At 46.5% G+C, this 72,089-nt stretch overlaps 1 long non-coding RNA gene across 1 annotated transcript; it reads left to right on the forward strand.

Annotated features, from left to right (window-relative positions):
* Positions 1 to 30,893: 30,893 nt before the first annotated feature.
* Positions 30,894 to 52,125, forward strand: LOC116967083. The gene is made up of 3 exons (XR_004410132.1): positions 30,894 to 30,929; positions 36,991 to 36,993; positions 52,115 to 52,125. It is a non-coding gene; the product is annotated as an uncharacterized LOC116967083 (long non-coding RNA).
* The last annotated feature ends 19,964 nt before the right edge of the window (positions 52,126 to 72,089 follow it).

A 72,089-nucleotide genomic window follows, 5' to 3' on the forward strand; every position in this document is an offset into this window, starting at 1 on the left:
GTATGGCCAGGGACGGCCACCCTGGAAGGTACGGAAGCCACAACCGCCAGCACAACCACGAACTTGATCAGTAAAAATAGAACCCCCTTTTTTCAAAAAACAAAGAAAATGATAAAAAAAACAACCACCAGTAACCATGGAGGTAGGTGGGTCTTGTTCTTTTGTAAAAAAGGGGGGCACGACAGTGGGGGGGAGGCTGCAATACTACAGTAACGAATGGTGTAAAATCACTACAGATTCGTATATTCTAAGCAGAATTCGGGGTTATCTGATAGAATTTATTCATTTCAATAACCCCCCAGTACAACATACACCAGAAAGGCATTTCGTCCTTAGAAAAACCGAACAATCTAAAGCTCACATAGAGCTGTAACGATTGTATACAAAAGGTGTAATTGAGCATACTATACATGAACCATTAGAATTTGTATCAAACATATTTATTAAAAATAAAAAAGATGGGGGTTGCTGGATTATCATTGACCTGTCAACCCTAAACACATTCGTTCAATATATTCATTTTAAGATGGATACCTTTATTACTGCTAAAGAATTAGTGTCAGCGGGGTTCCATATGGCAAGCATTGACTTAAAAGATGCATACTATACAGTACCCATCAGAGGGGAACACAGACGGTATTTGAAATTTAACTGGATGGGAGAACTTTGGCAATATACAGCCTTACCAAATGGGCTAACATCAGGCCCCAGATTATTCACCAAAATTCTGAAACCAGCTTTGGCATTGTTACGTCAACAAAGCCATAGGGTGATGGCATATTTAGACGACATTATTGGACATAGCCAAAATTTACTAACTCATCCAGTGACTGAGGACAGTCACCCATGCCATAAGAATATGGATTTGTTGATTTGTAGAGTCTGAAAGACCCACTACACGGCATGGGGCTGTCAGACAGAACTATGAATCTCATCACATCAGCACAAAGACTGTCAACACAAAAGCAGTACCTCGGACATATCAAGAAATGGGGCAAATACTGCTTTGACAACAACCTAGACCAAAGAGCCAAGAACATTCCGGCCGTATTGGAATTTCTAACAAGCCTCCATTGTGATAAACGATTGGGCTACAGTGCCATTAATAGTGCCAGATGTGCACTCTCCAATTACCTATCGCAAGGAACGGAGCGGCACACGGTGGGAACGCACCCCCTGGTAACAAAACTTATGAGGGGCATATTTAATGCAAAACCCCCAAAAACCACGTACTACAGAATCTGGGATGTGGGTGTCGTTTTGACCATGCTGAGAAGTTGGTCGCCCATAACGTCATTATCACTTCGAAAACTGACCATGAAGATGGTTATGCTCATGGCGTTAGTTACCGCACAACGAGTCCAGTCATTAAACAAACTGAGGCTGGACTGCTTGATGATCTCACCCGAGAAACTGGTATTTGTCATACATGATTTAATAAAACAAAACAGACCAGGTTCATCGGGGCAAGTGATCGAATTTATGGCATATCCAAATGACGAAAGCCTGTGTATAGCCAAACATATCTTATTATACATGGAAAATACCAAGATCATTCGAGGTCAGGAAATGGCTCTGTTAATTTCTTACAAGAAACCGCACAAAAGGGTCACGACCCAAACTATCTCAAGGTGGCTGAAATATGTCCTAAAGATGGCAGGAATAAACACTAATGTTTTTAAATCTCATTCCACCAGGGCTGCAGCGACGTCCGCAGCAAAAATTCTGGAGGTGCCCACAGACCAAATCCTCAGAATGGCAGGATGGTCATCGGAAAAGACTTTCCAAAGGTTTTATAACAAACCAGTTTTGGGTCCATCATCATTTTCTGAAAGCATATTACGTTCAATAATATAATTTGCCCGAAAAGTTACAGGGCTATGATTTCAACTTAATAGATTTATTTTTCGTTATATCACACAAGTTTTTGTATTGGTGTGTTCAAAAATTGCTAACGATACCTTCTCCCAATACTCAAGGCAGTTGTGAAGCATGGACTCGTTCCACGGCATGAGGTCACAGAGCTTTGAAATCTTCACGTAGTCACTCACGTGACTCCGAAGTAAAATAGTAAGATTAAACGAGAACTTACCAGTTTGAAGTTTGATCGGTATTTTATGAGGAGTTACGATGAGGGATTACGTGCCCTCCGCTCCCACCCTCCTATGATCATATCAAAAACTGGTATCTCTTTGATAATCTTACTATGTTAGGTCATTATAGGTTTCTGTGACCTCACACCGCTGCTTTGAAGAATGACACGCATGCGTTGGAAGCGGGGTTCTTCACGTAATCCCTCATCGTAACTCCTCATAAAATACCGATCAAACTTCAAACTGGTAAGTTCTCGTTTAATCTTACTATTATACATTACAAAATCTCAAGTTAGTATACCAAATATATTAAATTTAATAGAGGAATCGGTTCTTTCTCAGGATATAGAATAAACTGGAATAAAAGTGAAATCATAGCAATAAAACCCCAAGAGTCGACACACCATTTAAAATTTCCTTTTAGAACTGTTACAGAAAAATTTAAATACCTGGGTATTCAAGTATCCAGAAAATATAATTCTTATATAAATATAAAGGCTGCAACAACCAGGTTCAGGAATAGCTACTTTCCCTCAGCCATCAGGCTATTAAACCTGGCTCGGACAAAACTCTGATTATTAACAACCACTTTCTGTTATTTGCACTTTATTTGCAGTTTATTTATTCATGTGTGTATATATTTATATCATGGTATATGGACACATTTATCTGTACTGTAGTAAATGCCTTACTATTTTTCTGTGTGCTTAAGCAAAGCAAGAATTTCATTGTCCTATACAGGAACACATGACAATAAACTCACTTGAACTTGATTCAATGCAAACTTCCTGCCTTTAGTTACTAAATTAAATGTTCTGATTCAATTCTGGAAAACACTTCCGATGTCTCTAATAGGCAGAATAAATGCCATAAAAATGATTTTTCTCCCACAAATTCTTTATTTATTTCAATCAATACCGACATATCTACCTAAATTTTTTTTTTTTAACTTGATTCCCAGATTACAATTTTTATTTGGGATTATAAATCACAGAATTCATAGACGACATTTATGTAAACCCAAAGAAATCGGTGGATTGACACTCCCCAATTTCTTGTACTATTATTGGGCAGTGAATATTAAAAATGTAATTTTTACATTTAAATTACTTGGGCTCCTCGCTCTCGGAAGATACATGGAGTTCCATTCTTGTAAACTGGTTAATTCCACCTCTCTATGTGCTCGTCACTGTCTGATTCTTCAAAGTGGTACATAGGGCTCATATCTCAAAAGCCAAATTATCTATATTTTACCCTAAGGTTAGTCCATTCTGTTAAATGTAACATTTCTGAAGCCTCTCTTATCCATATGTATTGGTCATGCCCCAGCCTTAACAAGTTCTGGCTAGAGGTCTTTCATACATTATCCCAGGTGTTAAACATCAAATTGGAACCAAAGCCTCTAATCGCTCTTTTTGGGGTCACTGGTGAGGAGGTTAGATTAACTGCAGATAAACGCCGCACTATATCTTTTGCTTCTCTTCTGGCCCGGCGAACAATCCTGCTCAGGTGGACGGAACCTACTCCGCCCACTCATACTCAATGGCTGACAGATATTATGTCCTGCCTAAAGCTCGAGAAAATCAGGTACTCACTTCAACATTCAAATGGAAGGTTTCAGAAGGCGTGGGGACCTTTTTTAAATGCATTCCAGACTTTGTAAATACTTGATCATCAAGCACAGTTTAACAGCTTAACAGTCTACCCATTCATTTATCGTGGATTATTGTTGTGACAGGCTGATTTTTGCATATGCTCACTGGCAGTGACTAGGGAGGGATTATTTTGGTATCTCATTTTTCTTTTATTGTTGTTGTCTTGTTATATGTTGGCATAAGTTGTTTTTTATTTATTCTTTTCGTACACTCTGTCTGTAACAAATGGACAACTTTGCACTTTGTTATGTCCTGAAAACTAAATTTAAAAGATTTTGATATAAAAAATGTAATTCACTGGCTGGACAATTCATGTCAACAGGTAGATTGGTTAGTAATGGAGAGAGAGGATTGCTCGCCTTTTAACATAGGCGCAATCCTTCTCTCCCCAATAAAGTTGAAAAATACAATATACAAGAAAAACCCGATTACTCATAGCACTTTACGAATTTGGAGACAAGTAAAATTTCCTCTTAAACTAAGAAATCTATCACTTCTTTCTCCAATAGCTAATAATCCGTCGTTCAAACTGTAGACTAGTGCATGCTCCTTTAACACAGTGACCTCACCACTACTAACCACTCCCCATATCACCAGTATAATTGTAACCTCCCCACCTCCAGATCGCTCTCTAGCTCCGGTGACAGACCACGGACAGCTAGGGCAGGAATGTGTATGAATATTAATGTGTGTGATTAGTAATAAAATAGTAGTGAAGACTTAGTGCGTTTCCACTCATCTTTACATGGTGTCATAGTAGTACCTTGCGCCTCCTGTTTGTCGGGTTTTATTTACTTATCGCCCAGTTCCCTACCCTTCATTATTTCTCCACCGTGTCTTTACCATGGCCAACTCTTGTCGCAAGCCTGACTCCGACATTGCCCATCGGTGGGCTGTCTTCCGAAGCGATTTTGAGCACTACATTGCGATTGCCCATCCTGATGCCACCCCCGCGACACAGTCATACCTGCTCCTCAACTTGGCTGGCCCGGAAGCCCTGGAGCGATCGGAGTCGTTTGAATACGGTGCTGGTGAGGATGCTCAGGACCCGGTATGTCTTTTGACTAAGTTCACCGGTCTGTGCGACATTCCCACCAACTGCATTCTAGAGCGGTTTAAAATTTTCAATCGGCGTCAGGCACCCGGTGAGCACATTGACACCTACATTGCCGCGCTACGGCATCTAGCACGGCGTTGCCGCCTGGGCGCGCTGACCCCCGATCATATGACCCGGGATGTCTTGGTGTTTGGTCTACAGGACGAGAAACTGCGGGCTGAACTTCTAAGGAAGCCAGATCTGACTTTGAACGTGGCTCTGCACGCCTCTCGCTAGGCGGCGGCGGTCGCCTCCGTGCAGCCTGCAGCTCAGGACGTTAACGTTGCCGTTGTTTCTGGACGCCGGCGGGTAGATGGCCCGCAGCGCCAGCGTGGTTCCCCCGCCCCCTCGGGTGGCAGCCCGCGTCGTTGCCCCAACTGCAACTTTGCATCACATCAGTTTAATGTATGCCCTGCGCTGGGGAAGACTTGTAATTTCTGCAAAAAGCTAAATCATTTCTCTGCCGCTTGCCGCTCCCGTGGGAAGCCTGTTCCTGCTCCCAGGAGATTGCTAAACAACCTTGCGGAGGCTGTTAGCGCGCTCGGTTCACAGTACCGGTCGGACGAACTCCCTGATCCTGATACCAGTTCCTCCCATGATGATTCAAGCATTTTTTCACTGTTGAGTGCACCTGCGCTGATAACGGATCCTTCAGTGCGTGTTACTGTGAATGGGTTGACCTTCCCAGCAAAGGTCGACACGGGGGCGGTGGCCAATGTTGTCAGTGAGCCTCTTCAAAGCGATAAGGTCTGGGGAGAAGGTCACTCCCGGCAACTCCCGTCTACATGCCTACGGGGGAGGCGTGCTCGTACCAGTCGGGAAGGCAACTCTTTTCTGCAAGGTTTTGAAGGCCTCTCGGCCCCACACTTTTTATCTGCTGGACACTGAGAACATCACGCTGTTGAGCGCCCGTGCGTGCCAGGACCTCGGTTTGGTCTCCTTTCACCGCGATATCCACCAGGTGCGGACCCTCCTGGACCCCCTGTGTGAGTACCCTGATCGTTTCGACGACGAGCTGGGCAGGCTGCCCTGCAGTTACAAGATCGTTGTCGACCCGGGTGTCGAGCCTGTGGTCCGCCCTCCACACCGCATCTCCTTTGCTATGAAGGACAAGGTGGAGTCGACTCTGCACCACATGGTGGCCGTGGGCATCCTCAATGAGGTGAGTGATCCCACCCGGTGGGTCTCCACCATGGTTGTTGCTGCAAAGAAGGATAAGAGTGAGCTTCGCATTTGTATAAACCCTAAGGACCTGAACTTTGCCATCAAGCGCCCGCACTACCCCATACGGACGGTGGAGGACGTCGCTGCACAGGTTGGCCCGGCCACTGTCTTCTCAGTCCTCGATGCCAAAAGCTCTTTCTGGCAGATACCGCTGGATGAACGTTCCTCACACCTGACCACCTTCAGCACACCTTTCGGCAGGTTCCGTTTCCTTCGCATGCCATTCGGGATAAATTCTGCCAGCGAGGTCTTCCAGCGCACCATGGAACAGCTGTTTGCCGGTCTGCCGTGTGCTATCATAGTCGATGACATCCTGGTATACGGGAAGGACGTCGCTGAGCACGACCTCCACCTCCGCCAAGTCCTGGACAGGGCTCGTGAGATCAACCTTAAGCTCAACCCTAAGAAGTGCCGTTTCCGCGTCCCAGAGGTCACGTACGTGGGCCACGTTTTCACTGCTGAGGGGCTGAAGCCCGACCCGCAGAAGACGGCTGCGGTCTCTGGGATGTCTGCACCTGCCGACGTGCCCAGCCTGCAGCGCTTTCTGGGCATGGTGAACTACCTGGGGAAGTTCATTCCCGACCTCAGCGAGCTGAGTGCACCCCTGAGGGAGCTGATCAAAAAGGACACAGCCTGGGCTTAGTTCCCGAAGCACCAGAATGCGTTTGACATCCTGAAGTCCAGACTGGTTCGCACCCCCACTCTCAAGTTCTTCGACTTGCAGCGACCAATTGTCCTCACCTGCGATGCCTCGAAGTTCGGTCTTGGTGCCGCCTGCCTGCATCTTTACGATGGACTGCAGCTGCCTGTCTCCTACGCTTCTCGCACCATGACCCCCGCTGAGCAGCGTTATGCTCAGATCGAGAAAGAGCTCCTCGCCGTGGTGTTTGCCTGCTCGAAGTTTAAGGATTACATCCTGGGCAACACCTTCACTGTCAAAACCGATCACCAGCCGCTGGTCACGATCCTGAATAAACCGATCCACGTCGCCTCATCCCGCTTGCAGCGAATGATGCTGCAACTCCAGCGGTTCACGTTTCGGGTCATGTACCGCAAGGGCAAGGACATGTTCGTGGCCGACACGCTGTCCCGCGCACCGCTGGCGTCCACTGCCCGACACCCATATGAATCGTCTGACCTGATGGTGTTAAACATTAATATTGTGCCTTCACAGCAGATGCAGTCCCTGGTCCAGCACACTGCCAAAGATCCTGCCCTGCAACAACTTGCCGACGTCATCTGGCGTGGTTGGCCTGACCGTCCCTCATCCTTGCCGGCCGGTGCCGTGCCCTATTTCCTGGTCCGGGATGAGCTTGTGCTGCACAACGGAGTGGTGGTGAAGGGCCACAAGGTTGTGGTGCCTGCTGCACCGCGGGACCATACTTTCAAACCGCCCACAGCGGCCATCCCGGGGCCGAGGCCACTCTGTCCCAGGCCCAGAGCAAGTTCTATTGGCCCGGCATGGCCCATGACATCCGGGAGAGTGTCTCCGCCTGCTCCACCTGCAATAGCCTCTCTCCCCATCAGCAACGGCAGCCGCTTCTACAACAGCCTGCCCCCGATCTGCCATGGATGGCGGTCGCCACTGACGTCTTCGAGTGGCGTGGCAAGCACTTCCTGGTCCTTGTAGACTCCTACTCCAGCTGGTTCGAGGTGGACCAGCTGCTCTCCCTCACATCTGCTGCTGTCATTGGCAAGCTGCGCCGCCACTTCGCAACCTTTGGCTCCCCTGCGAGTTTGCAGTCGGACAACGGTGGCCAGTTTTCCAGTGCGGAGTTCCGCGATTTCGCTGCCTCCTGGAACTTTCGTCACTTCACCAGCAGCCCCGAGTACCCGCAGAGCAACGGCCTTGCTGAGCGCGCCGTCCGCAGTGCCAAGGAGCTGCTGGAGCACTGCAGACTTTCCCGGTCGGATTTTTACCTGGCCCTCCTCAACCTCCGCAACATCTCCCGTGACCCTGCCCTGGGCTCGCCTGCTCAGCGGCTCATGTCCCGCACCACGCGCCCTCCGATTCCTGTGTCCCAGCGGTCCCTGGTGCCTTCTGTCCTCCACCCTGATGCCGTCCAGGAGCGCATTGCACAAAAGCAAGATATACAAAAACGCTCCCACGACAAGTCCTACCGTCCCCTTCCGTGTCTGTTCCCTGGTCAGGTCGTCCGGATGCAGTCCCCCTCCGGCCACTACCGTCTGGCGGTTGTAGTCGACTCTGCCGGCTCACCGCGATCTTACCTCGTCGACCACGAGGGTACCGTCTACCGCCGGTCCCGCCAGCATTTGCGGCTGGTCAATGAGCCCGCTCCGCCTCCTGCTGCCCCTTTCGCCCCCCCCAATTTCTTCCTCTCTGCCTGCCGCTCCTCGCATGCCCCGAACTCTGCCCTCTCAGCTCTATGTGCCCCGCTCCCCTGCTGCCAGCCCGCTCTCGCCTGTTCGCGTGCCCGACCCTGTGCCAGCTTCCCCTCCCCGGTCTTCGCACCTTCCCTCTCCTGCCCGTTCTCCGGCTCGTTCGCCCGCTCCTGCTCCTGCTCCTGCTCCTGCTGTTCCTGCGGAGGAGGGGGAGGGCGGGTTGCGTACCCGCTCCGGGCGGTTGGTCAAGCCGCCTGTACGTTACGGGGAATTTGTTTAACTGTTGCCTGACTGTGTGTGTGTTTAACTGCTTGTAGCGTATGAGTCGTGGTCGCCCTGTCACTGCTGTACTGCTTTGTTTCCAAGGGGAAGGATGTAGACTAGTGCATGTTCCTTTAACACAGTGACCTCACCACTACTAACCACTCCCCATATCACAAGTATAATTGTAACCTCCCCACCTCCAGATCGCTCTCTAGCTCCGGTGACAGACCACGGACAACTAGGGCAGGAATGTGTATGAATAGTAATGTGTGTGATTAGTAATAAAATAGTAGTGAAGGCTTAGTGCGTTTCCACTCGTCTTTACACAAACCATCCATTATAGATAAAACGTTTATTCATTGGGAAAGACTAGGAATTAAATAGATTGGAGATTTGTACAAAATGGGAAACCTTTTATCATTTCAGAAATTACAATTAATATACAGTCTGAAAGGTTACCAATATATTAGATATCTTCAAATTCGAGATTATTTGAAAGCATATACCCACAAATACCAAACTGTTGCCAGATATATTAGATGAAGGTATGAATAGAAACGCAGTCAAATAATTTAATATCATTCTTGTATATAGAAATTCGATCGTCAGTTGTAATTAGAAGAGAGTGGGAACAGGAATTAAGCGTAAATATTTCCAAAGACAGATGGAAAAAATATATTTTATATGTACATAATTGTTCGATTAATGTAAGACATATTCTAATCCAATTTAAAATACAACACAGATTATATTACTCAAAAACTAAAGTGAACAAAATGTTCCCAAATGTATCTCCCATCTTGCTTCCCATCAGATTGTTACACCGAAGGTACTGGAAGAGAGAAGGTGGGTGACGGTGAGAAAGGGAGGGAAACATGGAATGCAAATATCCCCGGGTGTTGTACCTCTTGTGAACAGGTTCACCCACTTAGAAGCTGTCGGGACAGAAGACGTTATCACACTGAGCGGCGGACTGGCTTGCGAAGCAAAAAAGGCTGTCAAGTCAAAACCAACGCCATTGTAGTTGGAGACTCCATTGTGAGAGGTACGGACAGGGGTTTCTGCGGAAACAGACGGGATTCGAGGATGATGTGCTGCCTTCCTGGTGCCAGGATCCAGGATGTCATGGACAGAGTGCAGAAAATCCTCAAGGGCGAAGGTCAACAGCCGGAAGCGGTAGTACATGTCGGCACAAACGATGTCAAAAAGAAGGGGATGAATATTCTGCAGCATGACTTTAGAGAGCTCGGAAAAATGCTGAAAAGCAGGACCTCCAGTGTTGTTATCTCCGGTTTGTTTCCAGTTCCTCTTGCTGGCGAGAGCAGGAACAGGGAGATACGGGACCTGAATATGTGGCTGAGGAACTGGTGCAGGGGGCAGGGATTTAGATTCTTAGATCACTGGGATCTGTTTTGAAGTAAGGGGGAACTGTACAAAAGGGGCAGATTGCATCTTAACAGGTGGGGGACCAGCATTCTGGCAGGCAGGTTTCCCACTGCTACACGGGTGGTTTTAAACTGAATAAAGGGGGATTGGTCAAATGGGGTGGTCGAGGACGGAGTTAAAGGGAAAGAGAGTAAAGGGATGGTAAATGACCCCAGAATTAACGAGAAAGAAAGCTCACAAAAGGGATAGGAGAGTACGGCCAAGTTTAATAGAGATCGATGTGAAAGGTGAGATGCGTAAAGAATTAAAGGATTGTATATGAATGCGCAAAGTATAAGAAGTAAAGTAGATGAGCTTGAGGCTCAGTTAGAGGTTGGTAGATATGACTGCGGGGATTACTGAGACGTGGCTGCAGGAGGATCGCGCCTGGGAACTTAATATTCAGGGTTATACATCCTATAGAAAGGACAGGCAGGTGGGCAGAGGAGGGAAGGTAGCTCTGCTGGTGAGGGATGGAATTCAGTCCCTTGCAAGGGAAGACATAGGAACTGATGAGGTAGAGTCACTGTGGATTGAGCTGAGGAATTGTAAAGGCAAGAAGACACTAATTGGTGTTATGTACAGACCCCCAAAGAGTAGCCCGGATGTAGGGTGTCAGTTGCAGCAGGAGTTAAAACTGGTATGTAACAAAGGTAATGCCACTGTGGTGCTGGGGGATTTCAATATGTAGGTAGACTGGGAAAATCAGGTTGGTTCAGGACCTTAAGAAAGAGAGTTTATAAAATGCCTCCTAGATGGATTCTTAGAGCAGCTTGTAATGGAGCCGACCAGAGAAAAGGCAATTCTGGATTTAGTGTTGTCCAATGAACCAGATATGATAAGAGAACTCGAGGTAGTGATCATAATATGATTAGTTTTAATCTGCAATTTGAGAAGGAGAACGTTAAATCGGAAGTGGTAGTGATGCAGTTGAACAAAAGGGACTATGAAGGCATGACAGGGGAGCTGGCCAAAGTAGACTGGAAAGGGATCCTATCAGGAATGACGATGGAACAGCAATGGCAGGAATTTATCGGCATAATCCGGAAGACGCAGGATCATTTCATTCCAAAAAGGAAGAAAGATTCTAAGGGGAGCAGGAGGCAACCGTGGCTGACAAGAGAAGTTAGGGATAGAATAAAACTAAAAGAAAAGATGTATAACACATCAAAGAGTAGCCGGAAGCCAGAGGATTGGGAAACTTTCATAGGACAACAGAAGGAAACAAAACGGGCAATACGGGCTAAAAAGATGAAGTACGAAGGGAAGTTGGCCAGGGATATAAAGAAGGACAGTAAAAGCTTATTTTGATATGTTAAGGGAAAAAGAGTAGCAAAGTCAAATGTGGGTCCCTTGAAGGCAGACACGGGTGAAATTATTATGGGCAACAAGGAAATGGCAGAAGAGTTGAATAGGTACTTCGGATCTGTTTTCACTAAGGAAGACACAAACAATCTCTCAGATGTACTGGAGGACAGAGGATCTAGGGGGGAGAGGAACTGAAAGAAATTTTCATTAGGCGAGAAATAGTATTGGGTAGGCTAATGGGACTGAAGGATGATAAATCCCCTGGGCCTGATGGTCTGCATCCCAGGGTCCTCAGGGAGGTGGCTATAGAAATAATGGGCGCATTGGTGATCATTTTCCAATGTTCAATAGATTCAGGATCAGTTCCTGTGGATTGGAGGATAGCTAATGTTATCCCACTTTTCAAGAAAGGAGCGAGAGAGAAAATGGGGAATTACAGACCAGTTAGCCTGACTTCGGTGGTGGGAAAGATACTGGAGTCAATTCTTAAAGAGGTAATAATGGGGCATTTGGATAGCAGTAAAATGATTAGTCCAAGTCAACATGGATTTATGAAAGGGAAATCATGCTTGAGTTATTTTCTTGAATTTTTTGAAGATGTGACACGTAAAATGGATGAAGGGGTGCCAGTGGATGTAGTGTATCTAGACTTTCAGAAAGCCTTTGATAAGCTCCCGCACGGGAGACTGGTGACTAAAATTAGAGCACGTGGGGGTAGGGTGTTGACATGGATAGAAAATTAGTTGGCAGACCGGAAGCAAAGAGTAGGAGTGAACGGGTCCTTTTCAGTATGGCATGCAGTGGCGAGTGGAGTGTCGCAAGACTCGGTATTGGGGCCGCAACTGTTTACCATATATATTAATGATTTGGAAGAGGGAAATAGGAGCAACACTAGCATGCTTGCGGATGACACAAAGCTGGGTGGCAGTGTGAACTGTGAAGACGATGTTACGAGGTTGCAGGGTGCCCTGGACAGGTTGAGTGAGTGGGCAGGTGCGTGGCAGATGCAGTATAATATAGATAAATGTGAGGTTATCCACTTTGGCGGCAAAAAACAAGGGGGCAGATTATTATCTCAATGGGGTTAGGTTAGGTAAGGGGAGGTGCAGCGAGACCTGGGTGTCCTTGTACACCGGTCACTAAAAGTTGGCGTACAGGTACAGCAGGCAGTGAAGAAAGCTAATGGAATGTTGGCCTTCATAACAAGAGGATTTCAGTATAGGTTCTTCTGCAGTTGTATAGGGCTCTGGTGAGACCACATCTAGAGTATTGTGTACAGTTTTGGTCTCCTAATTCGAGGAAGGACATCCTTGTGATTGAGGCAGTGCAGCGTAGGTTCACGAGATTGATCCCTGGGTTGGCGGGACTGTCATATGAGGAAAGATTGAAAAGACTAGGCTTGTATTCACTGGAGTTTAGAAGGATGAGGGGGTATCTAATTGAAACATATAAAATTATAAAAGGTCTGGACAAGCTAGATGCAGGAAAAATGTTCCCAATGTTGGGCGAGTCCAGAACCAGGGGCCACAGTCTTAGAATAAAGGGGAGGTCATTTAAGACTGAGGTGAGAAAAACTTTTTCACCCAGAGAGTTGTAAATTTATGGAATTCCCTGCCACAGAGGGCAGTGGAGGCCAAGTCACTGGATGGATTTAAGAGAGAGTTAGATAGAGCTCTAGGAGCTAGTGGAGTCACGGGATATGGGGAGCAGGCAGGCACTGGTTATTGATAGGGGACGATCAGCCATGATCACAATTAATGGCGGTGCTGGCTTGAAGGGCCGAATGGCCTCCTCCTGCACCTATTTTCTATGTATCTATGTATGTATCTGCGATAAATGTTTATCTCAAGAAGCAACTATAACACACTCCTTCGCCTCTTGCATTAAACTCCATAAATTTTGGAAAGAAATCTTTGAAATCTTCTCAAAATTATTAAAAACAAAACTGGACCCCCACACAGAATTGATTATTTTTGGAACAACAGGAGCCTGCTCTGAGCTATCAATATTTCAAGGACGTTTTCTCAATTACGGCCTGATAATGGCAAAAAAACCTATACTTAAATTTTGGAAATATGCACCCACCCCAACTCTTAAAATGTGGATCACAAGCATGTCTGAGACGCTACATCTTGAAGATATGAGTCTTGTCTTAGCAGGAAAATCAGAGCAATTTTTAAAGATATGGTCTCCTTTCATTGATTCATTACGAGTATAGTATGGTGTAACACAACTTTGGAATTAAACCGATTTACGGACAGGGTGATGGGTGTGGTGAGAAATGAAGCAGGTATATCAACATGTAATGGTCCCTTTTTTTCTTTTCCTTTATTATTTTTTGTTTTTCACTTCTTATTCTTCTATAGGCTTTTACTTATTCACTCCTGGACTGCACTATTGGTAGTCTGGGGGTTTACACATTCACTATTTCTTTCACTTTCTCGCTCTTTCTCTCTTGTTCTACTTCTTTTTTGTTAAATTTTAAATGGAAGATGTACATTAAATGTATTTTGTCATATGCCGTGGTTTATACTACTGTACACTGCTTCTAATAAAAATATTAATTTAAATAAAAGATATGTTTTGTGTCCTCAAACAATATATACATAAAGTGGTAGATTGTAAAATAGGCTCAATAACAATCAGTGACCATGTGCCCAGAGAGGCCCAGGGAGCCGTTGGTGCGAGGGGAGGAGTACCTGCGCTGTAAGTATAAAATACATCGCGCGGCTTGCATTCACAGAGGCCCAGGGAGCCGTTGGTACGAGGGGAGGAGTACCTGCGCTGTAAGTATAAAATACATCACGGGGTTTGCTTTCACAGAGGCCCAGGGAGCCGTTGGTACGAGGGGAGGAGTACCTGCGCTGTAAGCATAAAATACATCACGGGGTTTGCTTTCACAGAGGCCCAGGGAGCCGTTGGTACGAGGGGAGGAGTACCTGCGCTGTAAGTATAAAATACATCACGGGGTTTGCTTTCACAGAGGCCCAGGGACCTGACACCAAAATCGGCAACGTTCCAGAAAAGGAGTCTGGTGGAAGCCTCTGATTGGTGGAAGAGGACCAGAGGAAGCAACTGATTGGGTGCAACCCCGGGTTTATATTTTTACATTTCTGCCTTCAGGTTAAGGATTCTGGGAGTTAAGGATTCTGGGAGTTAAGTGTACAGTATTTATTAGCAAAGTTTAAAGGATAAAGTTTTGTGTTTTTTAATATTTAATATAGTTAATTTGGGAGTAAGATATGTCAGTGGAGATTGGCCCCGTGGTTTGCTCAGCCTGCAACATGTGGGAGATCAGGGATATGGTCGGTGTCCCTGGTGACTACGTTTGCAGGAAGTGTGTACAACTGCAGCCCCTGGCAGACCGCATTGAACGATTGGAACTGCGGCTGGATTCATACTGGAGAATCCACGATGCTGAGAAAGTCGTGGATAGCACGTACAGCGAGTTGGTCACACCGCAGGTAAAAGGTAAGAGGACAGAAAGGGAACGGGCGGTCAATAGCCAGCAACGCAGTAGGCAGGTAGTGCAGGAGTCCCCTGCGATCATCTCCCTCCTAAACAGGTGGTAAAAGAGAACATCTGTTCTTATTAGAACAGTGAAAGGGGCTATCTGTTCTTGTTAGAACAATCCTGGCGGTCCATTAAGGACAAGAGCTGCAGATTGCGGTGTAAAATCGTAGCAATGGCAGCTGCAATTGGAGCTAGAGGACAGGGTATCCGCAATACCCTGAGAATTAGTGTAAAGGACCTCAGCGAGGGGATGCCCTTCTGTCGAGATGTGTTCGTGAAGAAGGTCTTGCTGGAGACCTGCAAGTTTGAGCCCAGGGATATCTACTGCCTCCAGGACTTCCCGGGTAACGGATACTTCGATGTTACCTTTGTGCATCCGACGGGATGGCAAAAGCTGATAAAGGATTTCCAGGAGAAGGGGAATGAAGCTCCGCTGTCGTTGCTGAAAGTGCAGCCACTCTTCACCCTCCCAAACCAAAACGAAAGGACGATCACGGTGCATATGTTTAACCCACATGTGCCCGTAGTGGATGTCCTCACCTTCCTTGCTCGCTACGTCGACGGAGCAGGGAACAGCGTGGACGTGAAGGACCTGCATGGGATTTGGACGAGCAAGCGGCAGGTCAAGGTAAAGCTGATGGTGGACAAGGAAGGAGCATTTCTCCACCCTCCCTCGGTGTTTGCAATTGGAGGAAACCGAGGCTATTTAAGTTACGTGGGGCAGCCCAGAGTATGCAGAAGATGTAACAAGCCTGGGCATGTGGTGGCCCAATGCAATGCAGTGGTCTGCAAAAACTGCAAAACGGAGGGCCACGAGACAAAAGACTGTCAGGCCAGCAAGAACTGCAACCTGTATGGGGAGGGAGGCCACCTTTACAGGGCCTGCCCAAAAAAAGCCTGCACATACGCACAGGCAACAAGAGGGGCGGCTTCCAGCACCCCCAGGGTAGGTGAAACACCCACTACCACTGCCAAGTCCCCAGCAGAAAGAGGGAACAGGGATGAGGTTAGCCCAACCACCTCAACCACCTCGAGCCCCCAAGTGCCAGGAGAACTCCAGCACCAAGCCCAGGAGGGAGAGTCGATGGAGGAGGGGGGAGAGCAGAATTGGACGACGGTGAAGTATAAAAAACACCAGAAGGGTCAGCACACGGAGCAGAGGCCAGAAGGGGATGGCAAGCCCAAAACCCCCCCCAAAAAAAGGTCTCTCTCCCTGACAGAAGGCTTTCCTCGTCGGAGGATGAGGCGAACGGGAAACCCCACAAGAAGGAAACCGGGGAGGAAAGGAGAAGGTCCAGGCCGATTGTCCACCAGCACCAGGACATCGGGAGCAGTGCAGCGGTCGAGGGGCCCCAGCCCCAGGACAGCAGGAGCAGAGCAGCGGTCGAAGGGCTCCAGCCCCAGGACATCGGGAGCAGAGCAGCGGTCGAGGGGCTCCAGCCCCAGGACATCGTGAGCAGAGCAGCGGTCGAGGGGCTCCACCCCAGGACATCGGGAGCAGAGCAGCGGTCGAGGGGCTCCAGCCCCAGGACATCGGGAGCAGAGCAGCAGTTGAGGGGCTCCAGCCCCAGGACATCGGGAGCAGTACAGCAGCCGTTGGGCCCCAGCCCCTGGAGACCGGGATCATCGCAGCAGCTGATGGGGCCCAGCTCCAGGGCATCGGGAGCAGTGCAGTGGCCGTTGGGCCCCAGCTCCGGGCAACCGGGAGCATTGTAGTGGCCGATGGGCCCCAGCTCCGGGCAACCGGGAGCATTGTAGTGGCCGATGGGCCCCAGCTCCGGGCAACCGGGAGCAGTGCAGCGGCCAATGGGCCTCAGCTCCAAATTTCCGGGAGCAGTAAGTCTGTCACCGTGCCCCAGCCACGAGAGACGGGGGAAGCGGCGCACCCAGAAGGGGGTAAAACGAGCAGCCCCCCCCAACGACACTTCGGGTTACGACACGGGAAACCCAACCCGTTGAGGATGCTGGGTACCTGAGCCCAGGAAAGGTGAGGCAATTCACCGAAGCGGTGGGCATGAGGGAACACGAGAATGGTCAGTCACTCTAAAAGACAATGGAGCTCAAACTGGCATCTTTAAACGTGCGCAGTGTGAAGAGCACTGCGCGATGTGTAAATGCCTTACAGTACCTGGCCAAGGTCAAGGCAGATGTGACTTTTCTCCAGGAGTGCGGGTTGCCACACCTCCGCTGCTATCGGAGGTGGTCGCGATGGTGGCCCCACGGACTGTCGGTGTGGTCGGGGGGCAATGATTGTCATGCTTCCAGCCTGGGGATCTTGCTGTGGGGAGGGAACTTCGCCATCACTGAGGTCAGGGAGGTGGTTGCGGGGCGTCTCCTCGTGGTGGATGTTATGTACCGTGGTTCTCCGCTCCGGCTGATTATTGTGTATGCCCCACCCGTGCGGAGCAAGCGGCTGGCCGTTCTCCAGCAGCTCCCAGTGCTGTTGGCCACGTGGGGGGCACGGTATGGTGGAGACGCCCCTCAAATTAAATTAAGGGAAGGTATCCCACACCAGGGGGCCACATGAGTGGCACGGGTGGGGGACATTTTTGTGAAATTTAAAAGACTTATAAACGGTATTGAACAATCTGTATAGCCGACGAAAATGTCAGATGGAATTTTCGCACTGTGTACACATTGTATATATTCATTACTTGGACAGGGGCCACAGAGTGGCACGGGTGGGGGACAGTTTGGTGGAATTTGACAAATGTTTTTTTTTAAAATTGTGCTGAAAAAAATTTGTATAGTCTCCGAAAATGTCGGATGAATTTTGTTTGTTCAAATGGTTCATGAATTGTATATATTTATCAACTGAATAAAGTCTATTTTGAAATTTAAAAAAAAATCTCCCTCCTAAACAGGTATACCATTTTGGATACTGTTGAGGGAGATGGCTCATCAGGGGAATGCAGCAGCAGCCAAGTTCAAGGCACCATGGTGGCTCTGCGGCATATGAGGGAGGGAAAAAGAGTGGAAAGGCAATAGTAATAGGGGATTCAATTGTCAGGGGAATAGATAGGCGTTTCTGCGGCCGCAAACGAGACTCCAGGATGGAATGTTGCCTCCCTGGTGCAAGGGTCAGGGATGTCACTGAACGGCTGCAGAACATTCTGGAGGGGGAGGGTGAACAGCCAGTTGTCGTGGTGCATATTGGCACCAACGATATAGGTAAAAAAAGGGATGAAGTCCTACAAGATGAATTTAGGGAGCTAGGATATAAACTTAAAAGTAGGACCTCAAAGGTAATATTCTCTGGATTACTACCAGTACCACGGGCCAGTCAGAGTAGAAATAGGAGGATATTGCAGATGAATACGTGGCTTGAAAAATGGTGCAAGGGGGAGGGATTCAAATTTTTAGGGCATTGGAACCAGTTCTGGGGGAGGTGGGACCAGTACAAACAGGACGGTCTGCACCTGGGCTGGAATGGAACCAATGTCCTTGGGGGAGTGTTTGCTGGTGCTGTCGGGGAGGATTTAAACTAATGTGGCAGGGGGATGGGTACAAGAGCAGAGAGGCAGGGGGGTGAAAATGAGGGTAGAAGCAATAGGTAGCAAGGCGAAAAGTAAAAGTGGCAGGCAGACTAAACCAGGGCAAAAATCAAAAAGGGCCACTTTTCAACATAATTGTATAAGGGGTAAGAGCGTGGTAAAAACAAGCCTGAAGGCTTTGTGTCTCAATGCAAGGAGTATTCGTAATAAGGTGGATGAGTTGAACGTGCAGAGGTGGGGTAGCGTTGCTGGTTAGAGAGGAGATTAACGCAATGGAAAGGAAGGACATTAGTTTGGAGGATGTGGAATCGGAATGGGTAGAGCTGCGAAACACTAAGGGGCAGAAAACGCTGGTGGGTGTTGTGTACAGGCCACCTAACAGTAGTAGTGAAGTTGGAGATGATATCAAACAGGAAATTAGAAATGCGTGCGACAAAGGCAAAACAGTTATAATGGGTGACTTCAATCTACATATAGATTGGGTGAATCAAATTGGCAGGGGTGCTGAGGAAGAAGATTTCTTGGAATGTATGCGGGATAGTTATCTAAATCAACATGTAGAGGAACCAACGAGAGAGCAGGCTATTTTAGACTGGGTATTGAGTAATGAGGAAGGGTTAGTTAGCAGTCTTGTTGTACGTGCCCCCTTGGGCAAGAGTGACCATAATATGGTTGAGTTCTTCATTAGGATGGAGAGTGACATTGTTAATTCAGAAACAATGGTTCTGAACTTAAAGAAAGGTAACTTTGAGGGTATGAGACGTGAATTGGCCAAGATTGACTGGCAATTAATTCTAAAAGGGTTGACGGTGGATATACAATGGAAGACATTTAAAGACTGCATGGATGAACTACAAAAATTGTTCATCCCAGTTTGGCAAAAGAATAAATCAGGGAAGGTAGTGCATCCGTGGCTAACAAGGGAAATCAGGGATAGTATCAAAGCGAAGGACGATGCGTACAAATTAGCCAGAAAAAGCAGCAAACCAGAGGACTGGGAGAAATTCAGAGACCAGCAGAGGAGGACAAAGGGCTTAATTAGGAAAGGAAAAATAGATTATGAAAGAAAACTGGCAGGGAACATAAAAACTGACTGCAAAAGTTTTTATAGATATGTGAAAAGAAAGAGATTAGTTAAAACAAATGTAGGTCCCTTGCAGTCAGAAACAGGTGAGTTGATCATGGGGAACAAGGATATGGCGGACCAATTGAATAACTACTTTGGTTCCGTCTTCACTAAGGAAGACATAAATAATCTGCCGGAAATAGCAGGGGACCGCGGGTCAAAGGAGTTGGAGGAATTGAGTGAAATCCAGGTTAGTCGGGAAGTGGTGTTGGGTAAATCGAATGGATTAAAGGCCGATAAATCCCCAGGGCCAGATAGGCTGCATCCCAGAGTACTTAAGGAAGTAGTTCCAGAAATAGTGGATGCATTAGTGATAATTTTTCAAAACTCTTTAGATTCTGGAGTAGTTCCTGAGGATTGGAGGGAAGCTAATGTAACTCCACTATTTAAAAAGGGAGGGAGGGAGAGAGAAAACGGGGAATTACAGACCAGTTAGTCTAACATCGGTAGTGGGGAAACTGCTAGAGTCAGTTATTAAAGATGGGATAGCAGCACATTTGGAAAGTGGTGAAATCATTGGACAAAGTCAGCATGGATTTACGAAAGGTAAATCATGTCTGACGAATCTTATAGAATTTTTCGAGGACGTAACTAGTAGAGTGGATAAGGGATAACCAGTGGATGTGTTATATCTGGACTTTCAGAAGGCTTTCGACAAGGTCCCACATAAGAGATTAGTATACAAACTTAAAGCACACGGTATTGGGGGTTCAATATTGATGTGGATAGAGAACTGGCTGGCAAACAGGAAGCAAAGAGTAGGAGTAAACGGGTCATTTTCACAATGGCAGGCAGTGACTAGTGGGGTACCGCAAGGCTCAGTGCTGGGACCCCAGCTATTTACAATATATATTAATTGTAGATGGTTCATGCATGCAACCAATAATATAGCTACCTCAGTACCACTAACCACGCCTTAGTTATCAAGTATAATAACTCTCTCTCTCTCTCTCTCTCTCTCACCTGGTTCCAGCACGGTGATAGACTGTATGCAGTCAGTGCTGGAACGTGTCTAACCTATGTGATCATTAAACGTTAAGTAAAGCTACAAGTGTGTCAGACTTAACCTCTTTACATGGTGTCAGCAAGTTAAAACGCACGCATCCTGTTTATTGGGTTTTATTTCTTTGGAAGTGTTTCTTTATCTGAGTTTTTTTTGTACCCCTTTGCCACCATGGCATCCTCGTGCCGTAAACCTTTGCCCCTGGTCTTTGATGCCGACATATCGGAGCACTGGGCGACTTTTGAGTTGGATTTCACACACTGCATTAATATCGTTCATCGCAGCGATCCCGATGCCGTCAAAGCCTCTCTTCTGCTGAACCTTGGTGGTCCTGATGCCATGAGGAGAGCACTAGCCTTCGCCTATAATCCCGTGGTCCGGGATGAAAATGATCAGGTTCAAGTACCTGCGGAGTCTGCCAACGATCCAGTATGTTTGCTGCGAATGTTTGCTGAGATTTGTGACTTGCCCTCTAACCGCATTTTAGAGCGAGCTAAGTTTTTTACGAGGAAGCAACAGCCTGATGAACCAGTTGAATGTTTTATTGCTGATCTGCGCTATCTCGCCCAGAGGTGCCGATTTGAAAATATGACTGACCAGCTTACTAGGGACATTCTAGTGACAGGTATGCTGAATCAGAAACTGCGATCGGAGCTATTGAGAAAGCCAGATCTTACTCTGACCGAAGCAATGCATGCATGCAGGTTGGCTGAAGTCGTTGACCCGCTGTTCGGACAGCGGGAGTCTGATAGCCGATCGATCAATTTAACTGGTCTCAACAGACCGCGTCCTAAAATAGACAACACTAGACCTGCGCCGCGGGCAAGCTACCACCCCGGCGGGCATGTTGTTAAAAAGTGCCCTAATTGTAATTATATGCATTCGCAGTGCCCGGCTTACGGAAAATCCTGCAATTTCTGCAAGAAATTGAATCATTTCTCGGCGGTCTGCCGTTCCCGTGGGAAATTTCCCCCAGCTTCTAGACAAGTATTATACAACCTGGTACAAGTCGATAACGAGTTTGGTTCCCAGTCCTCTCTCGACACTGCCCACGACTCTGAGCCAATTAGTTCTCAAGGAGATGCTAGTGTATTCACACTCCTACACGCACCTGCTCGACTACCTGATCCATCGGTCCTCGTTACTGTCAACAATTATTCTTTCTCAGCTAAGCTCGACACGGGGGCAAAGGTCAATATTATGCCAACAAGCCTGTTCAGAAAGATTAGACATAATGAGCTACTGACTGCAGACCGTTCTACTTTATATGCTTATGGGGGCGAGGTGCTGAAACCAGTGGGAAAGGCCACTTTTAATTGCGTGCTGAAGAAATCATCGCGGGCTCTCATGTTCTATGTTCTCGACTATGACTGTGTGACTCTGTTGGGCAACCAGGCATGCCAGGACCTGGGACTAGTATCCTTCGACCGTACTGTCCATGAAGTGCAGGTGCTGCTGGATCCGATATCTGAGTACCCGGACCTGTTCGATAATGAGCTGGGCAAGCTGCCTTTCGTTTACAAGATCGCCACCGACCCGAAGGTGGTGCCTGTGGTCCGTGCACCACACAGAGTATCCCTCGCTATGAAGGATAAAGTTGAATCGATGCTGAAGAGCATGGTCGCAATGGGAGTGCTGGAAGCAGTTAGCTAGCCCACCGAGTGGGTCTCCACCATGGTTGCCACCCTGAAAAAGGACAAGAACGGGTGTGCATTAATCCGAAGGACCTGAACCTCGCGATCAGGCGACCACACTACCCCATGAGAACCGTGGAAGATGTTGCAGCTCAAGTCGGCCAGGCCACACGGTCTTCTCTGTCCTTGATGCCAAGAGTTCCTTCTGGCAAATACCACTCGACAAACGCTCCTCCGACCTGACAACGTTTGCTACTCCTTATGGCAGATTCAAGTTCCTACGAATACCATTTGGTATTAACTCTGCCAGCGAGGTGTTTCAGCGGTCCATGGAACAGCTGTTCGCCGGCATGCCGTGTGACATCATCGTGGATGACATCCTAGTCTACGGGAAGAATGCCGCCGAACATGACAAGAACCTCCGCCGGGTCCTGGACCGGGCCCGGCAGATCAATTTAAAACTGAACAAACAAAAGTGCAGATTCCGCGTCTCTGAAGTGCCTTACATCGGGCATATCTTCATTTCTAATGGACTGAAGCCCGACCCGCAAAAGACCAATGCAATCTCCCAGATGCCAGCCCCAACCGACGTCCTCGGTCTGCAACGATTCCTGGGCATGGTCAATTACCTCGGGAAGTTCATACCTAATCTCAGTGAACTGAGCACTGCCAGGTCCTGGTTTCCACAACACCAGCAGGCTTTCGAATGTCTGAAGTCTAAGCTGACCAGCACCCCAACACTAAAATTCTTCGACCTGCTCCGTCCCATTGTTGTTACCTGTGATGCCTCTCGTTTTGGACTAGGTGCTGCTTGCCTGCAGCTCTGCGACGACGGCTCGCTGTTACCGGTCTCGTATGCCTCGCGGACCATGACCGACACGGAGCAACGGTATGCTCAGATCGAGAAGGAGCTCCTGGCGGTGGTGTTCGCTTGCTCCAAGTTTAAAGATTTCCTCTTCGGCAGCAAATGCACAGTCGAAACCGACCACCAGCCATTAGTGACTATTCTTAACAAACCCATACATGTTGCTCCTGCCAGGCTGCAGCGCATGATGCTGCAGCTCCACCGTTTTGATTTCCAAATCGTATACAAGAGGGCACTGAGATGCATGTGGCCGACACTCTGTCTCGTGCCCCACGAGCCTCCTGTGACCGTCATCCTTACGAGCAGGAAGACCTGTTGGTACTGAACGTCAACTTTGTCCCGACCAAGCAGCTGCACTGCCTGATCGAGCACACCGCCGCTGACCCTGCTTTGCAGCAGCTTGCAGCCGTTATCAAGCGTGGGTGGCCCGACAGACGCACCACTTTGCCGTCGGGTGCCCAACCGTTCTTCCTGGTCCGCGATGAGCTGGTGATCCAAGATGGTGTTATCGTCAAGGGCCACAAGGTCGTGGTCCCAGCCTCTCTGTATGATCTATACTACAACGCAGCCCACAGCGGTCATCCTGGGGTCGATGCCACTATTTCTCATGCCCAAGGACAATTCTACTGGCCTGGTATGGCCAAATACATCAGAGACTGAGTGTCCTCCTGTTCCTCCTGCAACAACCTCGCCCCACACCAGCAGCGTCAGCCCCTTTTGCAGCAGCCAGCGCCTACCATGCCCTGGACATCTGGCTGGCTGCCGACATATTCGAATGGCGGGGCAAGCAGTTTCTCGTCCTGGTTGACTCGTACTCCAACTGGTTCGAGGTGGACCTACTTCCTTCCATCACCTCCGAGATAGTCATCAGCAAACTGCGCAGGCACTTCGCCACCTTCGGTGCCCCTGTCCGCTTGCAGGCCGACAATGGCCGGCAATTTACAAGCGCCGAATTCAAGGCTTTCGCTGCCAGGTGGAACTTCCATCACTACACCAGCAGCCCTGAGCACACACAAAGTAACGGCCTGGCCGAGCGGGCTGTGCGGAGTGCTAAGGGTCTGCTAGAGCAGTCCCGCCTGTCCAACTGCGATTTCTACCTGGACTTACTTAACCTATGTAACATCTCCCAGAACCCGAACATGGGTTCCCCTGCCCAGCGACTGATGTCGAGGATGACAAGACCACCTATGCCAATCGCCCAACAGGCCCTGCTACCCAAAGTGCTCGAGCCTGCCACTGTCCAACAGCGGATTGAACAGAAGCATGAGGTTCAACGACGGTCGCACGACAAGTCCTGCCGACCGCTGTCGCCTCTACTGCCCGGTCAGGTCGTTCGGATGCAGACTACCACCGGCTATTCCCGCCTCGCGACCGTGGTTGGTGTGGCTGACTCTCCCAGATCTTACATGGTAGACTACAATGGGACTGTCTATCGTCGGAGCCGTCAACACCTGCTGACTGTGAACGAGCCGAAGCCTGCACCTGCGGGTCCTTATGCTCCTCCATTGCTGTTCCAGCCTGCTACTGCCGATTGCCCTGCTGTTCCCTGCATGCCCCAGACCCCTCGCCTATTGCGTTCTCCTCCTCCGCTGCCGCCAGGTTTTGGCCGGGTTGCTTCCCCTCCTGCACGTTCGCCTTCCCCTCCTGCCTCTCCCGCTCCGACTGCGTCTCCTCCTGCTTTAACATTCTCGCCTGCTTCCGCTATGCCTTCTCTTCTTTCCGATGGGGGGGGGGGGGGAGGCGCTGTACGCACGCGTTCGGGTCGCATTGTTAAGCCGCTTGTTCACTACGGCGACTTTGTTTAAACTCGCATGCTTTGTGTAATCACACTGCCACGGCTCCAATTCTGCTTTTGCTTTCTAAGGGGAAGGATGTAGATGGTTCATGCATGCAACCAATAATATAGCTACCTCAGTACCACTAACCACGCCTTAGTTATCAAGTATAATAACTCTCTCTCTCTCTCTCTCTCTCTCTCTCTCTCCTGGTTCCAGCACGGTGATAGACTGTATGCAGTCAGTGCTGGAACGTGTCTAACCTATGTGATCATTAAACGTTAAGTAAAGCTACAAGTGTGTCAAACTTAACCTCTTTACATTAATGATTTGGACGAGGGAATTGAATGCAACATCTCCAAGTTTGCGGATGACACGAAGCTGGGGGGGCAGTGTTAGCTGTGAGGAGGATGCTATGAGGCTGCAAGGTGACTTGGATAGGCTGGGTGAGTGGGCAAATGCATGGCAGATGCAGTATAATGTGGATAAATGTGAGATTATCCACTTTGGTGGCAAAAACAGGAAAGCTGACTATTATCTAAATGGTGGCCGATTAGGAAAAGGGGATATGCAACGAGACCTGGGTGTCATGTTACACCAGTCATTGAAAGTAGGCATGCAGGTGCAGCAGGCAGTAAAAAAAGCGAATGGTATGTTAGCATTCATAGCAAAAGGATTTGAGTATAGTTAAATGGTAGTATATGGTAGTATAGGAGCAGGGAGGTTCTACTGCAATTGTACAGGGTCTTGGTGAGACCACACCTGGAGTATTGCTTACAGTTTTGGTCTCCAAATCTGAGGAAGGACATTATTGCCATAGAGGGAGTGCAGAGAATGTTCACCAGACTGATTCCTGGGGTTTCAGGACTTTCTTATGAAGAAAGACTGGATAGACTCAGATTATACTCGCTAGAATTTAGGAGATTGAGAAATTTATAGAAACTTACAAAATTCTTATATGTCCAAATCCATATTTGTGTTTGGACATTGGCATCGTGCCATTTTTGACTGTCAGTTATGTTTTTTGTGTTTGTTTATTTGTAGTGCCTGAAACCATGCTGGGTCAGTGTTCTGGGGAGCCGGGGCCTTCCAGGAGTGATGCTCAGGTGGCTGCATCAGCTGCTTCGGCTACTCCTCTTAGGGCCCGGTTCCCCATGAATAACCTGCCTTTTGAGCATGGGGTAAGATGCTACTTGCCCCCACAGATCAACCTGGAGGACTGCTCGGCTGCCGTGGCGGTGCCTGCAAGCCCGCAGGCATCCTGTTCGTGGGTAAAATGTTCGGGAAGATCGTGTTCTTCCTTGAGTCCGTTGAGGGGGTAAACGCGGCTGTGAGCAGAGGGGTCACAGTGGGGGGAGTATTCTTGCAGGTCGAGCCCATAGTGTCCACCGCGCAGCGGGTGGTCTTGTCCAACGTCCCGCCCTGCATTACGAACGAGGCCCTCCTTCTCCACCTTCACACCCTGGGGAAGGTCCTCACGGACACCACCCCGATATCCCAGGGGTTCAGCAGGAAGGAGCTGCGGAACGTTCTTTCCCTCCGGCACCAGCTGACGATGATGCTGGACTAACCCCAAAACAAAACAATATTCCTTTTTTTCCCCAGGACACCATTCTTACTCAAGAATTGATTTTTTTCTTGCAGATAGTAAAATCCTTTCCATGGTTAAGGGGAGCCAGTATAACAGTATTGTTATTTCTGACCTTACAGAGAGTACGGGGGGGTTGGGGGGTTGAAACAGGGCTTGCTGTCTCTCCCTTCAGGAGAATGCGACTTTTTTGTCGTATCCCCCTTCTCAGCCTCCGTCTGCGCTGAGGCCTAATGGCGGAGCTGGCGACCTCGAGGCTCCGGAGGCAGCCTGTCAGGACTCGCCCTGGGCTCGCTCCCGTGAGGGCGGCCCGGCTCGGGGCTGGAACGGCGCTCCCGTGAGGGGCTGTGACGCTCCCGTGAGGGCGGCCTGGCGCGGGGCTGAGACGCTCCCGTCGGGGCGGCCCAGCTCGAGGGTAACGGCGCTCCCGTGGGGCGGCCTGGCGCGGGGCTGAGACGTTCACGCGAGGGTGACCCGGCTTGGGGCTGGAACGGTACTCCGGTGGCTGAGGCGGCGTTGGCCTGAGTCCGGGGTTCGGCCGTGGGCCAGTGGACGACGTCATCAACAGCTGTGTCCGCTGGACTGGAGGGCGGCAGCTTCGACCACCCCGGGCCGCGGTGTTTGAACCGGCCCGTTCGCGGAACTCGGTGAGCCGCGGGACTGATTTTACCATCGCCCGGTGGGGTATCGCCTCAGCGCAGAGGGAGAAGAGGAGGGAAGAGACTGCAGCCCTAAGATTTTTGCCTCCATCACAGTGAGGAGGTGCTTGGTGGACTCACTGTGGTGGATGTTAATTTGTGTTTAATGTCTGTTCTGTTGTTTATTATTGTATTATTGTATGTATGGCTGCAGGTAACGACATTTTGTTCAGACCGTAAGGTCTGAATGACAAATAAAGGATCTAATTGATGGAAATTAATAATACTCCGGACATGCACTTAGCGACTATCTGGGAGGTTCTTCAAGCCTCCCTTCGAGGCCAGATAATCCCATATACAGTATATGAGGAAGAAATATAAACAACGTCTGGCAGAACTGTCCCACAGTATAGCGGAAATAGACGGTTTGTATGCCAATTCACCAACACCTGAACCTTAAAGGAGAAATTATTACTTAAGACGGAATTTGACAATTTATTCACAGACAAACAGAGCAACTATTCAAAGCCGCCAGTACTATTCCTGAAATGTTAATATCGCCGGGGGTAAACACTACTGATCCAGATGCCATCAATGACCAGCTTAAGCAGTTTTATTTTTCCCTCTATGCTTCAGAACCACCCAGTGATCTGTCATGCATTCCTGCCTTCTTAGACAGCCTGTACATCCCAGAAATTACTACAGAGGACCAAGCACATTGACGGAAATATTAACAGAAGAAATATTACAAGCAATTAAATCGATGCAGAGCAACAAAGCTCCAGGACCAGATGGTTTCCCAATTGAAATATACAAAGAATTTGCAATCAAACTGGCTCCAACACTTAAATTGTTGTATCAGGAAATGTTTTGCCAAAATAAACTACCTCAAACAATGTCGCAGGCAACCATATCAGTCCTATTAAAAAAAGATAAAGACCCACTATTGTGTGGTTCATACCGCCCTGTAAGCTTGTTGAATTGTAATCCTCACAAAGATTTTAGCCTCCCGTCTTGAAAGAGTAGTCTCCAAAGTTATTAACCCTGACCAAACTGGATTTATACCGGGGCAGGCAGTCGTTCTATAACATGCGGCGCCTACCTAATGTATTGTATACACCACACACCACAGACTTCCGGTGGCGCTATGGAGGAATAGAGGTCCGCGCCAGCTAGCTCCATGCAAAAATTGATTAAAAACGGGAGAAAAAGAACGGGACTGACCTGCTGATAACGCTCCGGCTGCTTGTACTGAGTGAGTGACGTCATCAGGTGCGTGACTCCGGTGGTGTGTCTCTGCAACATACCCCCCCCCAAAGACGAAAAGAGCCGTTAAGCCCAAGCAACCGGCAGTAGAAGTAGGCTCAGTTTTAAAGTCATCCCAGGAAGATGTTTCAAAGAAGACAGTCGGAAAAAACTGAAATAGAGGAACTTCGTTGTTTTCTCTCACAAGAAATTGCACGTATAAAGGAACAATTGAAAAGTTTTAAAGAAAAACTGAACTTTAAAGAAGAACTGCAATCCTTTAAAGAAGAAATTAAAGTAGAAATCACAGCCTCTGTTCATGAAGTATTGGAAGCCTGGAAGGTAACAATGGAAGAAAATCTTATTCAACAAATCGAAGAGGTAAATGTTAAAAATGAATTTGATGGACTACAGCTTTAATCCTAGGTTGGATCCCGTCATCCAGACAGTAAATCAACAAAATACAGCCATAACTCAATTAGAGGCAATTGCTGAGACAAGTGCTCAAACTACAAAAAAGCTTCTCTCCAAGAACAAGCGTTTATCAGATTTATTGAGTAAAATAACTGAAAAATGTATTGACTTAGAGGGACATCAGAGACACCAGAATTTAAGAATTGTTGGCGTCCCGGAAGGCAGAGAGGGGAACCGAGACCTCCGTGAGTTTGCTGCAGACTTATTAAAAAAAAGTCCTAAATCTTGATCAAAAGCATCTACTAGGTCGGGCACATAGAGCACTGAGACACCGCCCAAGGGCGGACGCCCCTCCAAGACAACTGATAGTGAAGGTGCAATATGACCATGTTTTGGATGGTATGATGAAGAAAACCGTTCGCAGCAGAGATCTCCTATTTAAAGGAGACAAGATTAGTATATTTAGAGATTATCCCATGGAGGTCACCAGGAGGAGAGCGCTTTTTACAGAGACAAGAAGAATACTTAAGAATATACAAGATCTGAGATATGGACCAATGTATCCTGCAACACTGAGAGTTACCTACAAGAAGAAGGAACCGACCACAAGGAAGCACTCGATTTTGCCCAGGACATTGAGAATACAACCGATGATTGAACAATATCCACCTGATGTTACCGGATGTCATCATCTCGCAGAGAACAAATGGAACTTTAAATTGTTATACTTAAGGACTAATGAAAGCTGATAATGATAGTCGAGCAAGTTTCCTTGCTATTGACATATAACTTTTATATATTCTACTTAGAATTAGTTAAAAATATGAACTGTAAGTAGGGTTTGATTCAGGCAATTTATTAATAAAAACTTGGGGGGTTTTTTATATATACTTTTAACTAATTTATATATACTTTTGACTAATTTTCGATTAATATTTTATTATGAGACTAATATTTTATCTTGAGAATAATAATTTTTCACTACCGGATCACAAATACTTTGGACCTAAAAATGTTTTTTCCCCTCCCCTATAGATTGTTTTCATTGAAATTTTTCTTTAACTAAAGCATGGAGCTAGTAATAATTTTTTTTTTCAAAGGCTACGGAAGTATTTAGATGGCTAGCCACGCTAGTGTGGCGAACACTAACTACACTGATTGTAGATGTAGTTTTTTCCCTTTCTTTACACTTTACTAATCATTTATTTTTTCACTTTCTTTATTTTACACCTTATTATAATTTTAATTTTGAATGGAATTATATGTTTTACTTGAGGAGATATGTTCGGGAGGAAGACCTACGAGATCTAAAATTAATCTATCTGATGTTCGGGTGTAATGTCGGGTTTAGTGTGCTGAACCATTTGCTCTTTTATCGACCACCCTAACCATAAGATGCAAGACATTAATATGAAAATTGGGGGTGAAGGAATTACATTTTGTAGTTGGAAATGTTAAGGGAATTAATGTACCAATCAAGAGAGGTAAAGTATTAGGTCCATCATTTTTTTTCATGGATTAAAATATTATATTTTGTGCCAACGGCAGCTGTGCGGACCAACAATATAATTTGAGGAAGTACATTCTTGCTATTGAGGGAGTGCAGCGTAGGTTTACAAGGTTAATTCCCGGGATGGCGGGACTGTCATATGCTGAGAGAATGGAGCAGCTGGGCTTGTACACTCTGGAGTTTAGAAGGATGAGAGGGCATCTCATTGAAACATATAAGATTGTTAAGGGCTTGGACACGCTAGAGACAGGAAACATGTTCCCGATGTTGGGGGAGTCCAGAACCAGGGGCCACAGTTTAAGAAAAAGTAGTAAGCCATTTAGAACAAAGACGAGGAAACACTTTTTCTCACAAAGAGTGGTGAGTCTGTGGAATTCTCTGCCTCAGAGGGCGGTGGAGGCAGGTTCTCTGGATCCCCTCTCCCCCCCCCCCCCCTCCCCTCCCGGTTTTCCGCCATTGTATGGGGATGATGGCACCACAGCATGCTCACCAGGTACACTGTGAAACCTTTCTGAGTCTTTAGTCTGACTCAAGATAGTCTGTGACACACAGCTTGTGAAAGGTTGGGATTTGTTTTATATGATTTGTTTGGCTCCCATAAATATTGATACGTTTATGTGTTTTGCCCACAGGCAATGATGGGATCCTGGCCTATGACACACCCATGGATGGCAGGCCCGCCCAACATCAGGGCAGCCAGCTCAACGCCACATCATGTGGCATCCGGCATGGATAGGCTCGGTTCAACAGAATTCCCGGCGCGATTGGAGAGTCACAACACAAGTGCCAACTTGAGCCTGAATCTCTCCGACTATTTGATTGAGGATTGCCCAGTGCATATTGGCCGTAAAGAATGATGCTCTCTAACCAACATTCATTATTCTGTTTACTTGTGCTGCACATTAAAATTTTATTTCCTGTTGTTTTTCAATACGTCATTTGTTTGCTTGCACTAATTAAATAATATTCTGTTGACTTGTGTTCACATTAAAAATTAGTTTCTTGTTTTTCAATACGTCATTTGTTTGCTTGCACTAAATAAGTGCAAGCAAAGGTCCAGAGGCCCAGGAGCCGTTGGTGAGGGAGGAGCGACCTCTGTGCGGTGAGTTCAAAAACCCAGCGCGGGGCTTGTTTCAACAGAGGCCCAGGAGCCGTTGGTGAGGGAGGAGCGACCTCCATGCGGTGAGTGTAAAACCCAGCGCGGGGCTTGTTTCAACAGAGGCCCAGGAGCCGTTGGTGAGGGAGAAGCCAAAATCTGAAACGTTCCATTCGCAGATCACACTTCAAATTAAGGGGGCTGGTGGAAGCCTCTGATTGGTCGAACGGACTAGAGGAAGCAGCTGATTGGCTTGTATCCCGGGTAAGACTTTATTGTATTCGGATAAGGGGGAGAATGAGGGTCAGGGCAGTTTACTGTTCTGGATGTCAGATGTGGGAGGTCATGGAGTCTGAGTGCCCTCCAGACGTCCACATCTGCGCCAGGTGCGTCGAGATGGGGCTCCTAAGGGACCGTGTTAAGAACCTGGAACAGCAACTCGATGACCTCTGTCTGCTCATGGAGAGCGAGGAGGTCATAGAAAGGAGTTACAGGGAGGTGGTCACTCCAAGACCACGGGAGACAGAAAACTGGGTCACAGTTAGTAAGGGCAACGGGCAGAGGCAGGGACTGATGAGTACCCCGGTGGCTGAGGGACTGGTGCAGTGGGTATGGATTCAAGTTTCTGGATCATTGGGACCTCTTTTGGGGAAGGTGCGACCTGTACAGAAAGGACGGGTTGCACTTGAACTCGAGGGGGACCAATATCCTGGCGGGGAGATTTGCAAAGGCTACTGGGGAGACTTTAAACTAGTATGGTTGGGGGGAGGGACTCAAATTGGGAAAGCTAGCAGTCAGTGTGTGAGGCAGGAAGCAGAGAATGGTAGCACTCTGACCCAAAATGTAGGGGAGAGAGAAGAAAAAGACAATAAACAGAGAATAAGAGAGGGTGGGTTTCTTAAATGTGTATATTTTAATGCTAGGAGCATTGTAAGAAAGGTGGATGAACTTAGAGCCTGGATTGACACCTGGAAGTATGATGTTGTGGCGATCAGTGAAACATGGTTGCAGGATGGCTGTGATTGGAAACTAAATATTCCAGGATTTTGTTGCTTCAGGTGTGATAGAATTGGAGGGGCAAGAGGTGGAGGTGTTGCATTGCTTATCAGGGAAGATATTACAGCAGTGCTTTGGCAGGATAGATTAGAGGGCTCGTCTAGGGAGGCTATTTGGGTGGAACTGAGAAATGGGAAAGGGGTAGCAACACTTATAGGGGTGTATTATAGACCACCAAATGGGGAGCGAGAATTGGAAGAGCAATTTAAGGAGATTGCAGATATTAGTAGTAAGCACAAGGTAGTGATTGTGGGAGATTTCAATTTTCCACAGATAGACTGGGAAACACATTCTGTAAATGGGCTGGATGGGTTGGAGTTTGTAAAATGTGTGCAGGATAGTTTTTTGCAGCAATACATAGAAGTATCTACTAGAGAAGGGGCGGTGCTGGACCTCCTGTTAGGAAATGAGATGGGTCAGGTGGCAGAGGTATGCGTTGGGGAACAGTTCGGGACCAGTGATCACAATACCATTAGTTTCAATATAATTATGGAGAGGGTCAGAACTGGACCTAGGGTTGAGATTTTTGATTGGAGAAAGACTAACTTTGAGGAGATGCGAAAGGATTTAAAAGGAGTAAATTGGGACAGTTTGTTTTATGGGAAATATGTGGAAGAGAAATGGAGTACATTTAAAGGTGAAAATTTAAGAGTACAGAAACTTTATGTCCCTGTTTAGTTGAAAGGAAATAGTAAAAATTGGAAAGAGCCATAGTTTTCAAGGGAAATTGGACACTTGGTTCGGAAAAAGAGAGAGATCTACAATAATTATAGGCAGCATGGAGTAAATGAGGTGCTTGAGGAGTATAAAGAATGTAAAAAGAATCTTAAGAAAGAAATTAGAAAAGGTAAAAGAAGATACGAGGTTGCTTTGGCAAGTAAGGTGAAAGTAAATCCAAAGGGTTTCTACAGCTATATTAATAGCAAAAGGATAACGACGATAAAATTGGTCCATTAGAGAGTCAGAGTGGACAGCTATCTGCAGAGCCAAAAGAGATGGGGGAGATATTGAACAATTTATTTTCTTCGGTATTCACCAAGGAGAAGGATATTGAATTATGTGAGGTAAGGGAAACAAGTAGGGTTGCTATGGAAACTATGAGATTCAAAGAAGAGGAAGTACTGACACTTTTGAGAAATATAATAGGGGATAAGTCTCCAGGTCCGGACAGGATATTCCCTAGGACATTGATGGAAGTTAGTGTAGAAATAGCAGGGGCTATGACAGAAATATTTCAAATGTCATTAGAAATGGGAATAGTGCCGGAGGATTGGCGTACTGAGCATGTTGTTCCATTGTTTAAAAGGTTCTAAGAGTAAACCTAGCAATTATAGACCTGTTAGTTTGACGTCAGTGGTGGGCAAATTAATGGAAAGGATACTTAGAGATAATATATATAAGCGTCTGGATAAACAGGGTCTGATTAGGAACAGTCAACATGGATTTGTGCCTGGAACGTCATGTTTGACTAATCTACTTGAATTTTTTGAAGAGGTTACTCGGGAAATTGATGAGGGTAAAGCAGTGGATGTTGTATATATGGACTTCAATAAGGCCTTTGACAAGGTTCCTCATGGAAGGTTGGTTAAGAAGGTTCAATGGTTGGGTATTAATGGTGGAGTAGCAAGATGGATTCAACAGTGGCTGAATGGGAGATGCCAGAGAGTAATGGTGGATGGTTGTTTGTCAGGTTGGAGGCCAGTGACTAGTGGGGTGCCACAGGGATCTGTGTTGGGTCCACTGTTGTTTGTCATGTACATCAATGATCTGGATGATGGTGTGGTAAATTGGATTAGTAAGTATGCAGATGATACTAAGATAGGTGGGGTTGTGGATAATGAAGTAGATTTTCAAAGTCTACAGAGAGATTTAAGCCAGTTGGAAGAGTGGGATGAAAGATGGCAGATGGAGTTTAATGCTGATAAGTGTGAGGTGCTACATCTTGAAGGGCCATGTTGGGGAACTGGAGAAGCAAGTGGATGACCTCCGGTTCGTCCGAGAAACGGAGTCGTTCCTGGACAAGTCCTACAGTACGATTGTTACACCTAAGTACTGGAAGAGAGAAGGTGGGAGACAATGAGAAGGGGGGGAAGCATGGAATGCCAACGTCCCCGGGTGTTGTACCTCTTGTGAACAGGTTCACCCACTTAGAAGCTGTCGGGACAGAAGAGGTGTTTACACTGGGCGGCGGACTGGCTTGTGATGCGAATAGGGCTGTTGAGCCAAAACCAAAAAGGCCTAAGGCAGGCAACGCCATTGTAGTGGGAGACTCCATTGTGAGAAGTACGGACAGGGGTTTCTGCGGCAACAGACGGGATGCGAGGATGGTGTGCTGCCTTCCTGGTGCCAGGATCCAGGATGTCACGGACAGAGTGCAGAAAATCCTCAAGGGCGAAGGTGAACATCCGGAAGTGGTAGTGCATGTCGGCACAAACTATGTCGGAAAGAAGGGGATGAATATTCTGCAGCGTGACTTTAGAGAGCTTGGAAAAATGCTGAAAAGCAGGACCTCCAGGGTTGTTATCTCCGGTTTGCTTCCAGTTCCTCGTGCTGGCGAAAGCAGGAACAGGGACATACGGGACCTGAACGTGTGGCTGAGGAACTGGTGCACGGGGCAGGGATTTAGATTCTTAGATCACTGGGATCTGTTTTGGGGTAAGGGGGAACTGTACAAAAGGGACGGATTGCATCTTAACAGGGTGTGGGACCAGCATTCTGGCAGGCAGGTTTGCCACTGCTACACGGGTGGTTTTAAACTGAATAAGGGGGGTGGGGTGTCGAATGGGATAGTGAATGATGGAGTTAAAGGGAAAGGGTTTCTTAAATGTGTGAGCGTAGAGACAGAGGGGTGTAAAATGAGGGTAGAAGCAATAGGTAGCAAGGTGAAAAGTAAAAGTGGCAGGCAGACAAAACCAGGGTAAAAATTAAAAAGGACCACTTTTCAACATAATTGTATAAGGGGTAAGAGTGTTGTAGAAACAAGCCTGAAGGCTTTGTGTCTCAATGCAAGGAGCATTCGTAATAAGGTGGATGAGTTGAATGTGCAGATAGCTATTAATGACTATGATATAGTTGGGATCACGGAGACATGGCTCCAGGGTGACCAAGGCTGGGAGCTGAACATCCAGGGATATTCAATATTCAGGAGGGATAGAGAGAAAGGAAAAGGAGGTGGGGTAGCGTTGCTGATTAGAGAGGAGATTAACGCAATGGAAAGGAAGGACATTAGTTTGGAGGATGTGGAATCGGTATGGGTAGAGCTAAGGGGCAGAAAACGCTGGTGGATGTTGTGTACAGGCCACCTAACAGTAGTAGTGAAGTTGGAGATGGTATCAAACAGGAAATTAGAAATGTGTGCGACAAAGACAAAACCGTTATAATGGGTGACTTCAATCTACATATAGATTGGGTGAATCAAATTGGCAGGGGTGCTGAGGAAGAGGATTTCTTGGAATGTATGCGGGATAGTTATCTAAATCAACGTGTAGAGGAACCAACGAGAGAGCAGGCTATTTTAGACTGGGTATTGAGTAATGAGGAAGGGTTAGTTAGCAGTCTTGTTGTATGTGCCCCCTTGGGCAAGAGTGACCATAATATGGTTGAGTTCTTCATTAGGATGGAGAGAGACATTGTTAATTCAGAAACAATGGTTCTGAACTTAAAGAAAGGTAACTTTGAGGGTATGAGACGTGAATTGGCCAAGATTGACTGGCAATTAATTCTAAAAGGGTTGACGGTGGATATGCAATGGAAGACATTTAAAGACTGCATGGATGAACTACAAAAATTGTTCATCCCAGTTTGGCAAAAGAATAAATCAGGGAAGGTAGTACATCCGTGGATAACAAGGGAAATCAGGGATAGTATCAAAGCGAAGGATGATGCGTACAAATTAGCCAGAAAAAGCAACATACCGGAGGACTGGGAGAAATTCAGAGACCAGCAGAGGAGGACAAAGGGCTTAATTAGGAAAGGAAAAATAGATTATGAAAGAAAACTGGCAGGGAACATAAAAACTGACTGCAAAAGTTTTTATAGATATGTGAAAAGAAAGAGGTTAGTTAAAACAAATGTAGGTCCCTTGCAGTCAGAAACAGGTGAGTTGATCATGGGGAACAAGGATATGGCGGACCAATTGAATAACTACTTTGGTTCCGTCTTCACTAAGGAAGACATAAATGATCTGCCGGAAATAGCAGGGGACCGCGGGTGAAAGGAGTTGGAGGAATTGAGTGAAATCCAGGTTAGCCGTGAAGTGGTGTTGGGTAAATTGAATGGATTAAAGGCCGATAAATCCCCAGGGCCAGATAGGCTGCATCCCAGAGTACTTAAGGAAGTAGCTCCAGAAATAGTGGATGCATTAGTGATAATCTTTCAAAACTCTTTAGATTCTGGAGTAGTCTGACGAATCTTATAGAATTTTTCGAGGATGTAACTAGTAGCGTGGATAGGGGAGAACCAGTGGATGTGGTGTATCTGGACTTCCAGAAGGCTTTCGACAAGGTCCCACATAAGTGATTAGTATACAAACTTAAAACACACGGCATTGGGGGTTCAGTATTGATGAGGATAGAGGAAACAGGAAGCAAAGAGTAGGAGTAAACGGGTCCTTTTCACAATGGCAGGCAGTGACTAGTGGGGTACCGCAAGGCTCAGTGCCGGGACCCCAACTATTTACAATATATATTAATGATCTGGATGAGGGAATTGAAGGCAATATCTCCAAGTTTGCGGATGACACTAAGCTGGGGGGCAGTGTTAGCTGTGAGGAGGATGCTAGGAGACTGCAAGGTGACTTGGATAGGCTGGGTGAGTGGGCAAATGTTTGGCAGATGCAGTATAATGTGGATAAATGTGAGGTTATCCATTTTGGTGGCAAAAACAGGAAAGCAGACTATTATCTAAATGGTGGCCGACTAGGAAAAGGGGAGATGCAGCGAGACCTGGGTGTCATGGTACACCAGTCATTGAAAGTAGGCATGCAGGTGCAGCAGGCAGTGAAGAAAGCGAATGGTATGTTAGCTTTCATAGCAAAAGGATTTGAGTATAGGAGCAGGAAGGTTCTACTGCAGTTGTACAGGGTCTTGGTGAGACCACATCTGGAGTATTGCGTACAGTTTTGGTCTCCAAATCTGAGGAAGGACATTATTGCCATAGAGGGAGTGCAGAGAAGGTTCACCAGACTGATTCCTGGGATGTCAGGATTGTCTTATGAAGACTGGATAGACTTGGTTTATACTCTCTAGAATTTAGGAGATTGAGAGGGGATCTTATAGAAACTTATAAAATTCTTAATGGGTTGGACAGGCTAGATGCAGGAAGATTGCTCCCGATGTTGGGGAAGACCAGGACAAGGGGTCACAGCTTAAGGATAAGGGGGAAATCCTTTAAAACCGAGATGAGAAGAACTTTTTTCACACAGAGAGTGGTGAATCTCTGGAACTCTCTGCCACAGAGGGTAGTCGAGGCCAGTTCATTGGCTATATTTAAGAGGGAGTTAGATGTGGCCCTTGTGGCTAAGGGGATCAGAGGGTATGGAGAGAAGGCAGGTACGGGATACTGAGTTGGATGATCAGCCATGATCATATTGAATGGCGGTGCAGGCTCGAAGGGCCGAATGGCCTACTCCTGCACCTAATTTCTATGTTTCTATGTTTCTATCTTGGCAGGACAAATCAAAATAGGACGTCCATGGTAAATGGTAGGGAATTGAAGAATGCAGGTGAACAGAGGGATCTGGGAATAACTGTGCACAGTTCCCTGAAAGTGGAATCTCATGTAGATAGGGTGGTAAAGAAAGCTTTTGGTGTGCTGGCCTTTATACATCAGAGCATTGAGAATAGAAGTTGGGATGTAATGTTAAAATTGTACAAGGCATTGGTGAGGCCAATTCTGGAGTATGGTGTACAATTTTGGTCGCCTAATTATAGGAAGGATGTCAACAAAATAGAGAGAGTACAGAGGAGATTTACTAGAATGTTGCCTGGGTTTCAGCAACTAAGTTACAGAGAAAGGTTGAACAAGTTAGGGCTTTATTCTTTGAAGCGCAGAAGGTTAAAGGGGGACTTGATAGAGGTCTTTAAAATGATGAGAGGGATAGACAGAGTTGACGTTTGATAAGCTTTTCCCACTGAGAATAGGGAAGATTCAAACAAGGGGACATGACTTGAGAATTAAGGGACAGAAGTTTAGAGGTAACATGAGGGGGAACTCCTTTACTCAGAGAGTGGTGGCTATGTGGAATGAGCTTCCAGTGAAGGTGGTGGAGGCAGGTTTGTTTTTATCATTTAAAAATAAATTGGATAGTTATATGGACGGGAAAGGAATGGAGGGTTATGGTCTGAGCGCAGGTATATGGGACTAGGGGAGAATACGTGTTCGGCTCGGACTAGAAGGGTCGAGATGGCCTGTTTCCGTGCTGTAATTGTTATATGGTTATTATATGGTTATAAACAAATTAATTTTTATAAAGCCATGGGCCTTTGTATTTATCGCAAATAACTTCACCTACAACTTGATTATTAAACTTCAGTGTAACCTTTTTGTGCAGTGGAAAATGCAGTTAGTTAATCATGGCATTGATCTCACATATGGAAACCACATCTAATCATGGAATGCATCTCACATATAAAAGCCTCGATTTATTAGATAAATAAAACACACAGACATTGAACTGCATTGAATTGCAAAATGTGTCATGAAACGTCATATAAAGCAGGCAAAGGCATTTAACCGCTTTTAAAATTATGACATTTCAAAGAAAGTCCTATGTGTGAGGTATTATTATTATCACGGTATAACTAATTTCACATACAAAAATCCTCCATTAACATACATAGATCCTCCTTTTATTAGATCAGTTCCTGCAGTGGTGGTCCTCTGTTTGTGGTGTGGGATTTTTGCTGCTGATCTTCAGCACATGTCGTTCTGCCAGGGTACACTGCCTCGCTGGAGTTGTAGTAAACACAGAGATGGTCCCTCTGCTCCTTGGCTCTTTTGTTGCTGGTGTTTCCTTGCAATGTGCCTCGTGCCACCATCGGTGCAGCCTGTCTTACAGCACTCCATGAACCTGGTGTGATGATCCCATTCAGATTTCCCGTGGATTTTGAAGCAACAGCAAGAGAAGCAGGAAAAAGCACTGATTGGCTCTAGCCCGAGTGGGAGGAGAATTAGAAGTGAGTCAGAGGGGGAAAACAGTTGCAAAGGAGCAGTAAAGCAAGGGCATACTTAACTCAGAGCTCCCATGGATTTTGAAGCAACAGCAACAAAAAGAAGCAGGAAAAAGCACTGATTGGCTCTAGCCCGTGGGAGGAGAGTTAGAAGTGAAACCCCTGTCTCACGGTGTGAGTTGACCCACGAGGTACCCCGAGGTAAAACTCATGGTAATAACGTACAATTAACGTAGCTGGAATGTCGGAACTCGTGGACGCAACTTAGAGACTCGTGGCGCTAACGGCAGGTACCCGTGAAACTTGTCAACTCTTGAAAAAAATCAAACATGTTTTCCACGACTCAAATTTACTCTTGAGGTTAAGAATTGAAACATTTAAATTCGTTGTAAGAACGTAGTGGCACTTAAGTTTACCTTAGTGAGTCTTGAGTCTACCGTGTTAACTCGCGGGCACTCTGAACTCGGCAGCTGGACAGAGGAAAAAAAAGGTGAGTAAAGAAAAGGTAATTTCAACATCAGCACGTGACCTGGGTCAATCGAGTGCGTTTCACCTTATTGCTGGTGAATTTCTTGAGAAGAAGCTTGCTAGAGATGGCTCACAGAAAAGTGCAACGCAAGGGAAGAGCAGAGCCTTACAAAAAACCTGCCATGAAGGCTTTGGTCATACAAGAGGAGGAGGAGAGGCAGGAGGAAAGGCAACAGGAGATTCAACAGGAGATGCCACAGGAGAAGGAAACACTGCCTTTGGGCTCCCTGGAGCAGCGGAACAGTGAGTTTGAAAATCTGCAGATTGCCTCCCAGGTAGCTGTGTGTGAAACAACCTCAGACATGGATGCACCATTCAGTAAGGGAAGATGGAATAAAGTGAGACCATTTCACTTCAACAGGCAGCAAGAGGGAGAACTTGTAGAGTGATATCAGTCAAATGAAATCCTCTATGATAAATCCAGAGAATATCCAGGATTATCGCAATAGGGACAAGAAGCGTGCTCTGTTTGAGAAAAAGGCTACGGAGTATCCTGGGTGCACATGTGAGTATATTATGATATATTAGTGCATCAACAGGTAAACCATTTTATTTTATCCATGATTTAAACATTTACAGTGTTATTGATGTAAAAGTCCTGTATTTTCAGTAAAATTAAACTTCTCTAGTAGGCCTGTGCCCTGCAGCGGTAAAATGATAAGTTGCAGACAACTTTCACAGGTTGTGTGTTTGAAGTTGGAATCCTGTCTCCAAAAGCCCATAAAATTAAATATGCGTGAGGACAGGCAATTAACACATGTAATGCTTGTCTTAAAAAAGGCTGTTTCTTTTGAACTTTGAATCGTGTCTTCAAGAAAAACCACATTAATATGCGGAGGGCAGGCTATTAAAACAGCGCAACAATTTTACAGGTTTTATTGGCTTTCAGGTACATGTCTGTTTACTCTCCGCAACTGGCTGCTACAACTGTGGCATGTGCGTCCAGCTTCAGCTCCTAAAGGACTGTGTTGGGGCACTGGAGAAGCAGCTGGATGATCTCAGGGCCATCCGGGAAAACGAGAGTTTCCTGGACAGGACCTACAGTGAGGTAGTCACACCGAGGTTACGGGAAGAACCAAGGTGTGTGATGGAGAGGGAGGGTGGAAATCGTGGAGTGCAGAAGACTCAGGTGGCTGTGCCTAATGAAAACAGGTACACCCTCTTTGGAACTGTCCAGGGAGACGATGTTTCCAGTCCGAGCGGCAAACACGTCGGTGGCTCCAATTCTGGAGATGGGACTCGACCGGCGAGACCGACGTCGGGCAGATCCCTAGTGGTGGGTGACTCCATTGTCCAAGGAGCGGGCAGGAGATTCTGTAGCGGCAGACAAGATGCGATGATAGTCTGTTGCCTCCCTGGTGCCAGGGCTCAGGATGTCACAAGCCAAATTCTGAACATTCGAGAGAGAGAGAGAGAGAGAGAGAGAGAAAGTGAATAACCGGCAGTAGTTGTGCACGTAGGCACAAACAACGTCAGGAATAAGAGGAAGGAGGTTCTCCAACATGACTTGGGAAGAAGACGGACTTCTAGGGTGGTTATCTCTGGATTGCTTTCAGTGCCACGTGCTAGTGAGGACAGGAACAGGGAGAAAGGGGATCTGAATGTGTGGCTGAGGGGCTGGTGCAGGGAGCAAGGAATTAGATTTATAGACAACTGGGATCTCTTCTGGGGTAGGGGTGACCTGTACAAAAGGGAACGGGTTACACCTTAACTGGAGGGGGATCGACATTCTGGCAGGCAGGTTTGCTAGGGCTACACGTGTGGGTTTAAACTAAATAGTGGGGGGGGAGGGATTGACAAATTGGGAGTATAAAGATGGAGTTGAAGGGGAAGTGGCTACAGGAAAAATTACAAAAGATTCTCAAATTAATGGGAAGGAAAGCTTGAGAATGGACAACAGAGTAAGGTCAGGGCCAATTGCGAGGGGGAGAGTGAATACAAAGTATTGTATATGAATGCGCGAAGTATAAGGAATAAAGTGGACGAGCTTGAAGCTCAGTTAGAAACTGGCAAGTATGATGTTGTGTGAATTACTGAGACATGGCTGCAAGAGGGTCAGGGCTGGGACCTGAATATTCAAGGCTATACCTCCTATCGAAAAGACAGACAGGTGGGCAGAGGGGGTGGGGTTGCACTGTTGGTGAGGAATGAAATTCAGTCCCTTGCAAGGGGTGACATTGAAACAGGAGATGTGGAGTCAGCATGGATAGAACTAAGGAATTGTAAGGGTAAAAATACCCTAATGGGACTAATCTACAGGCCCCCAAACATAGGCGGCAAGTTGAATCAGGAGTTAAAATTGGCATGTAGTAAATGTAATGCTGTGGTTGTTATGGGAGATTTCAACATGCAGGTAGACTGGGAAAATCTGGTTGGTACTGGACCCCAAGAAAGGGACTTTGGAGAGTGTCTTTGTGATGGATTCTTTGAACAGCTTGTATTGGAGCCTACAAGGGAGAAGGCAATTCTGGAGTTAGTGTTATGTAATGAACCGAATTTGATAAAGGACCTCGAGGTTAATGAGCCATTAGGAGGCAGTGACTATAACATGGTCAGGTTTAATCTACAATTGGAGAGGGAGAAGAGTAGATCGGAGGTGTCAGTGTTGCAGTTGAATAAAGGGGGCCAAAGTTGACTGAAAAGATACACTAGCAGGGATGACAGTGGAACAAAAATGGCAGGTGTTTCTATGAATAATAAAGAAGGTGCAGAATCAGTTCATTCCTAGGAGGTAGAAAGATTCCAAGGGGAGAAACGGACAACCATGGCTGACAAGGGAAGTAAGGGACAGTATAAAAATTAAAGCGTAAAAGTACAACGTAGCAAAGATGAGCGGGAAGCAAGAGGATTGGGTAATGTTTAAAGAACAACAGAAGATAACCAAAAAGACAATATGAGGTACGAAGGTAAGCTAGCCAAGAATATAAAGCAGGATAGTAAAAGAGTTTTTAGGTATGTGAAGAGGAAAAAATTAGTTAAGACCAAAGTTGGACCCTTGAAGACCGAAAAAGGTGAATTTATTATGGGGAACAAGGAAATGGCAGATGAGTTGAACAGGTACTTCGGATATGTCTTCACTGAGGAGGACACAAACAATCTTCCTGATATAGTAGTGGCCTGAGGATCTGGGGTGACAGAGGAACTGAAGATACCCCACATCAGGCAGGAAATGGTGTTGGATAGACTGATGGGACTGAAGGCTGATAAATGCCCAGGGCCTGATGGTCTGCATCCCAGGGTACTTAAGGAAGTGGCTCTAGAAATCGTGGTCTATCTCCAGATCCCTCCATCTGCGGCACTGCCAGGTGTGCCCACATCCACAAACAGGAAGTTATAGTTTGCATCGACCACAGCTAACAGCACGATGGAATGGAACTTCTTGTAGTTAAAGTACACAGAACGTCCCCTGGGTGGCCACCGGATGGCCACATGCCTCCCGTCAACTGCCCCACATGTGTGCAGGATGTTCCATCTGGTTTGAAATCCGTGCGCCACCCTCCTCCACTCGTCAGGTGTAGTAGGGCAGTCAATCATTTCTTCATATGCATTGTTGATGGCGTCACAGGTCTCTCGGACGACCTTGCTGATTGTGTTGTGAGCCACACGGAAGTTGTAGGAGAGGCTCTTGAAGGAATCCCCTGATGCAAGGTAGTGGAGGGTGATGGCTGGACGCAGGCCTGGTTCCAGTTCCTTCCTCATGAAGGTGTCCGTTTTCTGCAGAAGAGGACCAACTCATGTCTTTAGCTCCTGAAACAGGTCAGGGGGGATCCTGGTGAAATTTCTAAAGGCAGCCTCATCTTTCCATCTCATACTGGCCCAAAGTGGGTCTCATCCGGAACAAAAACCTCGTCCACACAGACCTCTTCCTGGGTTTCTTGAAAGCCTTCCTTGTTGTACTCCTGCCTAGATGATTTATAAGCATGAGTTGAGGGCTGCTGCTCACTGAAGTCTCTGTTGCTGTTGCAGCAATGCAATCTGTATCTCTTCCATGATGATCATGGAATAGCAGCCAGCAACCCCCCTTTATATGCGCAAATGAAGTCACGCGCGAAATCTTTGCGCGACCTCCGTTTCCGGCCGGTCGAGCCAAACGCAGGCAATCGCATGCGTGGGACAGGCCCTTTTCTCCCTACTTATTTGATTTGGCAATTAAACCACTTGCTATAGCTCTTAGGGCAGAAGATGGTATCAGAGGTATCTTGCAAAGTGGTAAATTTCACAAAGTATCGCTGTATGCGGATGACCTGCTTGTATATATATCCAACCCAACTGACTCCATACCAAAGCTACTGCATATATTAGAGAATTCTGGCCGCCTGTCAGGTTATAAGATAAATTACTGAAAGAGCTTGCTTTTCCCAATCAATCACACTGACGGCGACTACTCCAGCTTTCCATTTAAACTTGAGAAAAATGTATTTATTTACCTGGGAATTAAAGTCACCCATACCATGGGAGGTTTACACAGCCATAACTTTAAATAATTATTAGAACGAACAACACAGGACTTCAAAAAATGGTCAACACTACCACTCTCATTAGTAAGCCGCATCAATATCGTTAAAATGACAGTTTTACCTAGATTTCTTTATCTTTTTCAAATGATCCCCATATTCATACCTAGGACAACCTTTCAGCAATTAGATAGACAAATCTCATCATTTATTTGGAACAATTCAAATCCCAGGATTAAGAAAATATACTTGGAAGTTCCTAAGAAGGCCTAACTATTACTACTGGGCTGCAAATATTGAAAACCTTTACATTGGACATATTCATATGAAAGTAAACAGGGCACAGACTGGGCACAGATGGAACTCCTATCTGATCCTCTACCGTAATCTACCGCTCACTACCTTATAATTGTAAAATACAAATGACAAACCCGGTGGTTAAAACCGCGCTTAAAATATGTCTACAGTTCAGGAAACATTTTGGACTAAAAGGTACCAGCAGGCTTTTCCCAGTGGCAAATAATCCTTTTTGTTACATCCTCCATGTTGGATACTGCGTTTTCATGTTGGCATATTTGTGGACGTGTTTACTGACGGAACGCTCACTTCCTTTGAAATGCTGAAGACCACAATATACCCAGATCTCATTTCTTCAGGTATCTTCAAATACGTAGCTTTGCTAAAACAGTGTTTCCCTCGATGTGAATGGTGAGCTGCGCAAGGAATTAAAAGTATTTGAATACTGTATTTGAGGCTCAGTTAGAGGTTGGTAGATATGACATTGTGGGGATTACCGCGACGGGTCTGGGAACTTAATATTCAGGGTTATGCATCCTATAGAAAGGACAGGCAGTTGGGCAGAGGAGGGGGGTTAGTTCTTCTGGTGAGGGATGGAATTCAGTCCCTTGCGAGGGAAGACATAGGGACTGACGAGGTAGAGTCACTGTGGATTGAGTTGAGGAATTGCAAAGGCAAGAAGACACTAATTGGTGTTATCTACAGACCCCCAAATATTAGCCCGGATGTAGGGTGTAAGTGTAAGTTGCAGCAGGAGTTAAAACTGGCATGTAACAAAGGTAATGCCACTGTGGTGATGGGGGATTTCAATATGCAGGTAGACTGGGAAAATCAGGTTCGTTCAGGACCCCAAGAAAGAGAGTTTGTAGAGTGCCTCCGAGATGGATTCTTAGAGCAGCTTGTAATGGAGCCGACCAGAGAAAAGGCAATTCAGGATTTAGTGTTGTCCAATGAACCAAATTTGATAAGAGAACTCGAGGTAAAGGAACCGCTTGGAGGTAGTGATCATAATATGATTAGTTTTAATCTGCAATTTGAGAAGAAGGTGAAATCGGAAGTGTCAGTGATGCAGCTGAATAAAGAGGATTATGAAGGCTTGAGAAAGGAGCTGGCCAAAGTAGACTGGAAAGAGATTCTAGCAGGAATGACAGTGGAACAGCAATGGCAGGAATTTCTGGGCATAATGCGGAAGACGCAGGATCATATCATTCCAAAAAGGAAGAAAGTTTCTAAGGAGTGTAGGGGGCAACCGTGGCTGACAAGAGAAGTTAGAGATAGAATAAAACTAAAAGAAAAGATGTATAACACAGCAAAGAGTAACCGGAAGCCAGAGGATTGGGAAACTTTCATAGGACAACAGAAGGAAACAAAACGGGCAATACGGGCTGAAAAGATTAATTACGAGGGGAAGCTGGCCAGGAATGTAAAAAAGGACAGTAAAAGCTTCTTTAGATATGTTAAGGGAAAAAGAGTAGCAAAGTCAAATGTGGGTCCCTTTGAAGGCAGACACGGGTGAAATTATTATTGGGAACAAGGAAATTGCAGAAGAGTTCAACGGGTACTTCGGATCTGTCTTCACTAAGGAAGACACAAACAATCTCCCAGAAGTACTGGAGGGCAGAGGATCTAAGGGGGTCGAGGAACTGAAATAAATTTTCATTAGGCGAGAAATAGTATTGGGTAGGCTAATGGGACTGAAGGATGATAAATCCCCAGGACCAGATGGACTGCATCCCAGGGTCCTCAGGGAGGTTGCTGTAGAAATAGTGGACGCATTGGTGATCATTTTTCATTGTTCAATAGATTCAGGATCAGTTCCTGTGGATTGGAGGATAGCTAATGTTATCCTACTTTTCAAGAATGGAGCGAGAGAGAAAACGGGGTATTACAGACCAGTTAGCCTGACTTCGGTGGTGGGAAAGATGCTGGAGTCTATTATTAAAGAGGTAATAATGGGGCATTTGGATAGCAATAACATGATTAGTCCATAGTCCAGGATTTATGAAAGGAAAATCATGCTTGATTAATCTTCTGGAATTTTTTGAGGATGTGACAAGTAAAATGGATGAAGGGGAGCCAGTGGATGTAGTGTATCTAGAATTTCAGAAAGCCTTTGATAAGGAGCCTGGTGACTAAAATCAGAGCACATGGTATTGGGGTGTTGACGTGGATAGAAAATTGGTTGACAGACAGGAAGCAAAGAGTAGGAGTGAACGGGTCCTTTTCAGAAAGTCACGCAGTGGCGAGTGGAGTACCGTAAAGCTCGGTGTTGGGGCCGCAACTGTTTACCATATATATTAATGATTGAGAGAATGTAAGAGGGAATTAGGAGCAACACTAGCAAGTTTGCGGATGACACAAAACTGTGTGGCAGTGAAGAGGATGTTAGGAGGTTGCAGGGTGACCTGGACAGGTTGAGGGAGTGGGCAGATGCAGTATAATTTAGATAAATGTGAGGTTATTCACTTCGGAGGCAAAAACAAGGGGGCAGATTATTATCGCAATGGGGTTAGGTTCGGTAAGGGGGAGGTACAGAGAGACCTGGGTGTCCTTGTACACCGGTCACTGAAAGTTGGCGTGCAGGTACAGCAGGCAGTGAAGAAAGTTAATGGAATGTTGGCCTTCATAACAAGAGAATTTCAGTGTAGGAGTAGAGAGGTTCTTCTGCAGCTGTATAGGGCTCTGGTAAGACCACATCTGGAGTATTGCATACTGTTTTGGTCTCCTAATTTGAGGAAGGACATCCTTGTGATTGAGGCAGTGCAGCGTAGGTTCACGAGATTGATCCCTTGGATAGCGGGACTGTCATATGAGGAAAGATTGAAAAGACTAGACTTGTATTCACTGGAGTTTAGAAGGATGAGGGGGCATCTCATCTTATAGAAACATATAAAATTATAAAAGGACTGGATAAGCTAGATGCAGGAAAAATGTTCCCAATGTTGGGCGAGTCCAGAACAAGGGGCCACAGTCTTAGAATAAAGGGGAGGCCATTTAAGACTAAGGTGAGAAAAAACTTTTTCACCCAGAGAGTTGTGAATTTGTGGAATTCCTTGCCACAGAGGGCAGTGGAGGCCAAATCACTGGATGGATTTAAGAGAGAGTTAGATAGAGCTCTAGGGGCTAGTGGAATCAAGGGATATGGGGAGAAGGCAGGCACGGGTTATTGATTGGGACGATCAGCCATGATCACAATGAATGGCTGGCTGGACTATGGTACCTTCCTCAACTTTGGTGCCACTGTGTTGTGTTGTGTTGTGGTTATGTTGTGTCGTGGACTTCTGTGTCTGTGCTTTTTTTTTCTTTTCCAATTTTAATATGTTTTATTTATTTATTATTTATTTTTATGTTACTTGACTGTAAGGAAAATTCATTTCGTTGTCTCTAATATGAGATAATGACAATAAATTGAATACAATACAATACAAAAGAATGGCGGTGCTGGCTCGAAGGGCCGAATGGCCTCCTCCTGCCCCTATTTTTTATGTTTCTATGTCATAATCACCTCCTTTTATGGTGTTGCTGCTCAGGCAACTACTGCCCTTGTCACCACAGGACCAGTGCTAATGCTGGCGCAACCAACCGACCCAGAGATGGTTAAAGAGGAGTTTCACACACTCACTATCGTGGAAGAAAGAGATCAGCCAGTTGTCCTAAAGGACAAAGAGGAGGGAGCATATGATAAGGCTGAATGAGGTTTAATATAAATATATATATATTAAATGGATTCCTGGGCTAAGTTTACACTTACATTTAGTCTCAAAGCAGGCTTTTCTCCAGTAGATTTACAGAAAGACAAGCCCAGACTTGCCCAGACTGCTGTGTATTAAGACTATGACGCGCTCAAATGACTCTGTATTGAGCTAGCCCCCCAGAACCCCCTGGTTGCTGTATATTGATATAATGACCGATTACTTTGAAATGTGTCCAGCATTTGGCGAGATGAAGCCCAGATTAATGCCAGTAAGGGGTATTGAGACAATGTCCGATGTCTTTGAGGTATGCAGTGACTGATGACTTTGGTACACAAGTATCTTGTACCAAATGTCTGATGCCTTTGGTATATGCCTTTGATGCAACTGATGTGACAAGACAACTCAGACGCATGCTGTAGTAACGTGTATTCTCTGTACCTCTGACCATGACTAATGTTTGTGGAATGTGCAAAGGTGACAAAAGAACAGTATATACCATGTAATTCTGTGTTCAGGGAAGTGGAGAGAGAACAGCCGGGCTGAGAAACCTCACGGCTAGATTAGGTAGAATGGTACCTGGCAGGGGAGAGACCGTGATCACCAAGGCGGTTCTCCCAGGACGAATATTTGAGTAAAAGAGACTTGCTGTTCTTATTAGAACAGTTCTGGCGGTCCCTTGGGGACAAGGACCATGGATTTCGGAGCGAAATCGGTGACGAGGAGTCGGTTGGTTGCGTGGCTTAGAGGTCGATCCATGCTGGTTGGGTAACCAACCTAACACCTCATTCAGCCACAATGGCAGCAGCAACTGGAGCGTGAGTACAGGGTATCCGCAATACCCTGAGAATCATGCGTTAAGGACCTCAGCGAGGGGGTTCCCTTCTCACGAGACCTGTTCGTGAAGTAGGTCTTGCTAGATGTAGATGTGCCTTTAACATAGTGACCTCATCACTACTAACCACTCCCTATATCACAAGTATAAATGTAACCTCCCCACCCCTTGATCTCTCTCTAGCTCGTGTGACGGACCACGTACAGCTAGTGCAGTATTGTTTGTGAGTTACTAATAAAAGTAGTAAAGACAACAGTGCGTTATTGAAGCTCTTTACATGGTGTCACAATCGTGACTCTGCGCCTCCTGTTTTCCTGTTTTTTATTTGACCCAGTTCCCTATCCCTTTTCTATCTCCCGTGCCATGGCTACCTCGTGCCGCAAACCAGATCCTCTTGTCTTCGACTCGGACATTGCCCACCGTTGGGATGTCTTTAGACGCGACTTTCAGCACTACGTGACGATTGCCCATCCCGCAGCCACCGCCGAGATGCGGGCGTCTCTCCTCCTCAACATAGCCGGCCCCGCTGCCCTGGAACGATCCGAGTCGTTTGTCTATGCTGCAGGTGAAGATGCGCGAGACCCGGTATGTCTTATGGCTAAGTTCACCGTGATGTGCGACATCCCCACTAACTGTATTCTAGAGCAGTTCAAACTGTTCAATCGGCGTCAGATCATTGACGAGTCCGTTTACAACTACATCGCCGCGTTGCGACACATGGCCAGACGTTGTCGCCTGGACGCTCTCACACCAGACCATGTGACCAGGGATATTCTTGTGTATGGCCTTTTAGATTATAAGCTTAGGGCTGAACTTCTGCGGAAGCCCGACCTGTCCTTAGACGAGGCTCTACACGCCGCCCGCATGGCTGAGGCTGTCGCCTCGGCATCGTCGCCTGCCGGTCATGACATTAACTTTGCCAGTGCTGCTGCCCGCCGGCGGTACACTGGCCCGCCACGGCAACAGGTCTCCCCTGCACCCGGCGTCGGCAGCCCACGGCGTTGCCCCAACTGCAACTTTTCCTCCCACCAGTTTAATGTGTGCCCAGCTTTGGGAAAGACATGTAATTTTTGCAGGAAATTAAACCATTTCTCTGCAGCTTGCCGCTCCAAGGGCAAGCCAGTACCCGCTCCACGGAGAATGTTAAACAATATTGCACAGGCTGATAGCGAGTTTGGTTCCCAGCACCAGCCTGACGAACTCCCTTTGTCTGATACCAGTTCCTCCCAGGGGGAGGCAAGCATCTTTTCGCTCTTAGATGCACATGCCCTGATAGCAGACCCTTCGGTCAGAGTTACTGTTAATGGTTCGACCTTCTCCGCGAAACTAGACACGGGGGCAGTTACAAATGTAATGTCAACAAGCCTTTTCAAAAAGATAAGAACCGATGAGAAAGTTACTGTTGACAACTCCCACCTACATGCCTACGGGGGAGGGGTTCTCGTTCCCGTGGGAAAGGCAACCCTGCACTGCAAGATCCTGCAGGCCTCTCGGCCCCTCACTTTCTATCTGCTAGACTCTGATAACGTTACCTTGCTGGGTGCCCAGGCGTGTCAAGACCTCGGCCTGGTCTCCTTCCACCGTGACATCCGCCAGGTGCGGACCCTCATGGACGCGGGAATACCCCGACCGTTTCGACGACAAGCTGGGCAAGCTGCCCAGCTGCTACAAGATTGTCGTCGACCCCGATGTCGAACCTGTGATCCGCCCGCCACACCGCATCTCCTTCGCCATGAAGGACAAGGTGGAATCAACGCTGCGTGACATGGTCACCTGGGGCATCCTCAAAGAGGTGAGCGATCCCACCCGGTGGGTCTCCACCATGGTCGTTGCCGCGAAAAAGGACCAAAGTGAAATTCGCATTTGATTCAACCCCAAGGACCTGAACCTGGCGATCAAACGCCCGCACTACCCAATGCGAACTGTAGAGGACGTCGCTGCACAGGTCGGTCCAGCCACTGTCTTTTCTGTCCTCGACGCCAAGAGCTCGTTCTGGCAGATACCGCTGGACGAGCGATCCTCCTACCTGACCACCTTCAGCACGCCTTTTGGACGTTTCCGTTTCCTCCGCATGCCATTCGGGATCAACTCCGCCAGCGAGGTGTTCCAGCGGACCATGGAGCAGCTGTTTGCCGGACTGCCGTGTGCCATAATCGTGGACGACATCCTGGTCTACGGGAAGGATGTAGCCGAGCATGACCTCCACCTCCGCCAGGTCCTCGACCGGGCTCGTGATATAAACCTCAAGCTCAACCCCAAGAAGTGCCGTTTCCGCGTCCCGGAGGTCACGTACGTGGGGCACGTTTTCACTGCCTCGGGTCTGAAGCCCGACCCGCAGAAAACGGCTGCCGTCTCCAGTATGTCATCGCCCACCAACGTGCCCAGCCTGCAGCGTTTCCTGGGCATGGTTAATTACCTGGGGAAGTTCATCCCCGACCTCAGCGAAATGAGCGCGCCTTTGAGGGAACTGACCAAGAAGGACGCCGCCTGGGTTTGGTTCCCGCACCATCAGTCGGCTTTCGAAGCCCTGAAGTCCCAGTTGGTCCGAGCACCCACTCTCAAATTTTTCGACCTGAAGCGCCCCATCGTCCTCACTTGCGATGCCTCGAAGTTCGGCCTCGGTGCCGCCTGCCTGCAGCTCTACGACAAGCTGCAGCTACCCGTCTCCTACGCTTCCCGCACCATGACCTCTGCTGAGCAGCGTTATGCTCAGATCGAGAAGGAGCTCCTTGCCGTGGTGTTTGCCTGCTCGAAGTTCAAGGATTATATCCTAGGCAACAACTTCGTTATCGAGACTGACCACCAGCCGCTGGTCACCATCCTGAACAAGCCGATACACGCCGCCTCATCCCGCCTGCAGCGTATAATGCTGCAGCTCCAACGCTTCACCTTTCAAATTGTGTACCGCAAAGGCAAGGACATGTTTGTGGCCGATACGCTGTCCCGTGCACCCCTGCTATCCACTGCCCAACACCCATACGAGTCGTCCGACCTGATGGTGCTTAACCTTAACATTGTGCCTTCTCAGCAGATGCAATCCCAGGTCAAGCACACTGCCCTGGATCCTGCCCTGCAGCAGCTTGCCGACGTCATCAGGCAGGGCTGGCCAGACCGTCGTTCATCTCTACCTGCCGGTGCTGAACCGTACTTCCTGGTCCGCGATGAGCTCGTCCTGCACGACGGCGTGGTGGTGAAGAGACACAAGGTGGTCGTGCCCGCTGCACTGCACGCTCACTATTTCGAATCCGCCCACCGCGGTCATCCTGGGGCCGAAGCCACTCTGTCACACGCCCAGAGTCAATTCTACTGGCCCGGCATGGCCGAAGACATCCGGGACAGGGTCTCCGCCTGCGCTACCTGCAATAGCCTCGCTCCCCGTCCGCAACGCCAGCCACTTCTGCAACAGCCTGCCCCTGAACTTCCATGGATGGCCCTCGCCACTGACATTTTCGAGTGGCGTGGCAATAGCACTTTCTGGTCCTTGTTGATTCTTATTCCAGCTGGTTCGAAGTTGATCAGCTGCACTCCCTCTCCTCTTCGGCCATCATTGGCAAGCTGCGCCGCCACTTCGCAACCTTCGGCTCCCCGGCGACCCTCCAATCTGACAACGGCAGCCAGTTCACCAATGCCGAGTTTCGGGGATTCGCCGCCAGCTGGAACTTTCGTCATTACACCAGCAGTCCAGAGTACCCGCAGAGTAACGGCCTGGCGGAGCGCGCTGTCCGCAGTGCCAAGGACTTGCTGGAACATTGTAGACTGTCCGAATCCGATTTTTACTTAGCCCTTCTTAATATCCGTAACATCTCCCGCGACACTGCCCTGGGCTCGCCAGCCAAACGGCTGATGTCTCGCACAACGAGACCTCCGCTCCCTGTGACCCAGCGGTCCCTCGTGCCCTCTCCCCTCCAGCCTGCTGCTGTCCAGGAGCGTATTGCTCACAAGCACGAAGTGCAGAAGCGCTCCCACGACCAGTCCTGCCACCCCCTTCCGCGTCTGTTCCCCAGCCAAGTCGTCCGGATGCAGTCCCCCTCAGGTCCCTCTAAGCTTGCCACCGTTGTCGATGATGCGGGATCGCCACGTTCCTACCTGGTCAACCACGACGGCCACATTTACCGGCGGACCCGCCAACATCTTCGGCCTGTCAACGAGCCTCCTCCGCCACCTGCCGTCCCTTTCTCCCCTCCCCTGAACGAAACACTGCCTGCCGCCCCGCGAATGCCTCGGTCCCTGCCTTCCCAGCTCTTTCAGCCTCACTCGCCGCCTGCTTCCCCTGGCTCGCCTGCCCGTCCACCCGATTCCTCCACTATGTCCCCACCTCTGTCTCCGCCGGCTCTTTCTCCTCCGGGTTCCCCGGCTCCTTCCACCGCTCCGGCTACTGCTCTTCCTGCAGAGGGAGGAGATGGCGAGCTGCGGACCCGGTCCGGCCAACCGGTTAAGCCGCCTGTCCATTATGGTGAATTTGCTTAGCTGTATGCTCCTCTGCTTGTTTAACTGTTTGCCTACCTGCTCGTAGCGCATGAGACGTGGTCGCTATGTCACTACTGTATTGCTTGTTTCCAAGGGAAAGGATGTAGATGTGCCTTTAACATAGTGACCTCACCACTACTAACCACTCCCTATATCACAAGTATAAATGTAACCTCCCCACCCCTTGATCTCTCTCTAGCTCGTGTGACGGACCGCGTACAGCTAGTGCAGTATTGTTTGTGAGTTACTAATAAAAGTAGTAAAGACAACAGTGCGTTATTGAAGCTCTTTACACTAGAGACCTGCAAATTTGAGGCCAAGGACATCTACTGCCTCCAGGACTTCCCGGGTAACGGATATGTTGATGTTACCTTCAAGTATCCGACGGGATGGCAAAAGTTGATGGAAGACTTCCGGGTGAAGGGGAATGAAGCTCCGCTGTCGCTGCTGAAAGTTCAGCCACTCTTCACCCTCCCCAACCAGAAGGAAAGGATGATCACAGTGCATATGTTCAACCCACATGTGCCCGTAGTGGATGTCCTCACCTTCCTTGCTCGCTACGTCGAGGGAACAGGGAACTGCGTGGACGTGAAGGACCTGCATGGGATTTGAACGAGCAAGCGGCAAGTGAAGGTAAAGCTGAGGGTGGACAAGGAAGGAGCAATCCTCCACCTCCTTCGGTTTTCGCGATTGGAGGAAACCGAGGATACATGAGTTACGTGGGGCAGCCCAGACTGTGCAGGAAATGCAACAAGCCTGGGCATGTGATGGCCCAATGCACTGCAGTTGTCTGCAAGAACTGCAAGATGGAGGGCCATGAGACAAAGGACTGTCAGGCCAGCAAGAACTGCAACCTGTGTGGGGAGGGAGGCCACCTTTACAGGGCTTGCCCTAAAAGAGCCTGCACCTATGCACAGGCGACAAGAGGGGCTGCTGCCAGCACCCCTAGTGTGGGCGAGACACCCCCCCACCACTGCCAAGACCCCAGCAGAAAGGGGGAACAAAGATGAGGACAGCCCGACCACCTCGTGCCCCCAAGCGCCAGAAGGAGACTCCCAGCACCCTGCCCAGGAGGGAGAGTCGATGGAGATGGGGGAACAGCTGGGGAAATGGACGACGGTGACGAAGAAGAAACATCGGAGGGTTCAGCCCAAAGAGCCGAGGCCGGAAGGGGCTGGTAAGTCCAAAAATAACCCCAAAAAAAAGATCTCTCTCCCTGACAGAAGGCAGCAACCTCTCCTCGTCGGAGGATGAGGCGACCAGGAAGTCGCAACGACGGAGGAACAGGGAAAAAAACGGGGAGGAAAAGGGAAAGGCCACGCCGATTGTCCCCCAGCCCCAGGAGACCGAGAACAGAGCAGCGGCTGAGGGGCTCCAGCCCCAGGACTTCGGAAGAAGTGCAGCGGACGAGCCCCTGGAGACCGGGATCATCGTAATGGCTGATGGGGCCCAACTCCGGGCGATCGGGAGCTTTGCAGCGACCAATGGGCCCCAGCTCCGGGCGACCAGGAGCCGTGCAGCGGCTGATGGGCCCCAGCTCCGAGTTTCCGGGAGCAGTGAATCTGCCATCGTATCCCAGCTACAGGAGACGGAGGAAGCGGCGCACCCAGAAGGGGTGGAACGAGCAGGCCCCCCCTCCAACGACACCTTGGGTTACGCCACAGGAAACCCACCCCGTAGAGTATGCCGGGTACCTGAGCCCTGGAAAGCTGAAGCAATTCACCGAAACGGTGGGCATGAGGGGACACGAGAATGGTCAGTGACTAAAGACAATGGAGCTCAAACTGGCATCTTTAAACATGCGCAGTATGAAGAGCACTGCGCGATGTGTTAATGCTTTACAGTACCTGGCCAAGGTCAAGGCATTAACAGATCGCGATGGTGGCCCCACGGACTGTCTGTGTGACTCACCGACACTCTGGTGGGAAGCAACCAAGGAGAACATTAAAAGGTTCTTTAAGAAGGAACTGCAGATGCTGGAAAATCGAAGGTACACAAAAAAGCTGGAGAAACTCAGCCGGTGCAGCAGCATCTATGGAGCGAAGGAAAAAGGCAATGTTTCCGGCCAAAACCCTTCTTCAGACTGATCGGGGGTGGGGGGGCGGGGAGAAGAAAGGAAAAAGGAAAAAGGAGGAGGAGCCCGAAGGCTGGGGGATGGGAGGGGACAGCAGGAGGGCTGAGGAAGGGGAGATTTTTTTTAAATACAGCATCTGCAGTTTTTTCTAAAAAAGAAGCTGCTGCACCCGCTGAGTTTCTCCAGCTTTATGTACCTTCGATTTTCCAGCATCTGCAGTTCCTTCTAAAAAAAAACATTGTCTCTGCCTGTTCGTGCCCCACTGAACTCATTTCCAAATACCTCGACTCCATCCTATCCCCCTTGGTTAAATCCCTCCCTACCTATGTTCAAGACACCTCAGACACTCTCCTTCGTCTCCGCGCATTCCATTCACTAGGCCCTCACCCCCTCATCTTCACCATGGACGTCCAGTCACTCTACACCTCCATCCCCCACCAGGATGGTCTCAAAGCCCTTCGGTTCGTCCTCGACCAGAGAAGCAACCTATACCCGGCCACTGACACTCTCCTCCACTTAGCGGAGCTGGTCCTTACCCTCAATAACTTCACGTTTGACTCCTCCCATTTCCTCCAAATACAAGGCGTAGCTATGGGCACACGCATGGGCCCCAGCTATGCCTGCCTCTTTGTCGGTTGCGTCGAGCAATCCTTGTTCAATACGTACCAGGGCCCCATCCCCGACCTCTACCTTCGCTACATCGACGACTGCTTTGGTGCCACCTCCTGCACCCACACACAACTCACTGACTTCATCCACTTCACCACTAACTTCCATCCGACACACAAATACACTTGGACCATTTCCGACACTTCCCTACCATTCCTTGACCTCACTATCTCCATTGCAGGTGATAGACTTCTGACCGACATCCACTATAAACCCACTGACTCCCCTGGCTATCTGGACTACACTTCTTCCCACCCTGCTTCCTGTAAGGACTCCAACCCCTTCTCCCACTTCCTCCGTCTACGCCGCATCTGCTCCAAGGATGAGGCATTCCACACCAGGGCATCTGAAATGTCCTCATTCTTCAGGGAACGGGGGTTCCCCTCCTCCACCATAGATGAGGCTCGCACCAGGGTCTCCTCCATACCCCGCAACACTGCTCTCTCTCTCTCCCCATCTCCCCACTTGCAACAAGGGCAGAGTCCCCCTAGTCCTCACCTTTCACCCCACCAGCCATCACATACAACAAGTAATCCTCCGTCAGTTTTGCCACCTCCAACGTGACCCCACCACTCACCACATCTTCCCATCTCCCACCATATCTGCCTTCCGCAAAGACCGCTCCCTCCATAACACCCTTGTCAATTCTTCCCTTCCCTCCCGTACCACCCCCTCCCCGGGCACTTTTTACCTTGGAACCGCAAGAGATGCAACACTTGTCCCTTTACCTCCCCCCTCGACTCCATTCAAGGACCCAAGCAGTCGTTCCAGGTGCGACAGAGGTTTACCTGCATCTCCTCCAACCTCATCTATTGCATCCACTGCTCTAGATGTCAGCTGATCTACATCGGTGAGACCAAGCGGAGGTTGGGCGATCGTTTCGCCGAACACCTCCGCTTGGTCCGCAATAACCAACCTGACCTCCCGGTGGCTCAGCACTTGAACTCCCCCTCCCACTCCGTATCCGACCTCTCTGTCCTGGGTCTCCTCCATGGCCAGAGCGAGCAACACCGGAAATTGGAGGAACAGCACCTCATATTCCACTTGGGGAGTCTGCATCCTGGGGGCATGAACATTGAATTCTCCCAATTTTGTTAGTCCTTGCTGTCTCCTCCCCTTCCTCAGCCCTCCTGCTGTCTCCTCCCATCCCCCAGCCTTCGGGTTCCTCCTCCTTATTCTTTTCTTCTCCCCGCTCCCCCACCCCCGATCAGTCTGAAGAAGGGGTTCGGCCCGAAACATTGCCTTTTTCCATCGCTCCATAGATGCTGCTGCACCCGCTGACTTTCTCCAGCTTTTTTGTGTACCTTCATTAAGAGGTTCTTCATAGTTAAAGGGGTTCAGAGAGCAAGACAGAGTCAGAGGGAATTGTGCCAACTCCAGACAGATTTGCAACAACTGCTCCTTCTGCAGTCGAGAGCGTTGGATGTGAGGGAGGAACTTAGAGAGGTGAAGGACCAGCAAGCTCGGCTCTTTACCTCTGAATCCTTCAAGATCATCTTCCGCCATGTGGAGCAGGATGAGACGTGCTCACGTTTCTTCTTCGATAAGGTTCACAGGAGGAACTCTGTGATCAACAGCCTTAGGAAGGACGGCTCGGTAGCATCCTCGCAGACGGACATGCTGAGGATCTGCAAATCCTTTTACACGGATTTGTATGACAAAAAGGCCACAGACAGCACCGCCTCCCAGAACTTCCTGTCCTCTATCACGGAGGTCTTGGAGGACATCAGGTGTGAGGTGCTCTCGGGGCTGCTGTACTTGGCGCAAGTGTGGCCTGTCCCTCCCTCCTACGCCACAGCGATCACCCGGGCCATCTTCCAGTTCATCTGGGGGTCGAGGATAGACCGGATGCGACGGGTCACAATGTACAAGTCAGCAGACAACGGGAGTAAAAGCGTGCCCAACGTCGCCCTCACCCTGATGACCACCTTTGTGTGTGGCTGCATCAGGCGGAGTGTAGAGCCAACGCACATCGGCACCAAGTGTCACTACCTGCTGAGGTTCTACCTGTTGCGAAGGATGGGCCTGACGCAGATGCCACGCAATGTGCCAGTCAGCTGGACATTGCCGCCCCATCTGTCATCTGTGGAAAGGTTCTTCCGGACCAACACCTTTAACGACATGTCGATTGGGCAGTAGTCAGCACGGAATGTCCTGCAGGCACTGCAGGGAAAGGACTCGATGGATCCGGTGCCGTGGTTTCCAGAGCAGACTGCCCAGCTTGTCTGGCAAAATGCCTCATCGCCAGAACTGACCAACAAGTACCAAGACTTGGCTGGCGGTGAGGGTCCCAGTCAGATCCTTCCTGCACCGTCGGAATCTCACTGCCAGCGCGCGCTGCCCCCGGGACGGTTGCTATGGAAAGGAGACGGTTGCACACCTATTTGCAGAGTGTGGATTTGCAAAAAGAGTCTGGAGAAGTATGCAAGGGTCCCTGGAACGCTTTATCCCGAACAGCTCCGTCACAGAGGACTCTGTGATTTACGGACTGTTCCCAGGGACACATTCAGAGACTGACATCGAGTGCTGCTGGAGGGTCATCAACTCGGTGAAAGAGACTCTTTGGTCTGCCCGAGCATTGTTCACCACCCAGCAGAGCAAGATGTCCGTCAGGGAATGTTGCCGACTGGCCCGCTGCAGACTGCAGGAGTACGTGCTGAGGGACGCACTGAAGCTCGGTGCAGCCAATGCCAAGGCTCTGTGGGGGAGGGCCACAGTCTAGGTTCCTTCCGCTGCTGGACATGGGGGGCACGGTATGGTGGAGACACCCCTAAAAATACGGGAAGGTATCCCACGCCTGGGGGCCACATGAGTGGCACGGGTGGGGGACAGATTTGTGAAAATTGAGAAATGTATAGACTGTATTGAACTATTTGTATGGCCTCCGAAAATGTCGGATGAATTTTTTGCACGGTTCACGTATTGTATATATTTATTACTTGAATAAAGTCTATTTTGAAATTAAAAAGAGATTAGGTTGAATTAGCCAGGCTGAGAAATCTCGTGGCTAGGTTAGGTACGGCTAGGATAGGTTGTATTAGCCGGGCTGAGAAACCTCGCGGTAGGTAGGATAGGGCTAGGTTAGGTAGAAGTTGCCGGGCAGATAGAAACTGTCGGCTAAGGGGAATAATTTGGATAAAAGTAATGGGGGAACGCCCGTCCAACATATGTGTTATTTGAACCCTAAAAGTAACAACGACTATAGAATATTAAGTTATAAGTTGACAAAACGTTTGGGAGATGAAGCTTGGCCAGCAGGGGGCACATGGAATGTACAGACAATTAAAAGAGCAGAGATGTTGATATGTGAATGGAATGCAGGAAAGAAATGGAAGAAAGGAATTAAGGAATGGAAAGCGGAAGCAGAAGAGAAGCACGAGGAGAGTAGAGACCGAAGTTGGATGGATACTGCATGTAAGAGGGATAGTTACGAAACAAGGATGACACTATGAAAGGATGGAAAGTATTACAACCAGAATGCCAGTGGGCAGACGAACAAGAGAAAATAATTAAGGGACAGGCGGGAGGTGATGGTTAGTAAAAATAAACCCAGTACTGGTAAATCTTCCGGAGGAGACCTCATGTCTGGCACGACGACCCTGTTTGGTAGTGAAGATGAGGAGTTAGATAATCCCGGGAGGCGCCCACCTCCATATGCCCCACCAGTAGCGATGGCCCCCTTACCTGTGGCAACTACGTCAGTCACATCCATATACCCCGAGGTTCCGTCCTTACAAAGCTCCCCATAATTGGGAGTACAGGAAGACTCACCCAGACGGGAAATACCAAAGGAAGAAATGAGTGTGGTAATAGAAAGTGCTCAAAATTTTGCGATTAACACAGAGGGATCAATCGGGGAGCGAGTAAAAAAACAACCCTAGAAGGGCTGCGCAGAACCTCCCTATGAGAACGGTCCCAAACCCTAGGGCAGGAGAAGGCAGTTAGGACAATGCCATGCAGATATACGCACCATGGAAACCACATGAACAATGTATGAAACGGGATAAAGCCCCAGACCGCCGCAAGACCCCTCAGGAATTTGTAGACTACCTCCGTAGTACAGTAGAATATTATCAGGCTACGGACCGTGATATTTGGTCCATGACTATGTCGCTTCTGTCGGCGGCCGAACAACAGAAGTGGAAGAATACTATGAAACATCAGACATGGCAGGCACTAAAAGATGCGTCAGGGCATTCAGATCAGGCAGTTTATGTAAATTTTATGATGACCAGTCTTTTTGAATGTTTAAAAAAGCCAATTAACATGTCGGTGGTCCTCGTTTGTAAGCCCGGTCCAAAAGAAGACCCCCAGGATCTGGATCGTTTCACTAGTATCTTTAGAACCCAGGCAGGAGACCCTGTATACAACGCTGGAAACAAATCCCCAGCTGTGAATGCTATATTGATGAGTTGTCTCCGCTCAAAGTACAGTCAATGATTAAAACTAACTTAAGCTGGACATAACCCAAATGAGACGTGCTGTAACTGCTTTTTGGGCTGATGGTGCCGGAAACACTGCTGCCACCAGTACACCCAGAATAAAAACATAATATTATATGTGGGATCCAGCAGCTGAGGAATGCTCCCAGATTCTGGCATGAGACCAGGGAACGGGATACGCCCTGGTAGAGGGAGGGGCTTCGATGGGCTCCCTCCTCTACAATTCCCACTAATCGCCAACCCCGATGAAGAACCCATAGTAAACATGATGCTGGGGACACCAGAGTTCCGTTTTTGATTGATACAGGAGCAACCTCATCTACCCTGAATCAGGAGCTTGCAGCATCTCTGGGAGTTCCCATGTCAGACCATGTAACGCGATTATCAAGATTGGCAGGAAAGTACGGCGTTACCCCCCCAACTCAGCCTCTGACTGTAACCTATGGACAGGGACAATGCACCCTCTCCTTTTCTGTTACCGCATATCTAGGCTGCAACCTCACAGGCAGAGACCTATTGATAGGATTAAAAGCAGGAATTACCTGCACTGACGAGGGAATTCTCCTCCAGACCCAGAAGATGATGCACACTTCCCATCACCAGGGTGGGCCATTGATTTTTTTGTCAGCACCAGTCTTCAGAAATACACTCGATCCGATGTGACTTTATTTTATGATCCCACAGGGTGCAATTCTGAAATTGGAGATTGCTTTAGACCACTGATAGGGAAGGCGACCACGATCCGCTTGATAGGAACAGTGTCAGGCGAACCCGGCACTGCCGTGATAGTGCAAGTGGAAGAAGGGTTGTGGAAACAGAATGCTTCCCTAGTGGCACCACATGTAACCACCTCAGTGAGGGCAGATCACTCAGCAAAAAAGCTGGGGTACCTCACCTACGAATTACGCAACCAAGCAAGTAACATATCGGGCGAGCAATATTTTTCTCAGGGAACGCTGGAGTACTGGAAAGAATGCCAGATTGTTGAAGGAGTTATCCGACGCCACCAGCTGCCAACAAATGACATAGACAAACAACAGATTTGGTCGACATCACCGCACGAGGTAGGACTGACTTATTGTGCTCCTGTAATGATCACGCTTAAGCTGGATGTCCGCCTCCGGGCGGTCCCCCAATATCCATTAAAACCAGAGGCAGCGGCAGGATTACAGCAACTGGTACAGTCCCTTTTACACCAGGGTATATTGGTGCAATGTCACTCACCATGTAACATCCCGATCTTCCCGGTACCCAAGCCCGGACGCTCAGAGTGGAGGCTAGTAATGGACCTCCGTGCAATTAATGAGATTGTTACGCCTATGCACGCCATCGTACCAAACCCCGCAACTATCCTGAGCCAGGTTCCCGCCTCTGCAACCAACTTCACAGTAATTGAACTACAGCACGCATTCTTTGCTGTCCCACTACATCCTGATTGCCAATACCTTTTTGCCTTTACATACAAAGGACAACAATATACATGGACCCGCCTACCGCAAGGTTTTGTACATTCGCCCACTATATTTTCCCATGTGCTATCAAACCAGTTAAAGAAAATTAACCCTCTTAGTGAAGCTCCATTGTAATTCAGTATGTTGATGACCTACTCTGATGAGGCTAGCAACATCACTGACACTGCAAAGCTATTGGAAGCCTTACACGCTTGGGGATATGTGATAGCTCAGAGGAAAGTTACAGAGGGCAAAATGGAGGTTAAATTTCTTGGAATTATGATTAGTGCTACTGAAAGAGCACTCATTCCAGCAAGAGTGGACCCTATTATCCGATGCCCAAAACCAGAAACCCCCCCAAACAAATGAGAGCTTTCTTGGGGTTAGTAAACTTTTGCTGGCAATGGATTCCCAACGTTGTACTCTATACAAAGCATCTATCACCACTGGCGTCTGCAAATGCTGAACAACATTTTTCCCTCAATGAGAAACAGGCTGAGACTTTTATAGCATTAAAAGATGCATTAGCGACTTCCGGTTGGCGCCATGATGTGAGTGGAATCGCGCCATTACAGCTCCGCAAAAAACTGAATTAAAAACGGGGGTAAAAGGGTCAAACAAACGCACTTACCACAGGAGATCGATTGCAAACGGCTCCGGCAGCGTTTAAAAGGTGCGTGACGTCATCAGGCGCGCGATTTTAAGAAGAAATTATGACCCAGCGCTCCCCTCCCCCCACCACTGGAAAAAAATCTATGAGAAGGGAAACAGGCCTGAGCTCGGGTGCTGCTGCTGCTTCTCAAGAAGATGTCTCACAGAGGAAAGCTGAAATGGAGGAACTCAAGACTACCATTCTAGGTGAGATAAAGAAGCAGAGGAAGGAGTATAAGGAGGAGATAAAAAGTTTAAAAGCGGATATGCTGGTGTCTCACGAGAAAATTAAAGAAGACTTAATAAAACAAGTTATAACGACGGTAAGAAGTATGATGGATGAGTGGAAGGAAAAGGCTAATGCCGAGTTACAAACTCAAATCGAGGAGGTAAAGGATATAGCTGCTGGGATGGAAAGAAAGCTGGATGGCAAGATAGATCCTACTATAATTTCGCTAGACCAACAAGGCGAAGCAATTAAAGAGCTAACTAAGATTGCTGAACTGAATACTAAGGAGACCGAAAAACTCCGTGCCGAGAACAAACGCCTCTCAGAATTATTACGCAAAACAAACGAGAAATGTATTGATCTGGAGGGACGCCAACGCCGTAAAAATTTGCGTATAGTTGGTCTGAGCGAAGGTCGTGAGGGGAGTCAAGATCCTCGAAAATTTGTTGCAAAACTTTTAAAGGATATTCTGAATTTGGATCAAGCACCCCTGTTGAGCCGTGCACATAGGGCTCTAAGACGGGCCCCTGGGATAGGTTCATCGCCCAGACAAATGATTGTAAAAGTGGCCTTTGATCATGTCTTCGAAGAAATGATGAAGATAATAATAAAAAAGAGAAACCTGAAATACGAGGGAGACAACATCAGTATTTTTAGAGACTACCCAGCAGAAGTGGCCAAGAAAAGATCACTATTTAGAGAAACAAGAGGTATCCTGAGGAATTTACAGAATACTAAGGATCTGAGATATGGCTTGATGTACCCAGCAACACTGAGAGTAACTTATGATGACAAGGAATATCGTTTCGTTAAGTATACTGAAGCATTGAAATTCGCCCGAGGCATACAGCAGAAGCCAGAAGATGAAGAGAGAGAAGACGCGGAGGAAGGACCCGAGGGAGAAGGAGAGGGCTGAACTTTTATCATCGACCTGTGGTTATGAAATACTCACTTAGAAGGAAGTGGAATAATGGACATTTAGTTGTAGTTCTGTATTAATTATTAGAAAATATTTAATTATTCCATGATAATAGTATTACATATTATAGTATTAAATACAATTGATATTAGTAATTAGCAAATAGTAATATGAATAATAGAAATAATTACTAAGTACTAAGTATATAAAGTTAGTACCCCACCCCAATATATATAGCATTTGAGATAGGAGCTGGTATAATTAACATCTTTTTTTTTTTTTTTTTAAACGGAAGTCTTTAGATTAATGGCCACGTTAGTGTGGCTTTCACCTTCACATACTACACACTATATAAGTGTAGTTTCTTTTTTTTCTGAGCACCCTATTAACACCCTTTACTTTTTTTTTATTATTGATATTTCTTATTGTTTTTGTTTTTTATTGATCTTATATTATATATTATTTGAATGTAGATGTGAAGGATATTGTGTATTTAGTTTAAGAAGACATAGATGCGGATTAAGGTGGATAGAAATTCTCATTGGATTGATGTCCGGGCGCAACGGGGAGCTGGGGGAGTCAAGAAGGCTACTCCAAAAAAAACCGCCCTAATAGTAAAATGCATGATATAAAGGTGAAGACTGGGGGTGATGGAGTAACCTTCTGCAGTTGGAATGTAAAAGGAATTAATGAACCAATTAAAAGGGGAAAGGTGTTAGCTCAGTTGAACAGATTGAAGACAGATGTCATTTTCCTTCAAGAGACTCATCTTAAAAAAGATGCTCAACATAGATTAACAGCTAAATGGATTTCTAAGGTGTATCATTCTACATTTATACATAAATCTAGAGGAGTTGCAATAATTATTCGCAAAGGTATACCTTTCATACAAAGTTCTATTATAGAGGATAAAGAAGGTAGATATGTAATAATTACAGGGGAATTATATTCAAAAAAGGTAATTTTAATGAATATATATGCCCCTAATTTTGATAATCCACTATTTTTTAAGAAAATATTTAATAATATTCCTATATCCACTCAACACAATTTAATAATTGGAGGTGATTTAAATTGTACTTTAGATAACTATCTAGATAGATCATCTGCAAAAAGGAAAACTGCCTCGAAATCAAGTAAATTCATAAATGCTTTTATCAATACATCTAATATTAAAGACATCTGGAGGTTAGATAATCCATCCGGACGAGAATATTCTTTTTTCTCGCCCGTACATGGAACCTATTCGAGGATAGATTATTTTTTAATAGATTCTAAATTACTTCCTTTTACGTATGACGCAAAATATCATAATATTATCATTTCGGATCATGCGCCATTAACATTTAAGATAAAATTAAAAGATATATCTAATAAAACTACTACCTGGAGATTTAACCCTCAGATATTAAAGGACAATGACTGTTGTAAATATGTGATGGATCAGATTAAATTATTTTTTGAAACTAATGATAATCCTGAAATTTCCCCATCACTATTTTGGGACACATTTAAGGCATTCATGCGTGGCGCAATAATATCCGCACAAGCACATCTCAATAAAGAAAATCGAAAAATAGAACAAAATTTAGAAAATGAGATAAAACGTCTAGATAATGAAAATATAAAACAGCCTTCCAAAGAGTTAAGTAATAAAATTGCATCAGTAAAATATAGATTAAATAAAATATATTCTAATCAAGTTATTAAACTTTTTCAACAAACTAAACAAGTGTATTTTGAATTTGGAGATAAACCACAAAAATTACTAGCACGACAGCTTAGAAAATTAGAAGATGAGAAGATGATACGCGGAATTAGATCCGAGTATGGAAATATACTGATTACTCCAAAAGATATTAATGATAGATTTTTACAATATTATAAAAATCTTTATTTGTCAAAACTAACAGGACAAACAGATAGTATGGAAATATTTTTACAGGAATGTCAAATCAATAGCTTAGATCAGGAAGGTAGAGAATTGTTAAATGCTGAAATAACAGTAAAAGACATTATAGAATCAATTAGTTCGCTAAAGAACGGAAAAGCAGCGGGCCCGGATGGCCTGAGTGCAGAATTTTATAAAAAATTTCAAGATCTGATTTCTCCAAGATTACAAATAATGTATAGATATGCATATGACCAAGGAAAATTACCAGAATCTCTAAATGAATCCACAATTACACTCATCCCTAAAGTAGATAAGGATTTGGAAGATCCTGGATCATATAGAGCGATTGCCCTTTTAAATACAGACCAAAAAATATTAACTAAGGTCTTATCTAGGAGATTAAGTTTAGTGATCTCTAAATTAATACATTATGATCAAACAGGTTTTATCCCAAAACGTTATTCATCCCATAATCTCAGACGCTTGTTTAATATTATATATTCAAAAAGAATACGAGATACGGAACTAGCGGTTATATCATTAGATGCAGAAAAAGTGTTTGATCAGGTGGAATGGATGTATTTATTTAATATAATGGAAAAGTTTCAATTGGGGGATAGATTTTGTAAATGGGTAAGAATTTTATACTCGAATCCTATTGCAAGAATTTTGACTAACCAAATTTTATCAGCCAAATTCAAACTCTCTAGGGGATGCAGACAGGGATGTCCGTTATCACCCTTATTGTTCGCATTGGTGATAGAACCATTGGCGGAAAAAATTAGATCTGAACCTGAAATATATGGCTATAATACTGATACAACAATTAATAAAATTTCTTTATATGCAGATGATGTTTTGATTTATATTACAAAACCGGAAATTAGTATTCCCAACCTGCTAAACATTATAACTAAGTTTGGTGCATTTTCTGGGTATAGGATTAATTGGGATAAAAGCGAGATTATGCCAATAACAGGAATAAATCTAAATACATTACAACAATACCCATTAAAAGTAGTTACAGACAAACTTAAATATTTAGGGATTAACGTAACTAAAACTCATAACTCATTAATAAAATCCAACTATCCTCAACTATTAGATAAACTTAGAAAAAATATTTTATATTGGAAAACACTTCCTATATCCATGATTGGTAGAATAAGTGCCATAAAGATGGTATTTCTACCACAGTTGTTATATTTGTTTCAGGCTATTCCTTTTTTTCTTCCGAAAACTTTTTTTTTTAAATTGATAATATTGTTAATAGTTTTATTTGGGATTATAAAAATCACAGAATAAATAAAAAACATCTATGCAAAGCTAAGATAAATGGAGGATTAGCACTTCCAAACTTTTTATATTATTTTTGGGCTGTTCAGATTAAGAATATGAATTTCTGGTGGGTAAATATGGATCATGAACCGACATGGTTAAATATAGAAAAGGAAGACTGTCTACCTTTCAATGTAGGTTCGATAATTTTTGCACCAACGGAAGTACAAAAAAAAAATTATAAAGACAACCTAATAATATATAATAATAGACGTATTTGGAAACAAATAGTTAAGACTCTACATTTGGATAATCTCTCATTTAGATTACCAATTATGAATAACCCATTGTTTAAACCTGCTATATTAGATGGGGGGTTTAAACAATGGGATGATTTAGGAATTACAAGGATAGAACACCTTTATAGAAAAGGAAAATTTCTTTTATTCCAGGAGTTACAAGATATTTATGGATTGTCTCCACAACATTTGTTTAGGTATTTACAAATTAGAGATTATATTAAATCCAATACACAAGATTATAAAAATAAAGAAGCAGGACTGTTAGACGAACTGTTTAATTTATATCCAAATACAGAAAAATTAATAGCCTATATATATAACATCATTTTGGATAAGGAGAATCCAATAACGGAAATATATCGTCAAGCATGGGAAAATGAAATGGGATTGGCTATAACAAAAGAAAACTGGGAAGAAAGTCTACAACGAATACACCGGTGTTCATTAAACGCCAGACATATATTGATACAATTTAAAGTATTATATAGGTTACATTATTCGAAAACTAAATTAAATAGTATTTTTCCGAATCTCTCCGCTATTTGTGATAAGTGCAAGAAAGCAGAGGCAAATTTAATACATAGTTTCGTTACATGTCCTAAATTGAATTATTACTGGACAGAAATTTTTTAAGTTATTTCTGTAGTCATCAAAGTTAAATTGGACCCTAACCCAAAGCTAATAATATTTGGAATTCCGGAATTACATCTATCACTTACAGTAAATCAAAGAAATTTCTTTGATTACTGTTTGATAATTGGGAAAAAAATCATATTGAAATTTTGGAAGGGAACATTATCCCCCACAACCAAAATGTGGGCAGCAGAGATGATGGAGACGTTACATCTGGAAAGAATTAGATTTGTCCTATTGGACAAGTATAATTCTTTTGAACAGATATGGTCTCCATATATACAGTATTTAGAGAAGTAGCTGTTCTTGGCAACACAGCTCGGCGTGCGCCCTGCGGGATTTGGTGAGAATAATTCATTTTTATATTGGAATTAACATATATGTCTTTATTGATACTATCACTTGTAGTAGTGTTATTAACAATACATATTGTGGTTTTTCATTTTTATTTTTTTTTTTTCGTTTCTCTTTTCTTTCTTATATATAATCAAATTATTATTTAATCACTCTCTTAATGATTTATAACTGTTCTATTCTTTTTCTATCATTATTTCTAAAAAAAAATAGTAGATAATTATTATTAGTGTTTTACTTAATGCAAATTGAATTAATTTGATATAAAGTTGTTTGAAGCATTGTAATTGATTACCTTTAATAAAAAAATATTACAAAAGATGCATTAGCCTCTGCCCCAGCCATCGGCAGACCACTGTATGACAGACCGTTTCAGCTTTATGTTACAATAATCCAAGACGTACTGACCCCAAAACATGGGGATGTTAAACGACCAGTAGCTTACTTCTCAGTTCGCCTGGATGCAGTAGCACGTGGCTACCCCCCTTGCACCCAGATTTTGCCTGGTATACATGTCGCTGTCTCGGCCGCCGTAAACATAACAATGTATCAACAGGTGATCGTATTTACGACTCATTGTGTCGCCGCATTAATGAATGCGGGCCAAACAAAATACCTCACCCAGGCATGCCTGGGCCGTTATGAACGGACATTGTTAAATAATCCAAGTTTGACCTTTTGGCATTGCTCTACAATAAATCCGTCTGCCTTTTTGGCAGAGCCACCTGAGCCTTGCACAGAGCCGCCCCACAATCGTGAGTTGGCCAATAACGTATTGACAAACACACGGGAGGGATTGTCTGACGTGCCATTGGAAGGCAAAATACCATCATGGTTTGTCGATGGCTCCTCCATGATTATTCCTGAAACAGGACAGCGAGCTTTCGGCTATGCAGTAGTAAACGAGTCACAGATCATTTTGGAAGAAGGAAGGTTTCAGATTCCGTTATCAGCACAACAGGCAGAACTATTTGCCTTAACAAGAGACTGCATGTTAGCAACGGACAAACAAATTAACATCTATACTGATTCCCGATACGCCTTCGGCGTTGCTCATGACTTTGGCGCTCACTGGCAGCATGGAGGATTCCTGACCTCCGCAGGAACACCCATTAAGAATACCCTTATTGTGCGTAATTTGCTTAAGGCATTGATGCTCCCAAAACAGCTGGCCATTATTAAATGTGCCGCCCACACTGGTGCTGGGGGCCCTATAACCAAAGGCAATGCATTTGCCGATAGTATAGCCAAACAAGCAGCCTGTGCATCCAAATGCGTAGTGACAGCAGGTGAACAGATGCTAGCAAATAGAACAGTCCTGCCAGACACGAGGGAGGTATGTACATTACAGAGGGACGCCTCTGATAACCAAAAACTATGGGAACGAGAGGGCTGTGCCATTGATTCCACCACAGGTCTCTGGCTCACCCCGCTTCGACAAGTTTGTGTACTTGAAGCATTTTTTCCTGTCTTACTATCATATATCCACTCCCTTACCCATGCTTGTAAGGATGACAAAGGAAATGTGGTGGCACCCGAAAATTCGGCATGGGGCACTGAAGCAGGCCTTTGAATGTAAAATTTGCCAATGAAGCAATCCAGATAAACCAATTAAGATACCCTCGGGGTGACGCCAATGCCATCACGGCCGTTTGAATGTATACAGATGGATTTTATTGAAATGCCAAGGGCCCATTGTTATAAATATTGCCTAGTGATTTTAGATTTATTTAGCAGGTGGATTGAAGCTCTACCAACCACTATTAATACGGCTGAAACTACGTTAACATTGTTGTTAAGAGAAGTTATTCCCAGGTTTGCGCTACCTACTGTCATAAGCTCGCACAATGGTCCTCATTTTATTGCCACTATTAATAAGGAACTGTGTGCACATATTAATATCCGACAGCAATTTCACTGTGCAACTTCCGGTGGCGCCATGCTGGACTAGCAGTCGCAACTTTTAGCTCCGCTCCTGTAAAATCGCGATTTTTCGCGTTAAAATCGGGTCTGGAGGTCGGGACCGATTCAAAAACTCACCGGAGCCCTGGGACGTCGCGCTGATGACGTCATCAGTAAGCGCTGTGATTTAAAACGGAGGATAAAGGATTTTACAGTTTTTGCCCATTGCTTGAACACTATAGACCCATGCTTAGACCAAAGTAACACAACTTGAAGTTTTTGTTACTATACCTTAAACACATGTAACCATACCTTAAACAAAAGCGCTGCTTTGCACTTTAGTTGCAATTCTGCAACACACTTGCTCCTTTCTGCAACACACTTGCTCCTGCACACTACACACTATTTCATACATAAGACACTTCATTCAAAAATGAAATCTCAGGGTACCATTGGGAAGACACAGCTATTCTAAATACAAAACACATCGGGTAATTGAAAACACTAAGATACACACCTGAAAATACTTAAAGGGCTTTCTCACGGTGCGACCTGAAGCAAGACTTAACAAGAGTTTAACATCGTGGGAACCTTCTGCGATAGCAGTACGGCATTCGTGGACCACCAAGGACCTCCGTGGCGCTAACGGCAGGTGGTCGTGTGACTTTGTAAGGTCGGGAGAAAATTCAAAATTTTTTGAATTTCTCCAAGAGTGACTTGAGCAGCGTTGCAACATTGTATGAATGCAGATGCCAGTGCAATATCCGTGCGATATCCGTAATGACTCTTGCGGGTACAGTGGGAACTCCTGCGAACGGTAAACCCGGAAGCTTGACAGAAGGGACATAAGGCGAGTAAAAAAGGTGTTCTCAATATCGCCAATGGACCATGTGTCCATCGAGGACGTCCCACCTAATTGTCATTGTTTGAGAATCTTTTTCACAGTAAAAAGACTTGCAGAGATGCCTCTCAGAAAAGCGCAAAGAAAGGGGTCAAAGAAAGTCAGAAAGTTTTTAGCCATGCAGGTAAATGAGGAGGAAACTCAGCAAGAGAGACAGGTGGAGAGGCAAGAGGAGATGCCAGAGATACCACTGCCTGTGGGCTCCTTGGAGCAGGGAGAGGGTGATCAAGGTGGATTTGAGATTGCCTCCCCAGTAGCTGTTGCCTCCCCAATATCCTCAGCAGACGATAGCATAAAGGTAAGATGGCAGAAGGTAAGGCCATATAACTTCAACAGGGAACAAGAGGGGGAACTGGTGGAGTGGTACCAATGCAATGAGATTCTCTATGACAAATCCAGAGAGGATTATAGAAATAGGGAGAGAAAGCGCAACCTGCTGGAGATGAAGGCTGCGGAGTATCCCCGGTGCTCATGTGAGTATCTATAACAATATATTAGTTTATGTACAGAACAATTTAATGTTATCCATGATTTAAAAACATACAATGCTAGATGTAAAAGTGCTGTTTTTGCAGTTACCTTT

This window comes from Amblyraja radiata, chromosome 38 (assembly GCF_010909765.2).
Source record: "Amblyraja radiata isolate CabotCenter1 chromosome 38, sAmbRad1.1.pri, whole genome shotgun sequence".
In the NCBI taxonomy this organism is placed as follows: Eukaryota; Metazoa; Chordata; class Chondrichthyes; order Rajiformes; family Rajidae; genus Amblyraja; species Amblyraja radiata.